The sequence below is a fragment of the Tachyglossus aculeatus genome, chromosome 3 (assembly GCF_015852505.1).
Source record: "Tachyglossus aculeatus isolate mTacAcu1 chromosome 3, mTacAcu1.pri, whole genome shotgun sequence".
NCBI classification, from domain to species: domain Eukaryota; kingdom Metazoa; phylum Chordata; class Mammalia; order Monotremata; family Tachyglossidae; genus Tachyglossus; species Tachyglossus aculeatus.
The window spans coordinates 3187653-3259741 of NC_052068.1; positions in this window are offsets into that span (position 1 = coordinate 3187653).

Genomic DNA, 72089 nt, shown 5'->3' on the forward strand with positions numbered 1-72089 from the left:
CGAATTGCTGTCCTGAGTGATGACTGGGACTGTCTCTATATGTTGCCAATTTGTACTTCCCAAGCGCTTAGTACAGTGCTCCGCACACAGTAAGCGCTCAATAAATACGATTGATGATGATGACTGGGTGCGGAGTACTGTACTGCGTGTTTACTGTGTGCAAAACACTGTACTAGGTGTCTACTGTACTAGAGAAGCAGCGTGGCTCAGTGGGAAAGAGCCCGGGCTTTGGAGGCAGAGGTCATGGGTTCAAATCCCGACTCTGCTAATTGCCAGCTGTGTGACTTTGGGCAAGTCACTTAACTTCTCTGTGCCTCAGTTCCCTCATCTGTAAAATGGGGATTAAGACTGTGAGCCGCCCGTGGGACAACCTGATCACCTTAACAAGTACCATAATTATTATTTTATTATTATTTAACAGATGAGGTCACTGAAACCCAGAGAAGTCACTTAACTTCTCTGTGCCTCAGTGTCCTCATCTGTAAAATGGGGATGAAGACTGAGAGCCCCACGTGGGACAACCTCATCACCTTGTATCCCCCCAGCGCTTAGAACAGTGCTTTGCACATAGTAAGCACTTAATAAATGCCATCATTATTATTATTACTTTTTTTTATAGCATTCATTAAGTCAGTCAGTCTGTCAACAATATTAGAGAAGCATCACGGCCCAGTAGAGAGAGCCAGGCCCTGGGAGTTACCAGGTCATGGGTTCGAATCCCCACACTGCCACTTGTCTTCTATGTGACCTTGGGCAAGTCCCTTAATAATAATGGCATTTATTAAGTGCTTACTATGTGCAAAGCACTGTTCTAAGCGCTGGGGAGGTTACGAGGTGATCAGGTTGTCCCACGGGGGGCTCACAGTCTTTATCCCCATTTTACAGATGAGGACACTGAGGCACAGAGAAGTTAAGTGACTTCTCTGGGTCTCAGTGACCTCATCTGTTAAATAATAATAATAATTATGGTACTTGTTAAGCGCTTACTATGTGCTAAGCATTCATTCATTCAATCGTATTTATTGAGCGCTTACTGTGTGCAGAGCACTGTACTAAGCGCTTGGGAAGTCCAAGTTGGCAACATATCGAGACGGTCCCTACCCAACAGTGGGCTCACAGTCTAGAAAGGGGAGACAGACAACAAAACAAAACATATTAACGCTGTTCTAAGCGCTGGAGTAGATCAGGTTGTCCCCCGTGGGGCTCACAGTCTCCACCCCCATTTTACAGATGAGGTAACTGAGGCCCAGAGAAGTGAAGTGACTTGCCCCAAGTCACACAGCTGACAAGTGGCGGAAGCGGGATTAGAACCCATGACCTCTGACTCCCAAGCCCGGGCTCTTTCCACTGAGCCACGCTGCTTCTGGAGTGTGAGTCCCATGTGCGACAGGGACTGTGTCCAACTCGATTCGCTTGTTTCTACCTAGTGCGTAGTACAGTGCCTTGCACATAGTAAGCGCTGAACAAATACCATAATTAATTGCTATTATTATTATTTATTGAGTGCTTATTTTGTACAGAACACTGTCCTGAGCACTTGGGAGAGTATCATATAACAATAGAAGAGATGCATTCCGTGCCCACATCGAGCTTACAGTCTAGAGAGGAAGACACGCATCAATATAAATAAATGAGATTAAAATAAATGAAATTACAGATACATACTGATAGCCCTTACTATGTACCATTCTAAGTGCGGGGTAGAAACGAGGTAATTAGATTGGTTACAGGCCCTGTCCCCCATGGGGCTCACAGTCTTCATCCTCATTTGACAGATGAGGTAACTGAGGTATGTATATAATAATAATAATGGCATTTATTAAGTGCTTACTATGTGCAGAGCACTGTTCTAAGTGCTGGGGAATTTACAAGGTGATCAGGTTTCCCCTCGTGGGACTCACAGTATATATGCATATATTAATAATTGTATTTGTTCAGCATTCATTATGTGCCACACACTGTACTAAGCCATGGGGTAGATGCAAGATAAGCAGGTTTTACATGGTGCTTACAGTGTAAGTAAGAGGGAGAACAGCTTTTGAAAGACCCATTTTGCAGATGAGATGAGATAATGATAATAATAATAATAATGATGGCATTTATTAAGCACTTACTATGTGCAAAGTACTGTTCTAAGTGCTGGGGAGGTTACAAGGTGATCAGGTTGTCCCCCGGGCGGCTCACAGTCTTAATCCCCATTTTACAGATGAGGGGACTGAGGCCCAGAGAAGTTAAGTGACTTGCCCAAAGTCACACAGCTGGCAGTTGGTGGAGTCGGGATTTGAACCTATGACCTCTGACTCCAAAGCCCGGGCTCTTTCCACTGAGCCATGCTGCATCATTGTTATTATTCGGTAATAATAATAGTGATATTTATTGAGTGCTTACTATATAACAGGCACTGTACTAAGCACTGGAGTAGATAAAGGTAAATCGAGTTGGACGCAGTCCCTGCCCCAGGTGGGCCTCACAGCCTCAATCCCCATTTTACAGATGAGGTAACTGAGGCCCAGAGAAGTGAAGCTACTTGCCCAAAGTCACCCAGCAGATAAGAAGCAGTTAAGTCTTCTAGACTGTGAGCCTGCTGTTGGGTAGGGACTGTCTCTATATGTTGCCAACTTGTACTTCTCAAGCGCTTAGTACAGTGCTCTGCACACAGTAAGTGCTCAATAAATGAGCCCACTGTTGGGTAGGGACCACCTCTATATGTTGCCAACTTGCACTTCCCAAGCGCTTAGTACAGTGCTCTGCACACAGTAAGCGCTCAATAAATGCGATTGAATGAATGAATGAATGAATAAATGCGATTGAATGAATGAATAAAAAGGGGCGGAGTCGGGATTATAATAATAATAATGGCATTTGTTAAGCGCTTACTATGTGCAAAGCACTGTTCTAAGCACTGGGGGGTGATGCAAGGTGATCAGGTTGTCCCTCGTGGGGCTCACAGTCATCATCCCCATTTTACAGAGGAGGTAACTGAGGCGCCGAGAAGTGAAGTGACTCACCCAAGGTCACACAGCAGACATGTGGCGGAACCGGGATTCGAACCCATGACCTCTGACTCCAAAGCCCGGGCTCTTTCCACTGAGCCACGCTGCTTCTCAGCTTAGATTAGAATCCATGACCTTCTGACTGCCCAGCCTGTGCTCTATCTGCTATCCCTTGCTGACTTTTAGACTGTGAGCCCACTGTTGGGTAGGGACTGTCTCTATGTGTTGCCAACTTGTACTTCCCAAGCGCTTAGTACAGTGCTCTGCACAAAGTAAGCGCTCAATAAATACGATTGATTGATTGATTGATTTTCTAAGATAAGGCCCAGAGATATTAAGTGACTTGTCCAAGGTCACCCAGCAGTCAAGTGGCGGAGCCGGGATTAGAGGCCCGGTCCTCGGGGTCCTGGGTTCGATGAGATTGTCGTCTCTGTTTGGCTGCTTTAGTCGAGTGAAGCTTTTATTTCATTTTTCCTGAACAGACTTTCCATCCAGACTTCTGGGATTCCTCAGCCTGAAATCGGATCCCCTCTGAACGGCCTTGAGACCGGGAAAACAGATTCCCAACTTGTCAGCCCAATTCAGACGGAGCTTGGAGAGTTTAGCGCGTCTGTTTACTGTTATAACGAACTCTCCCAAGTGCTTAGTACAGCATTCGGTAACCGCCCAGTAAATATGATCAAAAGAAGGATTGAATGATCTGCCCTCCGACGACTCGATGGGAAAGGCCGCGGAGGAGAGAAGGGAATCTATCGGAACGAGACATGGGACCGGGAAATAAAGTCTGCTCTTCTGGAAAAAGTTGAGGTGGGAAGATATTTAGGTGGGGAATACTACTACTATCAATCAATCAATCAATGAATCGTATTTATTGATTTATATGATTAATCGTATTTATCAATAAATACGATTGATTGATTGATATTGAGCGCTTACTGTGTGCAGAGCACTGTACTAAGCGCTTGGGAAGTCCAAGTTGGCAACATATAGAGACGGTCCCTACCCAACAGTGGGCTCACAGTCTAGAAGGGGGAGACAGAGAACAAAACCAAGCATACTAACAAAATAAAATTAATAGAATAGATATGTACAAGTAAAATAAATAGAGTAATAAATATGTACAAACATATATACAGGTGCTGTGGAGAAGGGAAGGAGGTAAGATGGGGAGATGGAGAGGGGGACGAAGGGGAGACTACTAATAATGATGTTATTTGTTAAGCGCTTACTATGTGCAAAGCACTGTTCGAAGCACCAGGGAGGTTACAAGGTGACCAGGTTGTCCCATGGGGGACTCACAGTTTTGATCCCCATTTTACAGTTGAGGTAACTGAGGCCCAGAGAAGTGAAGTGACTTGCCCCAAGTCACACAGCTGACAGCTGGCGGAGCCGGGATTTAATAATCATAATAATAATGATGACATTTGTTAAGCGCTTACTATGTGCAAAGCACTGTTCTAAGCGCTGGGGAGGATACAAGGTGATCACGTTGTCCCACGTGGGGCTCACAGTCTTAATCCCCATTTTACAAATGAGGGAACCGAGGCCCAGAGAAGTTAAGTGACCTGCCCAAAGTTACACAGCTGACAATTGGCAGAGGCGGGATTTGAACCCGTGACCTCTGACTCCAAAGCCCGGGCTCTTTCCACTGAGCCACGCTACTCCATATGTGAGGAAACAGGGAAGGGCATCAAGAGGTGACCGCAACTTCAGCCTCGGGGGATTTTCGAAGGGAAGGCCGGTCATGAGGGCGCGTTCAGGTCTTTGTTGGCTTGAATTCATTCATTCAGTTGTATTTATCTGAATATCTGTATTTATCTCTCCCCCTCGTCCCCCTCTCCATCCCTCCCATCTTACCTCCTTCCCTTCCCCACAGCAACTGTATATATGTTTGTACAGATTTATTACTCTATTTATTTATTTATTTATTTTATTTGTACATATCTATTCTATTTATTTTATTTTGTTAGTATGTTTGGTTTTGTTCTCTGTCTCCCCCTTTTAGACTGTGAGCCCACTGTTGGGTAGGGACTGTCTCTATATGTTGCCAATTTGTACTTCCCAAGCGCTTAGTACAGTGCTCTGCACATAGTAAGCGCTCGATAAATACGATTGATGATGATGATGATTTATCGAGCACTTACTGTGTGCAGAGCACTGTACTAAGTGCTTGAATAATGGTATTTGTTAAACGCTTATTAAGTGCCAAGCACTGTTCTAAGCTGAGCCCATTGTTGATTGGGGACCATCTCTATATGTTGCTGACTTGTAGTGCTTTGCACATAGTAAGCGCTTAACAAATGCCATCATTATTATTATCATTACTTCCCAAGCGCTTAGTACAGTGCTCTGCACACAGTAAGCACTCAATAAATGCGATTGAATTGAAATACAAGGTGATCAGGATGTCCCACGCGGGGCTCACAGTCTTAATTCCCATTTTACAGATGAGGTAACTGGGGCACAGAGAAGTTAAGTGGCTTGCCCAAGGTCACACAGCACACAAGTGGCGGAGCTGGGATTAGAACCCATGACCTCTGACTCCCAAACCCGGGCTCTTTCCACTAAGCCATGCTGCGCCCCGTTTGATAATAAACGACAAAGAAGAGCGCCGGAACTGAGGAGATTTTAGAGAGATGTGGTGGAAATAATAATAATAATAATAATAATAATGGTATTTGGTAAGTGCTTACTATGTGCCAAGCACTGTTCAAAGCACTAGCATAGATACAAGGTAATCATGTTGTCCCATGTGGGGTACGTATAAATGCATATATTAATAATTGCATTTGTTCAGCATTTATTATGTGCCACACACTGTGAGCCCACTGTGGGGAGGTTACAACGTGACCATGTTGTCCCATGGAGGGCTCGCAGTCTTAATCCCCATTCTGCAGATGAGGTAACTGAGGCCCAGAGAAGTGAAGTGACTTGCCCACTGTTTTCTAGACTGTGAGCCCACTGTTGGGTAGGGACCGTCTCTATATGTTGCCAACCTGCACTTCCCAAGCGCTTAGTACAGTGCTCTGCACACAGTAAGCGCTCAATAAATACTATTGATTGGTTGACTGATTGATGTGGGGCTCCCAGCGCAGCATGGCTTAGTGGAAAGAACCCGGGTTTGGGAGTCAGAGGTCATGGGTTCCAATCCCAGCTCCGCCACTTGTGTGCTGTGTGACCTTGGGCAAGCCACTTAATTTCTCTGTGCCTCAGTCTCTGTGATGTGGGGCTCACAGTCTTAATCCCCATTTTACAGGTGAGGTAACTGAGGCCTAGAGAAGTGAAGTGACTTGCCCAAGGTCACACAGCTGACAAGGGGCGGACCGGAATTAGAACCCGTGACCTTCTGACTCCGAGGCCCGGGCTCTTTCCACTAAGCCATGATAATAATAATAATAATAATAATAATAATAATAATGGCATTTATTAAGTGCTTACTATGTGCAAAGCACTGTTCTAAGCACTGGGGAGGTTACAAGGTAATCAGGTTGTCCCACGGGGGGGCTCACAGTCTTAATCCCCATTTTACAGATGAGGGAACTGAGGCCCAGAGAAGTGAAGTGACTTGCCCAAAGCCACACAGCTGACAATTGGCAGAGCCGGGATACGAACCCATGACCCCTGACTCCAAAGTCCGGGCTCTTTCCACTGAGCCACACTGCTTCTGGAGGAGAAGCAGTAAATGAAATCATTCTGCCGCTCTTGGAATGAGGTGGAGGGACGGGATTTATCCAGGAACAGGCAGAATCAGATACAGTCTTCCCAGAAAATAGTCATTCTTTAGCCCCTCCATGCTACAGTGACAGATTGAGGGGGCCCAGGCATTTTTTTTTAAAATTATAATAATAATAATAATAATGTTGGCATTTGTTAAGTGCTTACTATGTGCAAAGCACTGTTCTAAGCGCTTGGGGGGATACCAAGTGATCAGGTTGTCCCACGTGGGGCTCACAGTCTTCATCCCCATTTTACAGATGAGGGAACCGAGGCTCAGAGAAGTTAAGTGACTTGCCCAAGGTCACACAGCAGACATGTGGCAGAGCTGGGAATCGAACCCATGACCTCTGACTCCAAAGCCCGGGCTCTTTCCACTGAGCCACGCTGCTTTAATGGTACTTTTTAGGCGCTTACTAAGTGCTGGGGAGTCAGAGGCCGTGGGTTCTAATCCTGGCTCCGCCACTTGTCTGCTGTGTGACCTCGGGCAAGCCATTTAACTTCTCCTTGCCTCAGTTCCCTCATCTGTAAAATGGGAATTAAGACTGTGAGCCCCACGTGGGCAACCTGATGACCTAGTATCTACCCCAGAGCTTAGAACGGTGCTCGGCACATAGTAAGTGCTTAACAAATACCGTAATTATTACGGGGGAAGTTGCATGGCTCAGTGGAAAGAGGCCCGGGCTTTGGAGTCGGAGGGCATGGGTTCAAATCCCGGCTCCGCCACTTGTCAGCTGTGTGACTCTGGGCAAGTCACTTCACTTCTCTGGGCCTCCGTAATCTCATCTGTAAAATGGGGATGAAGACTGTGAGCCCCACCTGGGACAACCTGATCACCTTGTATCTACCCCAGCGCTTAGAACAGTGCTGGGCACATAGTAAGCACTTAACAAATACCGTAATTATTGCTGGGGAAGCAGCATGGCTCAGTGGAAAGAGGCCCGGGCTTTGGAGTCGGAGGGCATGGGTTCTAATCCCGGCTCCACCACTTGTCAGCTGTGTGACTCTGGGCCAGTCACTTCACTTCTCTGGGCCTCTGTAATCTCATCTGTAAAATGGGGATGAAGGCTGTGAGCCCCACAAGGGACAACCTGATCACCTCGTATCCTTTTAGACTGTGAGCCCACTGTTGGGTAGGCTCTATATGTTGCCAACTTGTACTTCCCAAGCGCTTAGTCCAGTGCTCTGCACACAGTAAGCGCTCAATGAATACGATTGATTGATTGATTGTTTGATCGTATCTACCCCAGTGCTTAGAACAGTGCTGGGCACATAGTAAGCGCTTAACAAATACCATTATTATTATTTATTATTATTATTATTATTATTATTATTATTAACAGATAGCGCTCTTATTAACCGAGCCTAGGCTGTCTCCCGATCCGCTTGGTCTCCTTCACGCGAGGTGGAAGGCTCCCTGCTCTTTTACAGGGGCCCCTCCAACGCTTTGAAAATATTAATTAGCGCGAGGCAGCTTTTCTGCATAGCATATCAGAGCAAAACTGCTCCAGGGGTTCCTGCCGATGAATTATTAATCCACCTCCCTCTCTCCCTTGTGCTTCCCGCCTTGATTTTGTGGGAGTTGTAGCTGGGTCTAGGGAGGTTTCATTCCAGTTTTTTTTCTGCCGGCTTCTGGGAGTTTGGGATGGGGTATAGAGCAGGGGAATGCTGGAGTCTCGGAGACCGGGAAAAAAAATCAAAACCCTAGGAGGCTTCGAGCGGAACCAGCCAAGGGCCACCTTTGCGTGAGTGTGGCTTAATAATTGTAATAATTATGGTATTTGTTAAGTGCTTACTATGTGCCAAGCGCTGTTCTGAGCACTGGGGTTAATACAAGGAATCAGGTTGTCCCAGGTGGGGCTCACAGTCTCAATACCCATTTTACAGATGAGGTCAACGAGGCCCAGGGAAGTTAAGTGAGTTGCCTAGGGTCACAAAGCAGACAAGTGACTGCAGAGCCCACTGTTGGGTAGGGACTGTCTCTATATGTTGCCAACTTGGACTTCCCAAGCGCTTAGTACAGTGCTCTGCACACAGTAAACGCTCAATAAATACGATTGATTGATTGACGGAGCCGGGATTAGAACCCATGACCTCTGACTCAAAAGCCCGGGCTCTTGCCACTAGGCCATCCTGCTCCGTGGCGTTGTGGCTAGAGCGTGGGCTCGGGAATAAGAAGGTCGTGGGTTCTAATCCTGGCTCTGCCACTTTCATTCAATCGTATTTATCGGGCACTTACCCTGTGCAGAGGGCTTGGGAGAATCCAATACAACAATAAACAGACACGTTCCCTGCCCACTACGAGCTTACAGTCTAAGGCGGCTTTGTGATTTTGGGCAAGTATTTCACTTCTCTGTGCCTCAGTTACCTCATCTGGAAAATGGGGAGAGAGGCGGTGAGCCCCACCTGGGACAGGGACTGTGTCCAACCCGAGTTGCTTGTATCCCCCCCAGCGCTTAGTACAGTGCCTGGCACATAGTAAGTGCTTAACGAACACCGCAGTTATTGTTATTATTATTCGTTCGCGGCTCAGTTTATCAGCTGGACTCCGGTGAGGAAGGAGAGAGCTGCATGGAGTCACTATGGCTGAAGTCATTCATTCATTCATTCAATCGCATTTATTGAGCGCTTACTGTGTGCAGAGCACTGTACTAAGCGCTTAGGAAGTACAAGTCGGCAACATATTGAGACGGTCCCTACCCAACAGCGGGCACACAGTCTAGAAGAGGGAGACAGAGAACATTCCCCGCCCCATGAGAAATCGCCAAGCCAAACTCTAAATTATAGTGTTTGTTAAGTGCTTACTATGTGTCAGGAGCTGTGCTAAGCGCTGGGGTGGATGGAGGTTATTCAGGTTGGACACGTTTCCTGTCCCACAGGGAGCTCAGTGTAAGTGGGAGGGAGAAGAGGCACTGAATCACCTCCTCCAGGAGGCCTTCCCAGACTGAGCCCCTTCTTTCCTCTCCCCCTCGTCCCCCTCTCCATTCCCCCGTCTTACCCCCTTCCCTTCCCCACAGCACCTGTATATATGTATATATGGTAGTACATATTTATTACTCTATTTATTTATTTATTTATTTATTTTACTTGTACATTTCTATCCTATTTATTTTATTTTGTTGGTATGTTTGGTTCTGTTCTCTGTCTCCCCCTTTTAGACTGTGAGCCCACTGTTGGGTAGGGACTGTCTCTATGTGTTGCCAATTTGTACTTCCCAAGCGCTTAGTACAGTGCTCTGCACATAGTAAGCGCTCAATAAATACGATTGATTGATTGATTGATTGAATCCACATTTTACAACTGAGGAAACTTAGGCAAAGGGGGCCAAAGTGACTTGGCCAAGGTCAAACAGCAGACCTGTGGAAGAGCCGGAGTTAGAACCCGGGTCCTCTGAATTCATTCATTCATTCATTCAATCATATTTATTGAGCGCTTACTGTGTGCAGAGCACTGGACTAAGCGCTTGGGAAGTACGACATCCCAGGCCTGGGCTCTTTCCACTGGGTCACGCTGCTTTGAGTATTTGCTGGACACCTCCTTAAAGTAGAAACATCGTGGAAACAGTAGAAAGAGACCAGGCTTGGGAGTCAGAGGTCATGGGTTCAAATCCCGGCTCGGCCATTTGACAGCTGTGTGACTTTGGGCGAGTCACTTCACTTCTCTGGACCTCAGTGACCTCATCTGGAAAATGGGGATTAAGACTGTGACCCTCCATGGGACAACCTGATCACCTGGTATCCTCTCCAGCAATTAGAACAGTGCTTTGCACATAATAATAATAATGATGGTATTTGTTAAGCACTTACTATGTGCAAAGCGCTGTTCTAAGCACTGGAGAGCCAAATAATAATAATAATAATAATAATAATAATAATAATGGTATTTGTTAAGCGCTTACTATGTGTAAAGCACTGTTCTAAGCGCAGAGGGGAAAACAAGGTGATCAGGTTGTCCCACAGGGGGGTCAGTCTTAAGCCCCATTTTACAGATGAGGGAACTGAGGTTCAGAGAAGTTAAGTGACTTGCTCAAGGTCACACAGCCAACAAGTGGCAGAGCCGGGATTCGAACCCATGACCTCTGACTCCAAAGCCCATGCTCTTTCCACTGAGCCATGCTGCTTCTCTTAAGTAAGCACCTAACAAATGCCATCATTATTATTATTATTATTACTAAGCCCTAGGGAGAGAAGCATCGTGGTCTAGTGTGGTCTCTGCACACAGTAAGTGCTCGATAAATACAATCGATTGATTGATTGATTGGGGAGAGCATGGTCCTAGGTGTCCAAAGGACCTGGGTTCTTATCTCACCTTCACTGCTTGTCGGCAGAATGACCTTGGGCAAGTCACTTCAAGTCTCTCCGCCTTAGTTATCTCATCTGCAATATAGGGATTGAGACTGTGAACCCTCAAATGTGAGCCCGTTGTTGGGTAGGGACGTCTCTATAGGTTGCCAACTTGTACTTCCCAAGCGCTTAGTACAGTGCTCTGCACACAATAAACACCCAATAAATACGATTGAATGAATGAATGAATGAATATTGGACGTGGACTGTCTCTTCCCCGATTATCTAGTATCTCCCCCATGGTGTAGTGGATAGACCACGGGAAGCGGCGTGGCTCAGTGGAAAGAGCCCGGGCTTTGGAGTCAGAGGTCATGGGTTCAAACCCCGGCTCCGCCAACTGTCAGCTGTGTGACTTTGGGCAAGTCACTTCACTTCTCTGGGCCTCAGTTACCTCATCTGTAAAATGGGGATTAAGACTGTGAGCCCCCTGTGGGACAACCTGATCACCTTGTAACCTCCCCAGCGCTTAGAACAGTGCTTTGCACATAGTAAGCACTTAATAAATGCCATCATTACTATTTCCCCCAGCGCTTAGAACAGTGCTTTGCACATAGTAAGCGCTTAAGGAATGCCAACATTATTACTATTACTATTACTCTCCATCCCCCCATCTTACCTCCTTCCCTTCCCCACAGCACCTGTATATATGTATATATGGTTGTACATTTTATTACTCTATTTATTTATTTATTTTACTTGTACATATCTATCCTATTTATTTTATTTTGTTGGTATGTTTGGTTTTGTTCTCGGTCTCCCCCTTTTAGACTGTGAGCCCACTGTTGGGTAGGGACTGTCTCTATGTGTTGCCAATTTGTACTTCCCAAGCGCTTAGTATAGTGCTCTGCACATAGTAAGCGCTCAATAAATACGATTGATGATTAGGAGTCAGAAGGTCATGGGTTCTAATCCCGGCTCCACCACGTGTCTGCTGTCTGACCTCGGGCAAGTCACTTCACTTCTCTGGGCCTCAGTTACCCCGTCTGTAAAATGGGGAGTGAGACTGTGAACCCCACGTGGGACAGGGACTTTATCCAATTCGATTTGCCTGTATCTGCCCCAACACTTAGTACAGTGCCTGGTACATAATATGCGCTTCACAAATGACATTATTATTATTATTATTACCCCAGCACATAGTACAGTGCTCGGGACAAAGTAAGTTCTTAACAACTATCATAATAAAGCCATCCAAACAGTAGCCTCAATCAATCTGTGCTGTTCACTGAGCACCTCCTGAGGGCCCAGGACTGTACTAAGCGCTTGGGAGGGTATAAACAGTGGTGAGACACACATAGCTTGCCCTCAAGGAGCTTTCTGCCTAAGGAATTCATACCGTGGGGGATTAGTGGTTCCCATGATGAGTCTCACAGAACTGGAAGCAGCTGGAAACAGTGACATGGGCTAGTGGAAAGAGAACAGCGCTTAGTACAGTGCTCTGCACATAGTAAGCGCTCAATAAATAAGATTGATGACAGGGCAGGGAGCCAGGAGACTTGGGTTCTAATCCTGACTCTGCCACTTGGCTGCAGTGTGACCTTGGGGCCATCACTTAACCTCTCTGGGCCTCGGTATCCTGCGTGGCTCAGTGGAAAGAGCCCGGGCTTTGGAGTCAGAGGTCATGGGTTCTAATCCCAGCTCCGCCAATTGTCAGCTGGGTGACTTTGGGCAAGTCACTTCACTTCTCTGTGCCTCAGTTACCTCATCTGTAAAAGGGGATTAAGACTGTGAGCCCCCCGTGGGACAACCTGATCACCTTGTAACCTCCCCAGTGCTTAGAACAGTGCTTTGCACATAGTAAGTGCTCAATAAAAGCCATTATTATTATTATTATTATTAAAACGAGGACTAAACTAGTCCTCTTTCCCGCACTTATGGGACAGTGGCTGTGCTGCTCTGATTGTGTTAGCTCTACCTCAGCGCTTCGTTGGGTGCGTGGCATATAGTAAGAGCTCAACAAACCTCCCAATTATTATTTTTATTAGCTGTGGATCTGTGTTTGCTTATAATCACTCTACCCCAGAGTCTAACTCAGTATAAGACACATAACTTTACAAATAAACAACTAATTATGGAAACTCAACTGGGGAGTGGCAAGGTATCTTGTCTGTGTCCTGTCAGCGAATATGTGGATTAGCTCACATTTTGATTTGAGATTTTCTTCAGTCCAGCATCGAGATCATGTCAGTGGCCAGAAATGCTTTCCTCATTCATTCATTCAGTCATTTTTATTGAGCGCTTACTATGTGCAGAGCACTGTACTAAGCCCTAGGGAAAGTACAGTGCAGCAACAATGAGAGACAATCCCTGCCCACAACCAGCTCACAGTCTGAGAGGGGGGGAAACAGGCATCAATACAAATAAACAGGCATTAATAGAAATAAATAAAATTACAGATATATTCATAAGTGCTGTGGGGCAGGGAGAGACTAGACTTCTAGACTGTGAGCCCGTTGTTGGGTAGGGACCGTCTCTATATGTTGCCAACTTGTACTTCCCAAGCGCTTAGTACAGTGCTCTGCACACAGTAAGCACTCAATAAATACAATTGAATGAATGAATGAATGAGAGGGGGAAGAGGAGGGAAAGGGAGACAGGGGGACGCGGGAATGGGAGATGAGGAAAAGTGGGGCTTAGGGAAGGCCTCTTGGAAGAGATGGGTCTTCAGTAAGTCTCGGAAGTGGGGGAAGTCTTTGTCTGTGGGATTTGAGGAGGGAGGGCATTCCAGGCCAGAGGTAGGACATGGGCCGGGGGTCAATGGCGGGACAGGTGAGAATGAGGCCCAGGGAGGAGGTGAGCGGCGGCAGAGGAGTGGAGGATATGGGCTGGGATGGAGAAGGAGAGAAGGGAGGTTAGACTGTGAGCCCACTGTTGGGGAGGGACTGTCTCTATGTGTTGCCAATTTGTACTTCCCAAGCACTTAGTACAGTGCTCTGCACATAGTAAGCGCTCAATAAATACGATTGATTGATTGATTGATTGATTGATTGAGGTTAGGGAGGAGGGGGCGAGGCAACGGACTGCTTTGAAGCCAAGAGTGAGGAGTTTTCGTTGGATGCAGAGGTGGATGGGCAACCATTGGAGATCTTTGAGTAGCAGGGTGACGTGCCCTGAACATTTCTATGGAAAGATATTTCGGGCAGCGGAGTGAAGTATGGACTGGAGTGGGGAGAGGGAGGAGGTTGGGAGGCCAAAGAGGAGGCTGATGCACTAATCCAGTCGGGAGAGGACGAGTGATTGTACCAACGTGGTAGCAGTCTGGATGGAGAGAAAAGGGCTTTCCCATCCACGTTCTTTTCTATCCATGCAGAAGCAGTGTGGCTGTAAGGAGAAAGCCAGGTCTTGGGAGTCAGAAGTCGTGGGTTCTAATCCCGGCTCCGCCACTGGTCTGCTGTGTGACTTTGGACAAATCGCTTCACTTCTTTGTCCTCAGTTACCTCATCTTTAAAATGGGGATTAAGACTGTGAGCGCCACTTGGGACAACCTGATAACCTTGTATCTACTAGTGCTTAGAACAGTGCTGGCACAGAGTAAGTGCTTAATAAATACCGTAATTATTATTAATGATAATAATAATAATTGTGGTATTTGTTAAGCACTAGGCACTGTAATAAGCATTGGCAGCGATACAAGATGTTCGGGTTGGACACAGTCTCTGTCCCATGTGGGGCTCACGGCCTTAATCCCCATTTTACAGGTGAGGGGAGTGAGGCCCACAGAAGTGAGGCAGTGATGGGCATTTATTAAGCGCTTACTATGTGCAAAGCACTGTTCTAAGCACTGAGGAGGTAACAAGGTGATCAGGATGTCCCACGGGGGGCTCACAGTCTTCCTCCCCATTTTACAGATGAGATAACTGAGGCACAGAGAAGTTTAAGCAACTTGCCCAAAGTCACACAGCTGACAGTTGGCAGAGACAGGATTTGAACCCATGACCGCTGACTCCAAAGCCCGGGCTCTTTCCACTGAGCCACGCTGCTTCCCACTGCCATGCTGCTTCCCGTGTAGTAAGCGCTCAATGTCCCACGTGGGGCTCATAGTCTTAATCCCCACTTTACAGATGAGGGAACTGAGGCTCAGAGAAGTTAAGTGACTTGCCCAAGGTCACACAGCAGACATGTGGCGGAGTCGGGATGCCTCACGGCCTGCCTCTTCCACGTTTTCCCGGGAATTTTCCAGGCATCCGAGTCTCCTCTAGAGAATCAGTCCTCCTGATTGAGTTATGGGCAGTTAAATCACCTCATTCTCCCTTCTCCAGAACCTGGAGAAACTAAATTTTGTTGCATCAAATGGGTCAAAGCACTTTCTTTACATCCCCAATATTGCAACTTGCTTTCAGTTCAGGTTAATTCATTCATTCATTCAATCATATTTACTGAGTGCTTACTGCGTGCAGAGCACTGGACTAAGCGCTTGGGAAGTACAAATCGGCAACATATAGAGACGGTCCCTACGCAACAATGGGCTCACAGTCTAGAAGGGGGAGACAGACAAAAAAAACCTTTTTTTTTAGATTTAGATTTGACTGCAAATCTAATCAATCAATAATATAATAATAATAATGGCATTTATTAAGCGCTTACTATGTGCAGAGCACTGTTCTAAGCACTGGGGAAGTTACAAGGTGATCAGGTTGTCCCACAGGGGGCTCACAGTCTTAATCCCCATTTTCCAGATGGGGTAACTGAGGCACAGAGAAATGAAGTGACTTGCCCAGAGTCACACAGCTGACAATCGGTGGAGCTGGGATTTGAACCCATGACCTCTGACTCCAAAGCCTGGGCTCTTTACCACTGAGCCACGCTGCTTCTCTGCGTGATTGATTGAATCAATCAATCAATCGTATTTATTGAGCGCTTACTGTGTGCAGAGCACTGTCCTAAGCGCTTGGGAAGTACAAGTTGGCAACATATAGAGACAGTCCCTACCCAACAGTGGGCTCACAGTCTAAAAGAGTGGGCTCACAGTCTAAAAGTCTAATAACAACGATTGCCCCTATTCGGTGTTGGTTTGGTGCTAAGCATTGTGTGTAAGGTTGGGGTGGATACGAGAGGATCAGACTAGACACGGGCTCTGTTCCCCAACGGCTCCCACTCTAAGATGGGGAGAGACAGCAGAAATTCGATCCCGGTACTCCAGGTGAGGGAACGGAAAGCCCAGAGAGGTTAAGTGATTAGCCCAGGGTCACACAGCAGACCAGTAGCAGAGCTGAGCCTGGAATTTCCTTCTCCAGCCCAGCCCGCACCCTCGGCTCCTCTGCCACTAACCTCCTCATCGTGCTCCGTTCTCGCCCGTCCCACCGTCGACCCCCGGCCCACGTCCTCCCCCTGGCCAGGAATGCCCTCCCTCCGCACATCTGCCAAACTAGCTCTCTTCCTCCCTTCAAAGCCCTACTGAGAGCTCACCTCCTCCAGGAGGCCTTCCCAGACTGAGCCCCCTCCTTCCTCTCCTCCTCCCCATCCCCCCCGCCCTCCCTCCTTCCCCTCCCCACAGCACCTGTATAGATGTTTGTCCAGATTTATTACTCTATTTTACTTGTCCATATTTACTATTCTATTGATTTTGTTGATAATAATAATAATAATAATGTTGGCATTTGTTAAGCGCTTACTATGTGCAAAGCACTGCTCTAAGCCCTGGGGTAGATATAAGGTAATCAGGTTGTTCCACGAGGGGCTCACAGTCTTCATCCCCATTTTACAGATGAGGGAACTGAGGCCCAGAGAAGTGAAGTGACTTGCCCAAAGTCACACAGCTGACAAGTGGCGAAGCTGGAATTTGAACTCATGACCTCTGACTCCAAAGCCCGGGCCCTTTCCACTGAGCCACGCTGCTTCCCAGTTGATGTGCATTTAGCTTTACTTCTATTTCTTCTGATGACTTGACACCTGTCCACATGTTTTGTTTTGTTTTCTGTCTCCCCCTTCTAGACGGTGAGCCCACTGTTGGGTAGGGACCATCTCTATACGTTGCCATCTTGTACTTCCCAAGCGCTTAATACAGTGCTCTGCACACAGTAAGTGCTCAATAAATACGATTGAATGAATGAATGAATGACACCTGTCCACATGCTTTGTTTTGTTGTCTGTCTCCCCCTTCTAGACTGTGAGCCCACTGTTGGGTAGGGACCGTCTCTCTATGTTGCCAACTTGGACTTCCCAACTGCTTAGTACAGTGCTCTGCACACAGTAAGCACTCAATAAATACAATTGAATGAATAAATAGAATCCAGAATGGATACAAGAATGACTCAATCAGTGACATTAATTGAGCTCTGATTCTGTGCAGAGCACTGCATTAAGCACTTGTGAGAGGTTAATAGAGTTAAGTCGGCATTATCCCTGCTCCCAAGGAGCTGACTGTGCTGAACACTTGGAAGAGTATAGTAAAGTAATAATAAAGTAATAATAAAGTAATAATAATAATGATGGTATTTGTTAGCCACTTACCTTGTGCCAAGCACTGTTCTAAAACAATACCTACTTCCAAGGAGTTGACAGTCTACTGTGGGCAGAGCACTACTACTAATAATGATCAATCAATCGTATTTGTTGAGCGCTTACTGTGTGCAGAGCACTGTACTAAGCGCTTGGGAAGTACAAGTTGGCAACATATAGAGACAGTCCCTACCTTGCTCACAGTCTAGAAATGGTATTTGTTAAGCGTTTACTATGTGCCAAGCACTGTTCTAAGCACTGGGGAGATACAAGGTGATCAGGTTGTCTCACATGGGGCTCACACTCTTCATCCCCATTTTACAGATGAGGGAACTGAGGCCCAGAGAAGTGAAGTGACTTGCCCAAAGTCACACGGCTGACAATTGGTGGAGCAGGGATTTGAACCCATGACCTCTGACTCCAAACCCGGGCTCTTTCCACTGAGCCACGGTGCTTCTCTATAAGGTAATCAGGTTGTCCCACGTGGGGCTCACAGGCTTCATCCCCATTTTACAGGTGAGGGAACTGAGGCCCAGAGAAGAAGTGACTTGCCCAAAGTCACACAGCTGATAAGTGGCAGAGCTGGGATTAGAACCCACGACCTCTGACTCCCAAGCCTGGGCTCTTTCCACAAAGCCACGCTGCTTTTCTAGTATACATAATTCCTGCCTTCAAGAGGCTGCTAGTCACACCAGCATGATATAATGGACAGAGCCCGGACCTGGGAGTGAGAAGGTGGTGGGTTCTAATCCTGACTCCGCAACTTGTCTGCTGTGTGGCCTTGGGCAAGTTACTTCAGTTCTCTGGGCCTCAGTTACCTCATCTGGAAAATGAGGATGAAGACTGGGAGCCCCACATGGGACAGGGACTGTGTCCAACATGATGACCTTGTATCTACCCCAGTGCTTAGAATAGTGCTTTGCATATAGTAAGCACTTAACAAACACCACCATTATAAATACCATAAAGTAATAATAATATAATTATAATATATAAATTATTATTATTAATATATTTGTTAAGCGCTAACTCTATTATTATTATCCCAGTCTACTGTGCACAGAGCACTGTACTGAGCATTTGGTAGAGTTAGTAGAGATTAATAATAATAATAATGATGGTATTTGTTAAGCGCTTACTATGTGCAAGGCACTGTTCTAAGCGCTGGGGGAGATACAAGATGATCAGGTTGTCCCACGTGGGGCTCACAGTCTTAACCCCCATTTTCCAGATGAGTAACTGAGGCCCTGAGAAGCGAAGTGACTTGTCCAAAGTCACACAGCTGACAAGTGTTCAAATCAAATCAAATCAAGTGCTCAAATCAGCCGGGATTTGAACCCACAACCTCTGACTCCCAAGCCCGGGCTCTTTCCACTAAGCCATGCTGCTTCTCTAGAGATGATTCCTGCCCTCAAAAATAGTAATAACATTGGTATTTTCGTATTTGTTAAGCACTTTTTATGTGCTAAGCACTGTTAAGCACTTCTAGACTGTGAGCCTCTGTTGGGTAGGGACCATCTCTATATGTTAATAATAATAATAATAAAAATAATAATAATGGCATTTATTATGCGCTTACTATGTGCAAAGCACTGTTCTAAGCGCTGGGGATGTTACAAGGTGATCAGGTTATCCCACGTGGGGCTCACAGTCTCAATCCCCATTTTACAGATAAGGTAACTGAGGCCCAGAGAAGTGAAGTGACTTGCCCAAAGTCGCACAGCTGACAATTGGCAGAGCCGGGGTTTGAACCCATGACCTCTGACTCCAAAGCCCGGGCTCTTCTCCACTGAGCCACACTGCTTCTCTATATGTTGCCAACTTGGACTTCCCAAGCGCTTAGTACAGTGCCCTGCCCACAGTAAGCGCTCAATAAATGCTATTGAATGAATGAATGAATGAATGAATGTTAATCAGGCTGAACACAGTCTCTGTCCCACGTGGGGCTCACGGTCTAAGGTAGAAGGAGACTGGGTATTGAATCCCCATTTTCCAGAGGCAGAAACTGAGGAACAGAGAAGGGAAGTGACTTGCCCGGGGTCACAAAGCAGGCAAGTGGCGGCGCCGGGATTCGAATCCAGGTCCTCTGATTCCCTGGCTCGTGCCCCGCTGCTTCTCAAAGACCTTTCCCTCTCGTGGATGCAGAGTGGTGCCCTGAAGCACACAGAGGAATCAATCAATCAACCAATCAATCAATCAATCGTATTTATTGAGCGCCTACTGTGTGCAGAGCACTGTACTAAGCGCTTGGGAAGCCCAAGTTGGCAACATATAGAGACAGTCCCTACCCAACGGTGGGCTCACAGTCTAGAAGGGGGAGACAGAGAACGAAACCAAACATATGAACAAAATAAAATAAATAGAATAATAAATCCGTACAAACATATATCATCATCATCAATCGTATTTATTGAGCGCTTACTGTGTGCAGAAGAACACTGGACTAAGCGCTCGGGAAGTCCAAGTTGGCAACATCTAGAGACAGTCCCTACCCAGCAGTGGGCTCACAGTCTAAAAGCGCTTAGTACAGTGCTCTGCACATAGTAAGCGCTCAATAAATGCGATTGATGATAAAAGGGGGAGACAGAGAACAAAACCAAACGTACTAACAAAATAAAATAAATAGAATGGATATGTCCAAGTAAAATAAATAGATAAATAAATGGAGTAATAAATCTGTACAAGTAAAATAAATAAATAAATACAGCAATAAATATGTACAAGTAAAATAAATAAATAAATAAATAAATAGAGTAATAAATATGCATAAGTAAAATGAATAAATAAATAAATAGAGTAATAAATATGTACAAACATATATACATATATACAGGTATATATATACGTATACACAGGTGCTGTGGGGAAGGGAAGGAGGTAAGGCAGGGGGTGGAGAGGGGGAGGCCGTAGACTTGGTAGACGCGGTCCCTGCCCCCAAGAAGCTGCCAATCCACTGCACGCAGAGCACTTTACTGAGCGCTTGGGAGTGCGATAGACAGATTACGGTGCTCAAATATGTGAGGAAGAGTACCAATTCTGGCCACACTCCTGGCTGTCTTCTAGACTGTGAGCCCACTGTTGGGTAGGGACTGTATATGTTGCCAGCTTGTACTTCCCAAGCGCTTAGTACAGTGCTCTGCGCACAGTAAGCGCTCAATAAATACGATTGATTGATTGATTGATTGATTCTGTGGGTTGAGCGCTGTGCTGGGGGCCTCTTTCTGTGGGCTGACCTGTCCTCTAGAGAAGCAGCGGAAAGCGCCCGGGCTTGGGAGTCGGAGGTCATGGGTTCTAATCCCGGCTCCCCCACATGTCTGCTGTGTGACCTGGGGCAAGTCACTTAACTTCCCTGAGCCTCAGTGACTTTATCTGTAAAATGGGGTTAAGAGCGTGAGCCCCACGTGGGATGTGATCACCTTGTATCCTCCCCAGTGCTTAAAACTGTGCTTTGCACATAGTAAGCGCTTAACAAATGCTATTATTATTATTATTATTATTATTATTATTATTATTATTATTATTTTATTATTATTACTAGACTCCACCTCTTCCTGCAGGGTGGGTGCTGATTTGGGTGCCTCCTCCTGTGGGCCGGGCAATGTACTGAGCACCCTCTCCTGTGTGTCAGGTGCTGTACTGGGCACCCCCTCCTGTGGGCCGGGCACCATACCGCACACCTCCTCCTTTGGCTGGGTACTGTCCTGGATGCTCCTTCTGTGGGCTGGGTACTGTACTGGCCGCCTCCTCCTATAGGCTGGATACTTATTGGCCGCCTCCTTCTATGGCCTGGGTGCCGTACTCGGTGCCTCCTTCTGAGGGCTGGGCACTGTACTGCACACTTCCTCCTGCTGGCTGTATTGGCTACCTCTTTCTGTGGGCCGGGCACTGTACTGAGCACCCTCTCCTGTGAGCTCTGTTCATCCGATCTTGGGTGAGTCACTTCACTTCTCTGGGCCTCAGTTCCCTCATCTGTAAAATGGGGTTGGAGATGGGGGACAGGGACTACGTCCAACCTGATTTGCTTGTATCCACCCCAGCGCTTAGTACAGTGCCTGGCACATAGTAAGTGCATAATTACTATTATCTATTTGTGCTACCTTTTCCCCACGCTGTATATTAGGACTTTTTGCTCCAGCCCCGCTTCAAACTCCAGAAAATACGGTCCTTTTATCGGTCCATCATCATCAATCGTATTTATTGAGCGCTTACTATGTGCAGAGCACTGTACTAAGCGCTTGGAAAGTACAAATTGGCCTTAAAAGACCCATCTTTCTTCCAGGAAAGATGGGTCTTTTAAGGATCAGAAAGCTCATCGGGATTGGGACGAAGATTTGTTTTCTGACAAATAGCGGAAGGGTTCGGCTCGGGGCGGCCTTCACAGTTTCAGGAGAAATTGTTTTTAATGAAAAAATGGACATTCATCTCAGCGGCTCAACTCTTATAGAGGTTGAAGTGGCCTCTAATTCTGTCAATTTGTCTTCTCCCAAGCGTTTAGTACAGTGCTCTGCACAGAGTAAGCGCTCAATAAATACGATTGACGGATTGAGGGAGTGATGGATTGAGTGGCTCAGGGCAGCACGATGCGGCCCGGAAGAATCGTCCCGACTGGATAATAATAATAATAATAATGATAATAATAATAATGATGGGATTTGTTAAGCGCTTACTACGTGCCCAGCACTGTTCTAAGCGCTGGGCGGGATACAAGGTGATCAGGTTGTCTCAATCAATCAATCAAGCAATCAATCGTATTTATTGAGCGCTTCCTATGTGCAGAGCACTGTACTAAGCGCTTGGGAAGTACAAATTGGCAACACATAGAGACAGTCCCTACCCAACAGTGGGCTCACAGTCTAAAAGGGGGAGACAGAGAACAAAACCAAACATACCAACAAAATAAAATAAATAGGATAGAAATGTACAAGTAAAATAAATGAATAAATCAATAAATAGAGTAATAAATATGTGCTCACGTGGAGATCACAGTCTTAATCCCTATTTGACAGATGAGGTACATATTTAGACTGTGAGCCCACTGTTGGCTAGGGACTGTCTCTATATGTTGCCAATTTGTACTTCCCAAGCGCTTAGTACAGTGCTCTGCACATAGTAAGTGCTCAATAAATACGATTGATGATGATGATATTTCTTCTATTTGTTTTATTTTGTTAATATGTTTTATTTTGTTGTCTGTCTCCCCCTTCTAGACTGTGAGCCCGCTGTTGGGTAGGGACCGTCTCTAGATGTCGCCAACTTGGACTTCCCAAGCGCTTAGCACAGTGCTCTGCACATAGTAAGCGCTCAATAAATACGATTGATGATGATGATATTTCTTCTATTTGTTTTATTTTGTTAATATGTTTTATTTTGTTCTCTGTCTCCCCCTTCTAGACTGTGAGCCCGCTGTTGGGTAGGGACCGTCTCTAGATGTCGCCAACTTGGACTTCCCAAGCGCTTAGCACAGTGCTCTGCACGCAGTAAGCGCTCAATAAATACGAATGAATGAATGAGAGGCACAGAGAAGTTGTGATTTTCCCAAAGTCACCCGGTTGATGCGGCAGGGCCGGGATTAGAACCCATGACCTCTGACCCCCAAGCCCGGGCTCTTTCCACTAAGCCACGCTGCGTGATGTGAACCTCGCTGGATTATTTTGATGATGATGACGATAATGATAATAATAACAAAAATAATGATATTTGTTAAGCTCTTATTATATGTCAACCTCTGTTGTAAATTCTGGGGTAGATACAAGACCATCAGGTAGGACACAGTCCCTGCCCCATATGGGGCTCACAGTCTTCATCCCCATTTTCCAGATGAGGGAACTGAGGCCCAGAGAAGTGAAGTGACATGCGCAAGGTCACCCAGCAGACAAGTGGCAGAGCCGGAATTAGAACCCACGACCTCGGACTCCCAAGCCCGGGCTCTTTCTGCTAGGCCACGTTGCTTCTCGTACTATTATTACTATGTGCAGAGCACTGTACTAAGCGCTTGGGCGAGTACAGTTTAACAGAATGAGCGGACACGTTCGCCACCTATAATCATCAATCGTATTTATTGAGCGCTTACTGTGTGCAGTTTACAGACTAGAGGAAGCGCTTACTACGTACACAGCCCTGTACTAAACGCTGGGAAAAAGTACTGAGGTGGGAATCAGATATGGTGTCTGTCCCCCCTCGGGGTTCACAATCTGCACAGGGTTTTTTTTTGTGGCATCTGTTAAGCGCTTACTATGTGTCAGGCACTGTACTGAGCACCGCGATGGCCTAGTGAAAAGAGCCCGGGGGAGTCAGAGCTCGTGGGTTCAAATCCCGGCTCCGCCACTTGACCGCCGCTTGACTGTGGGCGAGTCGCTTCACTTCTCCGGGCCTCAGTTTCCTCATCTGTAAAATGGGGATTAAGACGTGAGCCCCACGTGGGACAACCTGATTGCCTCGCATCCACCCCAGCGCTTAGAACAGTGTTTGGCACATAGTACAATACAGTGGAATTGTATCTCCTCCTCCTTCCCCTCCCCACAGCACCTGTATATATGTATATATGTTTGTGCGGATTTATTACTCTATTTATTTTATTTGTACATATTTATTCTATTTATTTTATTTTGTTAATATGTTTTGTTTCGTTCTCTGTCTCCCCCTTTTAGACTGTGAGCCCGCTGTCGGGTCAGGACCGTCTCTATATGCTGCCAACTTGGACTTCCCAAGCACTTAGTACAGAGCTCTGCACACAGTAAGCGCTCAATAAATATGATTGAATGAATGACTGTCCCTATATGTTGCCAATTTGTACTTCCCAAGAGCTTAGTACAGTGCTCTGCACATAGTAAGCGCTCAATAAATATGATTGATTGATTGATTGATTGATTGAATGAATGATTGTCTCTATATGTTGCCAACTTGTACTTCCCAAGCGCTTAGTACAGTGCTCTGCACACAGTAAGCGCTCAATGAATACGATTGAATGAATGATTATCTCTATATGTTGCCAACTTGGACTTCCCAAGCGCTTAGTACAGTGCTCTGCACACAGTAAGCACTCAATAAATACGATTGAATGAATGATTGTCTCTATATGTTGCCAACTTGTACTTCCCAAGCGCTTAGTACAGTGCTCTGCACACAGTAAGTGCTCAATAAATACGATTGAATGAATGATTATCTCTCTATGTTGCCAACTTGTACTTCCCAAGTGCTTAGTACAGTGCTCTGCACACAGTAAGCACTCAATAAATACGATTGAATGAATGACTGTCTCTATATGTTGCCAACTTGGACTTCCCAAGCGCTTAGTACAGTGCTCTGCACACAGTAAGCGCTTAATAAATACGGTTGAATGAATGATTATCTCTATATGTTGCCAACTTGTACTTCCTAAGCGCTTAATACAGTGCTCTGCACACAGTAAGCGCTCAATAAATACGATTGAATGAATGATTGTCTCTCTATGTTGCCAACTTGTACTTCCCAAGCGCTTAGTACAGTGCTCTGCACACAGTAAGCGCTTAAAAAATACGGTTGAATGAATGATTGTCTCTATATGTTGCCAACTTGTACTTCCCAAGCGCTTAGTCCAGTGCTCTGCACACAGTAAGCGCTCAATAAATGCGATTGAATGAATGATTGTCTCTATATGTTGCCAACTTGTACTTCCCGAGCGCTTAGTCCAGTGCTCTGCACACGGTCAGCGCTCAATAAATACGATTGAATGAATGATTGTCTCTCTATGTTGCCAACTTCCCGAGCACTTAGTACAGTGCTCTGCACACAGTAAGCACTCAATAAATACTATTGAATGAATGATTGTCTCTATATGTTGCCAACTTGGACTTCCCAAGCGCTTAGTACAGTGCTCCGCACACAGTATGCGCTCAATAAATATGATTGATTGATTGATTGATTGAATAAACACGATTGAATGAATGAATGAATGAATATACTAGAATTAGTAGATGTGAATGCGGTCTATACTGACTACTGGGAGCGGAGCACTGTGCTAAGCACTTGGCAGAGTACAGTGGCTGGTGTTGATGGTGTGAGCCCACTGTTGGGTAGGGACTGTCTCTATATGTTGCCAATTTGTACTTCCCAAGTGCTTAGTACAGTGCTCTGCACATAGTAAGCGCTCAATAAATACGATTGATGATGATGATGATGATGGTATTTGTTAAGCACTTACTGTGTGCCAAGCACTGTTCTAAGCCCTGGGAGGGATATAAGATAATCAGATGTCCCACGTGGGGCTCACAGTCTTCATCCCCATTTGACAGATGAGGAAACTGAGGCCTAGAGAAGTAAAGTGACTTGCCCAAGGTCACACAGCTGACAAGTGGAGGAGCTGGGATTAGAACCCACAACCTCTAGACCTTGGAACTTCTAGACTGTGAGTCCGCAGTTGGGTAGGGACCGTCTCTATATGTTGCCACTTGGACTTCCCAAGCGCTTAGTACAGTGCTCTGCACACAGTAAGCGCTCAATAAATAGGATAGAATGAATGAATGAATGACCTTTGACCCCCAAGCCCGGGCTCTTTCCACTAAGCCACGCTGTTTTAGACATGAATGCTGTCCTCAGGGAACATACTGACTATCATGTGCAGAGCACTGTACTGAACACCCCGTAGAGTGCAATAGAGTTAATAGACAAGTTTCCTGCCCTCAACGAGCTTACGGTCTACTTCATACAGAGCTCTGTCGTAAGGCCATGTGCAGAGCACTGTACTGAACACCCCGTAGAGTGCAGTAGAGTTAATAGACAAGCTTACAGTCTGCTTTGTGCAGAGCTCTGTACTAAGGCCATGTGCAGAGCACTGTACTGAACACCCCGTAGAGTGCAGTAGAGTTAATAGACGAGCTTACAGTCTGCTTTGTGCAGAGCTCTGTACTAAGGCCATGTGCAGAGCACTGTGCTGAACACCCCGTAGAGTGCAATAGAGTTAATAGATGAGCTTACGGTCTGCTTTGTGCAAAGCTCTGTAATAAGGCCATGTGCAGAGCACTGTACTGAACACCCCGTAGAGTGCAATACAGTTAATAGATGAGCTTACGGTCTACTTCATACAGAGCCCTGTAGTAAGGCCATGTGCAGAGCACTGTACTGAACACCCGGTAGAGTGAAATAGAGTTCATAGACAAGCTTACGGTCTACTTTGTGCAGAGCTCTGTCCTAAGGCCATGTGCAGAGCACTGTACTGAACACCCCGTAGAGTGCAGTAGAGTTAATAGACGAGCTTACGGTCTACTTCGTGCAGAGCTCTGTACTAAGGCCATATGCAGAGCACTGTACTAAACACCTGGTAGAGTGCAATAGAGTTAATAGAAGAGTTTCCTGCCCTCAACGAGCTTACAGTCTACTTCATGCAGAGCTCTGTAGTAAGGCCATGTGCAGAGCACTGTACTGAACACCCCATAGAGTGCAATAGAGTTCATAGACGAGCTTACGGTCTACTTCGTGCAGAGCTCTGTACTAAGGGCATGTGCAGAGCACTGTACTGAACACCCCGTAGAGTGCAGTAGAGTTAATAGGCGAGCTTACAGTCTGCTTTGTGCAGAGCTCTGTACTAAGGCCATGTGCAGAGCACTGTACTAAACACCTGGTAGAGTGCAATAGAATTAATAGACAAGTTTCCTGCCCTCAACGAGCTTACGGTCTACTTCATACAGAGCTCTGTAGTAAGGCCACTTGCAGAGCACTGTACTGAACACCCGGTAGAGTGCAATAGAGTTCAGAGGCGAGCTTACGGTCTACTTTGTGCAGAGCTCTGTACTAAGGCCATGTGCAGAGCACTGTACTGAACACCCGATAGAGTGCAATAGAGTTCAGAGACGAGCTTACAGTCTACTTTGTGCAGAGCTCTGTACTAAGGTCATGTGCAGAGCACTGTACTAAACACCCAGTAGAGTGTAATAGAGTTAATGGACAAGCTTCCTGCCCTCAACGAGCTTACGGTCTACTTCATACAGAGCTCTGTAGTAAGGCCACGTGCAGAGCACTGAACTGAACACCCCGTAGAGTGCAATAGAGTTCATAGACGAGCTTACGGTCTACTTTGTGCAGAGCTCTGTACTAAGGCCATGTGCAGAGCACTGTACTGAACACCCCGTAGAGTGCAATAGAGTTCAGAGGCGAGCTTACGGTCTACTTTGTGCAGAGCTCTGTATTAAGGCCATGTGCAGAACACTGTACTGAGCACCCCGTAGAGTGCAATAGAGTTAATGGACGAGCTTACGGTCTGCTTTGTGCAGAGCTCTGTACTAAGGCCATGTGCAGAGCACTGTACTAAACACCTGGTAGAGTGCAATAGAGTTCATAGACAAGTTTCCTGCCCTCAACGAGCTTACGGTCTACTTCATATAGAGCTCTGTAATAAGGCCATGTGCAGAGCACTGTACTGAACACCCCGTAGAGTGCAATAGAGTTAATAGACGAGCTTATGGTCTACTTTGTGCAGAGCTCTGTACTAAGGCCATGTGCAGAGCACTGTACTGAACACCCCCTAGAGTGCAATAGAGTTAATAGACGAGCTTACAGTCTACTTCGTGCAGAGCTCTGTACTAAGGCCATGTGCAGAGCACTGTACTGAACACCCAGTAGAGTGCAATAGAGTTCATAGGTGAGCTTACGGTCTACTTTGTGCAGAGCTCTGTACTAAGACCATGTGCAGAGCACTGTACTGAACACCCCGTAGAGTGCAACAGAGTTAATAGACGAGCTTACGGTCTAGTTTGTGCAGAGCTCTGTACTAAGGCCATGTGCAGAGCACTGTACTGAACACCCCGTAGAGTGCAGTAGAGTTAATAGACGAGCTTACAGTCTGCTTTGTGCAGAGCTCTGTACTAAGGTCATGTGCAGAGCACTGTACTGCACACCTGGTAGAGTGCAATAGAGTTAATGGACGAGCTCCCTGCCCTCAACGAGCTTACGGTCTACTTCATACAGAGCTCTGTAGTAAGGCCATGTGCAGAGCACTGTACTGAACACCCGCTGGAGTGAAATACAGTTCATAGATGAGCTTGCGGTCTACTTTGTGCAGAGCTCTGTACTAAGGGCATGTGCAGAGCACTGTACTAAACACCTGGTAGAGTGCAATAGAGCTAATGGATGAGCTTCCTGCCCTCAAGGAGCTTACGGTCTACTTCGTGCAGAGCTCTGTACTAAGGCCAGAGGCCAGACGTGGGCGGCGAGATAGACGAGACGGAGGGACAGCGAGAAGTTTGGCATCAGAGAAGCGGAGTGTGCTGGACGTGTTGCAGTACGGGAGCAGCGAGGTGAGGGAGGAGGGGGCGAGGGGATGGACGGCTTTAAAGCATCCTCCCACTTCCCTGCTGTGTGACCTTGGGTGAGTCCCTTCACTCCTCCGTGCCTCAATTTCATCACCTGTAAAACGGAAGCAGTGTGGCCCAGTGGAAAGAGCGTGGGCTTGGGAGTCAGAGGTCATGGGTTCAAATCCCGGCTGTGCCACTTGCCAGCTGGATGACCCTGGGCAAGCCACCTTTTTTTCTCTTTTAGCGCTTACTATGTGCCAAGCACCGTTCTAAGCGCTGGGGCAAAGACATGGCAATCAGGTTGTCCCACGAGGGGCTCACAGTCTTCATCCCCATTTTATAGGTGAGGTAACTGAGGCCCCGAGAAGTTTAAGTGACTTGCCCAAAGTCACACAGCTGACAATTGGGGGAGCCGGAATTTGAACCCACGCCCTCTGACTCACCAGCCCATGCTCTTTCCACTGAGCCACGCTGCTCTTCTCTGTGCCTTGGTTACCTCATCTGTAAAATGGGGATGAAGACTGTGAGCCCCATGTGAGACAACCTGATCACCTTGTATCCCCCAAGCGCTTAGAACAGTGCTTTGCACATAGTAAGCACTTAACAAATACCATTATTATTATTATTATTATTATTATTATTATTCCTGTTTTCCCTCCACCTTAGGCAGCGAGTCCCACTTGACAGAAGGATTGAGTCCGACCTGATTATCTTGTATTTCATTCATTCATTCATTCATTCCATCGTATTCATTGAGCTCTTCTTGTGTGTGCAGAGCACTGCACTGAGCACTTGGGAGAGTAAACTATGATAATAATAATAATAATAATAATAATGGCATTTATTAAGCACTTACTATGTGCAAAGCACTGTTCTAAGCTCTGGGGAGGTTACAAGTTGATCAGGTTGTCCCACGGGGGGCTCACAGTCTTAATCCCCATTTTACAGATGAGGGAACTGAAGCACAGAGAAGTGAAGTGACTTGCCCAAAGTCACACAGCTGACAATTGGCCGAGCCGGGGTTTGAACCCACGACCTCTGACTCCAAAGCCCGAGCTCTTTCCACTGAACCACAATGCTTATCTATAATAATAATAGTAATAATTATGGTATTTGTTTAGCACTTACTACCATGATTAGGTAGGGACTGTCTCTATCTGTTGCCGAATTGTACTTTCCAAGCGCTTAGTCCAGTGCTCTGCACACAGGAAGCGCTCAATAAATTCGATGGAATGAATGAATGAACTGTACTAAGTTAGAAGCTAATCGGGTTGGATGCAGTTCCTGTCCCACGTGGGGCTCACGGTCTTAATCCCCATTTTCCAGATGAGGGAAAATGAGAAGCAGCGTGGCTCAGTGGAAAGAGCCCAGGCTTTGGAGTCAGAGGTCATGGGTTCAAATCCCGGCTCCGCCAATTGTCAGCTGTGTGACTTTGGGCAAGTCACTTCACTCCTCTGTGCCTCAGTGACCTCCTCTGTAAAATGGGGATTAAGACTGTGAGCCCCCTGTGGGGCAACCTGATCACCTTGTAACCTCCCCAGCGCTTAGAACAGTGTTTTGCACATAGTAAGTGCTTAATAAATGCTATTATCATTATTATTATTATTATTATTATTATTATTATTATTATTATTAACTGAGGCACGAAGAAGAGAAGTGACTTGCTCAAGGTCACACAGTGGACAAGTGGCAGAGCGGGGATTAGAACCTGTCTCCATGTTTAGTTTTGTCGTCCGTCTCCCCCTTCTAGACTGTGAGTCCGTTGTTGGGTGGGGACCGGCTCTAGATGTTGCCGACTTGTCCTCTCCCAAGCGCTTAGTACAGTGCTCTGCACACAGTAAGCGCTCAGTAAATACGATTGACAGAATGAACGAATAAATAAATGAATGACCCCCAGGCCTGGGCTCTATCTCCTCCGCCATGTTGCTTCCATGACAACCAGATGCATTCCCTGCCCACAAAGAGCATCTGTGAAGCATTGAGAAGCAGCGTGGCTCGGTGGAAAAGCCCGGGCTTTGGAGTCAGAGATCATGGGTTCGAATCCCGACTTCACTAACTGTCAGCCGTGTGACTTTGGGCAAGTCACTTCACTTCTCTGGGCCTCAGCGACCTCATCTGTAAAATGGGGATTAAGATTGTGGGCCCCACGTGGGACAAACTGATCGTCTTGTATCCCCCCAGCTCTTAGAACAGTGCTTTGCACATAGTAAGCGTTTAACAAATACCATTGTTATTATTATTATTATCTGCCGCAGTGCTTAGCACAGCGTCTGGCCTAGTGCAAGCACCGAACAGATGCTGCCACTATCAACAGAGCTGGGGCCGTGTCGAAGTCATCAGTGAAGCCTTGGGAGCCGACGAGTTCCAGGAGAGAGTGAGTTTGGAGTGAGGGGGGCGCCCATTACATAGCCCCCTCCATTTAGCCCCCATTTAGAAAGGGAAGGGACGCGGCAGAGAGGCAGCGGAGCAAGCCGGAGTGAATAGGAAAGCTCAGATTTGAGAATAAATGACTATCTTTGTAATCCACTCGAGAGGGTCTCCCAACCCGTTATGAGGAATTACCGTGACCTAGTTTTTAAGAGGTAGCGATCATTAGCATATCAAAAGTTCACAATTATGACAGCGGACTCCTTCCTTGCCGGGGATCATTCCTGCAGCGATGAATAAGGAGCTTGAATCCGGATAGCTGAATTGAATTTCGTTATTGAATTACCAAATAAAAGCAAACGGCGAGGAACACACATCACAACCCCGTTAAATGCACTGCATTGATGCATTATTGATGGCAAGACGAACAGCTTAAACGGTCCGGCCTAAACAAATGGGATTTTTTACACTCTCACATTCTGTTGGATATTTGGAGTCGGGATCCTTTTAGGGAACTGAAACTCAATTAGCTCCCTTAGCGAGAGGAGTTTATTTGCTTGCAGAAACGTGGCTGTGCTGTGTGTTTGGGAAACGGTGGGCGGATATTCCGGATTGGGACACCAAATCCCTCCGCTGTGACTCCAGATTGTTTTTCCTGGGTGAAAAATCTTTCCTTAAAAGACGTTTTTCAAGCGGGTTTTGTCGGGGGGACTTTCGACGGTTAATGGGAAGCAGCGTGGCTCAGTGGAAAGAGCACTGGCTTAGTACAGAGCGCTTAGTACAGTGCTCTGCACACAGCAAGCGCTCAATAAACACGATTGATTGATTTGAAGTCAGAGGTCAGGGGTTCAAATCCCGGCTCCGCCATGTGTCAGCTGTGTGACTTTGGGCAAGGCACTTCATTCATTCAATTGTATTTATTGAGCGCTCACTGTGTACAGAGCACTGTACTAAGCGCTTGGGAAGTACAAGTTGGCGACATAGAGAGACGGTCCCTACCCAACAGCGGGCTCACAGTCTAGAAGGGGGAGACAGACAAGAAAACAAGACATATTAACAAAATAAAATAAATAGAATAGTAAATATGTACAAGTAAAATAAATAGAGTAATAAATGTGTACGGACATATATACGGGTGCTGTGGGGAGGGGAAGGAGGTAAGGCGGGGGGGGATGGGGAGGGTGAGGAGGGGGGCCTTCACTTCTCTGGGCCTCAGTTACCTCATCTGTAAAATGGGGATTAAGACTGTGAGCCCCCCGTGGGACAACCTGATCACCTTGTATCCCCCTCAGTGCTTAGAACAGTGCTTTCCACATAGTAAGCGCTTAATAAATGCCATTATTATTATTATTATTATTATTAGAAGCATGGAGAAGCGGCGTGGTGGAGTGGGTAGAGCCATGCCTTGGGAGGCAGAAGGCCATGGGTTCTAATCCCGCCTCTGCCACGTGTCTGCTGTGTGACCCTGGGCAAGTCACTTCACTTCTCTGGGTCTCGTTTACCTGATCGGTCGAATTGAGATTAAGACTAGGGGAGCAGCTTGGCTTAGTAGAAAGAGCACAGGCTTGGGAGTCCGAGGATATGGGTTCCAATCCCGGCTCTGCCACCTGTCTGCTGTGTGACCTTGGGCAAATCACTTCACTTCTCTGTGCCTCAGTTCCCTCATCTGTAAAATGGGGATTAAAAGTGTGAGCCCCACGTGGGACAACCTGATTACCCTGTATCTATCCCAGTGCTTAGAACAGTGCTTGGCATATAGTAAGCGCTTAACAAATACCAAACAAACAAACAAACTGTGAGCCCTATGAGGGACAGGGCAAATCACTTCACTTCCCTGTGCCTCAGTTACCTCATCTGTAAAATGGGGATTAAAAGTGTGAGCCCCACGTGGGACAACCTGACTACCTCGTATCTACTCCAGTGCTTAGAACAGTGCTTGGCACATAGTAAGCGCTTAACAAGTACTGTTAAGAGAAGCAGCATGGCTTAGTGGATAGAGCCTGGGCCCGGGAGTTGGAAGGTCATGGGTTCTAATCCCGGCTCCGCCACTTGTCTGCTGGCTGACCTTGGGCGAGTCACTTCACTTCTTTGGGCCTCTGTTATCTAATCTGGAAAATGGGGATTGAGACTGTGAGCCCCAGGTGGGACAGGGACTTTGTCCAACCTGATTAGATATATATATTTGTACAGATTTATTACTCTATTTATTTTACTTGTACATATTGATTCTATTTATTTTATTTGGTTTATATGTTTTGCTTTGTCGTCTGTCTCCCCCTTCTAGACTGTGAGCCCGTTGTTGGTTAGGGACCGTCTCTATATGTTGCCAACTTGTTCTTCCCAAGCGCTTAGTACAGTGCTCTGCACACAGTAAGCGCTCAATAAATACGACTGATGATGATGAACTTGTACTTCCCAGGGGCTTAGTACAGTGCTCTGCGCACAGTAAGCGCTCAATAAATGCGATTGAATGAATGAATTTGCTTGTATCCACCCCAGCGCTTGATACAGTGACTGGCACATGGTAAGCGCTTAGCAAATACCATCGTTATCATTATTATTACAGAAGCCCGAACTTTCAGCCCCCAAAATACACAAATGTCATTTTTCATCGACCGTGCTGTTGAACACCGTGTCTCTCTCCACTTCAATCCATACTTCATGCTGCTGCCCGGATTATCTTTGTCCAGAAACGCTCTGGACATATCACTCCCCTCCTCAAAAACCTCCAATGGCTACCGATCAATCTGCGCATCAGGCATAAACTCCTCACCCTGGGCTTCAAGGCTGTCCGTCCATCACCTCGCCCCCTCCTACCTCACCTCCCTTCTCTCCTTCTCCAGCCCAGCCCGCACCCTCCGCTCCTCCACCGCTGATCTCCTCACCGTTAGGCCTCGCTCTCGCCTGTCCTGCCATCGACCCCCGGCCCACGTCATCCCCCGGGACTGGAATGGCCTCCCTCTGCCCCTCCGCCAAGCTAGCTCTCTTCCTCCCTTCAAGGCCCTGCTGAGAGCTCACCTCCTCCAGGAGGCCTTCCCAGACTGAGCCCCTTCTTTCCTCTCCCCCTCGTCCCCCTCTCCATCCCCGTCTTACCTCCTTCCCTTCCCCGCAGCACCTGTATATATGTATATATGGTTGTACATATTTATTACTCTGTTTATTTATTTATTTATTTATTTTACTTGTACATTTCTATCCTATTTATTTTATTTTGTTGGTATGTTTGGTTCTGTTCTCTGTCTCCCCCTTTTAGACTGTGAGCCCACTGTTGGGTAGGGACTGTCTCTATGTGATGCCAATTTGTACTTCCCAAGCGCTTAGTACAGTGCTCTGCGCATAGTAAGCGCTCAATAAATATGATTGATTGATTGATTGATTGAACACCACGTAGAGAAATCTCCACACAAGCCTGAACTTTCAGCCCCGAAAATCCACAAACGTCATTTTTCATCGAAGATGGTAGGGAGTCTCCTGGATCTTAAGAAGGGGATACCTTCTTTGTCTGCTCTCTGCAAAAAATTGATAATAGAGGGATTTGTTACGTGCTTTCTCTGTGCCAAATGCTGAACTAAGCCCTGGGGTAGCTACAAGATAATCATGTTGGACGCGATCCCCGTTCCTCATGGAGTTCAAAGTCTAAGTAGGAGGAAGACCAGATACTGAATCAGTGTTTTACAGATAGTGAGGCTGAAGCACAGGGAAGTAAAATGACTCATCCAAGGTCACACAGCAGGTAAGTGGCGGAGTGGGGATTGGAACTCGGGTCTTCTGTCTCCCATACCCATGCTCTTTCCATTAGGTCATGGTTTTTGGTTTTGTCTCCCCCTTTTAGACTGTGAGCCCACTGTTGGGTAGGGACTGTCTCTCTATGTTGCCAATTTGTACTTCCCAAGCGCTTAGTACAGTGCTCTGCACACAGTAAGCGCTCAATAAATATGATTGATGATGATGTTGATTCTCCAAATAGTAAGACACTCTTCTTGGTAGAGGCAAATTCAAGGCCATTTCTCTTCATCATCATTATCATCATCATTATCATCAGAGAAGCAGCGTGGCTCAGTGGAAAGAGCCCGGGCTTGGGAGTCAGAGGTCATGGGTTCTAATCCCGACCCCACCACATGTCTGCTGTGTGACCTTGGGCAAGTCACTTCTCTTCTTTGAGACTCAGTTACCTCATCTGTAAAATGGGGATTAAGAGTGTGAGCCCCACATGGGACAACCTGATCACCTTGTATTCCCCCAGCACTTAGGACAGTGCTTCACACACAGTAAGTGCTTAACAAACACCATTATTATTATTATTATTATTATCATCATCACCAGTGGTATTTATTGAGTTCTTCTTGTGTGGAGAGCAGTGTACTAAGCACTTGGAAGAGTAGAGTGCAATAGAATTGGTAGATGCGTTCCTTGCCCACCACAAGCTCGGTGGGTGGATTTGGGTAATAATAATGATGGCATTTGTTGAGCGTTTACTATCTATCAATCAATCAATCAATCGTATTTATTGAGCACTTACTGTGTGCACAGCACTGTACTAAGCGCTTGGGAAGTACAAGTTGGCAACATAAAGAGATAGTCCCTATCCAACAGTGGGCTCACAGTCTAGAAGAGACTATTACTACGTACCAAGCACTGTTCTAAGAGCTGGGGTAGATACAAGGCAATAAGGTTGTCCCACGTGGGGCTCAAAGTCTTAATCCCCATTTTACAGATGAGGCAACTGAGGCCCAGAGAAGTTAAGTGACTTGCTCGAAGTCACACAGCAGACAAGTGGTGGAACCGGGTTTAAAACCCACGATCTCTGACTCCCAAGGCCAGGCTCTTTCCATGTTTGGTGGAAAGGAAGCCACCATATTACTACTACTATTACTACTACTACTACTACTACTACTACTACTACTAGTACTACTACTAATAATAATAATTGTGATTTTGTTAAACACTTTGTTCCAGGCAACGTACTAAGCACTGGGGTGGATATGAGCTCTGCACATAGTAAGCGCTTAATAAATGCCATCATTATTATTATATGAGCAAATCAGGTTGGGCACAGTCCCTGTCCCAAATGGGGCTCACGATCTCAATCCCCATTTTATAGATGGGGTATCTGACGCCCAGAAAAGTGAGGCGCCTCGCCTAAGATCACGCATCAGACAAGTGACGGAGCCTGGATTAGAACCCAGATCCCTCTGACTCGAGGGCCGAGCTCTATCCATTAGACCACCCTACTTTCCAAGATTGAAAGCTGGTTGTGTGCAGGGAATGTGTCTTTTTAATTTGTAGTGTACTCTCTCAAGCGCTTAGTAGAGAGCTGTGCAGGCAGTAAGCGTCTAATAAATAGGATTGATTGAATGAGTAAATTCATTCATTCATTCAATCATCAATCAATCAATCAATCAATCGTATTTATTGAGCACTTACTGTGTGCAGAGCACTGTATTAAGCGCTTGGGAAGTACAAGTTGGCAACATATAGAGACGGTCCCTACCCAATGGTGGGCTCACAGTCTAGAAGCTATTTATTGAGCGCTTACTCTGTGCAGAGCACTGTACTAAGCACTTGGGAAGTACAGGTTGGCAACATATAGAGATGGTCCCTACACAACAGTGGGCTCACAGTCTAGAAGGGGGAGACAGAGAACAAAACCAAACATAATAACAAAATAAAATAAATAGAATAAATATGTACAAATAAAATAAATAGAGTAATAAATACGTACAAACATATATACATTCTATTAATATTTATTGAGCACTTGTTGTGTGCAGAGCACTGTACTAAGCGCTTGGGAAGTACAAGTTAGCAACATATAGAGATGGTCCCTACCCAACAACGGGCTCAGAGTCAAGCGCTTAGTACAGTGCTCTGCATACAGTAAGCACACAATAAATATGATTGAATGAATAGAAGGGGGAGACAGACAACAAAACTAAACATGTGGACAGGTGTCAAGTCGTCAGAACAAATAGAATTAAAGCTAGATGCCCATCATTAACAAAATAAATAGAATAGTAAATATGTCCAAGTAAAATAAATAGAGTAATAAATCTGTACAAACATAAGTCATGGGTTCTAATTCCGGCTCCACCACTTGTCTGCTGTGAGACCTTGGATGAGTCACTTCGCTTCTCTGGGCCTCAGTTCCCTCATCTGTAAAATGGGGATGAAGACTGTAAGTCCCCTGTGGGACAACATGATCACCTTGTAACCTCCTCAGCGCTTAGAACAGTGCTTTGCACATAGTAAGCGCTTAATAAATGCCATTATTATTATTATTATTAGATACAGGTGCTGTGGGGAGGGGAAGGAGGTAGGGCCAGGGGGATGGGGAGGAGGAGAGGAAAAAGGAGGCTGAGTGTGGGAAGGCCTCCTGGAGGAGGTGAGCGCTCAGTAGGGCTTTGAAGGGAGGAAGAGGGCTAGTTTGGCACTGCTTAGAGAAGCAGCATGGCTCAATGGAAAAGAGCCCGGGCTTTGGATTCAGAGGTCATGGGTTCAAATCCCGGCTCTGCCAATTGTCAGCTGTGTGACTTTGGGCAAGTCACTTCACTTCTCTGGGCCTCAGTTCCCTCATCTGTAAAATGGGGATGAAGACTGTGAGCCCCACGTGGGACAATCTGATTACCTTGTAACCTCCCCAGCGCTTAGAACAGTGCTTTGCACGTAGTAAGCGCTTAATAAATGCCATTATTATTATTATTATTATTATTATTATTATTATTATGATTATGTGTGTAGGAAGGGCTCTCCGGGGGCCAGCGCTAGCCTGGCCGGACTTCAAGGTGCTTGGAGAGCTACTCCCTGTCAACAATGTCCGCTGTGGCACTTCCTCCTCCCCCTTTCTCCCTGATCATCCTCATCATCATCAATCGTATTTATTGAGCGCTTACTATGTGCAGAGCACTGTACTAAGCGCTTGGGAAGTACAAGTTGGCAACATAGAGAGACGGTCCCTACCCAACAGTGGGCTCACAGTCTAAAAGGGGGAGACAGAGAACAAAACCAAACATACTAACAAAATAAAACCTGATCTCATTTCCAATACCTTCCCCTACCCCTGAAAGAGCCAGAAGGGGCCGTCCCCTCCGGATTAAAGCGCTTAGTACAGTGCCCTGCCCACAGTAAGCGCTCAATAAATACGGCTGAATGAATGAATGAATTCTCACAACTATCACAACGACGTGTGGCATTGCGTGAGAAGCAGTGTTGCCTAATGGCTAGAGCCCGGGCTTGGAAGTAAGAAGGTTATGGGTTCGAATCCTGACTCTGCGCTGTGTCTGCTTTGTGACCCTGGCAAGTTACTTCTCTGGGCCTCAGTTTCCTCATCTGGGAAATGGGGAATAATAATAATATTTATTATTCTATTTATGTATTTATTTATTTTGCTTGTACATATCTATTCTATTCATTTTATTTTGTTAGTATGTTTGGTTTTGTTCTCTGTCTCCCCCTTTTAGACTGTGAGCCCACTGTTGGGTAGGGACCGTCTCTATATGTTGCCAACTTGTATTTCCCAAGCGCTTAGTACAGCGCTCTGCACACAGTAAGCGCTCAATAAATAACGTTGTTGGGTAGGGACTGCCTCTATCTGTATATATGTATATATGTTTGTACATACTTATTACTCATTTATTTATTTATTTTACTTGTACATATCTATTCTATTTATTTTATTTTGTTAGTATGTTTGGTTTTGTTCTCTGTCTCCCCCTTTTAGACTGTGAGCCCACTGTTGGGTAGGGACTGTCTCTACATGTTGCCAACTTGTACTTCCCAAGCGCTTAGTACAGCGCTCTGCACACAGTAAGCGCTCAATAAATACGATTGATTGATTGATAATAATAATGATGGCATTTGTTAAGTGCTTACTATGAGCAAAGCACTGTTCTAAGCGCAGGGAAAATTACAAGGGGATCAGGTTGTCTCACAGTCTTAATCCCCATTTTACAGATGAGGGAACTGAGGCCCAGAGAAGTGACTTGCCCAAAGTCACACAGCTGGGAAGTGGCAGAGCCGGGATTTGAACCCATGACCTCTGACTCCGAAGCCCTTGTTCTTTCCACTGAGCCACGCTGCTTCTTTAAGAATGTGAGCCCCATGCGGAACAGGGACTGTGTCCAACCCAATTTGCTTGTATCCACCCCAGTGCTTAGTACAGTGCCTGGCACATAGTAAGCACCTAACAAATACCATAAAGAAATGGTGGGCTCCCGGAGGATAATTACCCTTCCACCTCCAAGTCAGACGAAGGAGGAGGCTGACTTCATCTTCTGTTAATGGAAATCTGGAGGTGCCTGGCACTTAGTAAGCACTTAACAAATCATCATCAATAGTATTTATTGAGCGCTTACTGTGTGCAGAGCACTGTACTAAGCGCTTGGGAAGTACAAGTTGGCAACATATAGAGACAGTCCCTAACCAGCAGTGGGCTCACAGTCTAACAAATACCACGATTATTATTATTAGAAGCAGCGAGGCCTAGTGGGTAGAGCTCGGAACTAGGAGTCAGAAGGACCTGGGTTCTAATCCCGGTTCCACCGCATTCATTCATTCAATCGTATTTATTGAGCGCTTACTGTGTGCAGAGCAACAACAATAATGGCATTTATTAAGCGCTTACTATGTGCAAAGCACTGTTCTAAGCGCTGGGGAGGTTACAAGGTGATCAGGTTGTCCCACGGGGGGCTCACAGTCTTAATCCCCATTTGACAGCTGTGGTAACTGAGGCCCAGAGAAGTGAAGTGACTTGCCCAAAGTCACACAGCTGACAATTGGGGGAGCTGAGATTTGAACCCATGACCTCTGACTCCAAAGCCCGGGCTCTTTCCATTGAGCCACAATGCTTCAGGAGGGGGAGACATGATGAGAACCTGGGGGGAGGGAGAACAGAGAAGCAGGGTGGCCTAATGGCTATAGCCTGGGCCTGGGCATCAGAAAGACCTGGGTTCTAATCCTGGTGCGGCCACATATCTTCTGTTACTTTAGGCAAGTCACTTAAGTGCTTGGCTCAGTGGAATAAGCCCGGGCTTTGGAGTCAGAGGTCGTGGGTTCAAATCCCGGCTCCGCCACTTGTCAGCTGTGTGACTTTGGGCCAGTCACTTCCCTTCTCTGGGCCTCAGTGACCTCATCTGGAGAATGGGGATTAAGACTGTGAGCCCCCGGTGGGACAACCTGATCACCTTGTAATCCCCCCAGTGCTTAGAACAGTGCTTTGCACATAGTAAGCGCTTAATAAATGCCATTATTATTATTATTATTATTACAATTCGGCAGCAAATAGAGACCATCCCTACCCAACAACTGGCTCGCAGTCTAGAATGTCTGCTCTCATCATCATCGTCATCATCAATCGTATTTATTGAGCGCTTACTCTGTGCAGAGCACTGTACTAAGTGCTTGGGAAGTACAAATTGGCAACATATAGAGACAGTCCCTACCCAACAGTGGGCTCACAGTCTAAAAGGGGGAGACAGAGAACAAAACCAAACATACTAACAAAAGAAAATAAATAGAATAGATATGTACAAATAAAATAAATAAATAAATAAATAGAGTAATAAATCTGTACAAACATATATACATATATACAGGTGCTGTGGGGAAGGGAAGGAGGTAAGATGGGGGGATGGAGAGGGGGAAAGCGCTTACTTCGCTTCTCAGCGCTTCAATTACCTCTTCTGTAAAATGGGGAGAAAGAGTGTGATGCCCACATGGGAAAAGCGCTTAGTCCAGTGCTCTGCACACAGTAAGCGCTCAATAAATACGATTGAATGAATGAATGAATGAATGAAAAAGCCTGTGTTCAACCTGATTGCCTTGCATCCACCCCAGCACTTTGAATAATGCTTGACACATAATAAGTATTTAACAAATACCACCGTCATCATCATTATTCATTAAGTGCCAATCAGTTGAACGCACAGGGAGGGGTATTTACTGTCTTTGGCACTGAGGTAATAATAATAATGATTATGGTATTTGTTAAGCACTTACTATGTGCGAGACACTTTACTGAACGCTGGGGTAGATACAAGCAAATCAGGTTGGACACAGTCCCTGTCCCATATGGGGCTCACAGTCTCAATCCCCATTTTACAGTTGAGGTAACTGATGCCCAGAGAATAATAATAATAATAATAATATTAATAATAATAATGGCATTTATTAAGCGCTTACTATGTGCAAAGCACTGTTCTAAGCACTGGGAGGTTACAAGGTAATCAGGTTGTCCCACAGGGGGCTCACAGTCTTAATCCCCATTTTACATTTGAGGTAACTGAGGCACAGAGAAGTGAAGTGACTTGCCCAAGGTCTAGCCTCTACAGCATGCCATAATACTTATAATCTGTCTCCCCCTTTTAGACTGTGAGCCCACTGTTGGGTAGGGACCGTCTCTATATGTTGCCAATTTGTACTACCCAGGCGCTTAGTACAGTGCTCTGCACATAGTAAGCGCTCAATGAATACGATTGATGATGATAATACTTCTCTGTGCCTCAGTTACCACATCTGTAAAATGGGGATTAAGACTGTGAGCCCCCTGAGGGACAACCTGATCACCTTGTATCTTTCTCAGTGCTTAGAACAGTGCTTTGCCCATAATAAGCGCTTAACAAATCCGACTTGTACTTCCCAAGCACTTAGTACAGTGCTCTGCACACAGTAAATGCTCAATAAATGCGATTGAGTGAATGAATGAATGAACAAATGCCACCATTAGTATTATCATTATTACTGTAATAATGATAAGAATAATAATAATAATGAGGACAATAACAATAATAATAACAATCACTGCGGCATTTAAGTGCTTACTACGTGTCAAGAACTGTTCTAAGTGCTTTGGGTAGTTACAACATCATCAGGTGGGATATAGCCCTCACAGTCTAAGTCCGAGATATCGACTTCTTCATTTTACAGATGAGGAAACTGAGGCGAGGTGAATAATAACAATTAACTGTAGTATTTGTTAAGTGCTTACTGTGTGCCAGGCACCATACTAAGCGCCAGTGTGGATACACTGATATAGAGAAGCAGCGTGGCTCAGTGGAAAGAGCCCGGGCTTTGGAGTCAGAGGTCATGGGTTCAAATTCCGGCTCTGCCAATTGTCAGCTGTGTGACTTTGGGCAAGTCACTGCACTTCTCTGGGCCTCAGTTACCGCATCTGTAAAATGGGGATTAAGACTGTGAGCCCCCTGTGGGACAACCTGATCACCTTGTAACCTCCCCAGCACTTAGAACAGTGCTTTGCACATAGTAAGTGCTTAATAAATGCCATTATTATTATTTATTGAGCACTTACTATGCGCAGAGCACTGTACTAAGCGCTTGGGAAGTACAAATTGGCAACATATAGAGACAGTCCCTACCCAACAGTGGGCTCACAGTCTAAAAGGGGGAGACAGAGAACAAAAGCAAACATACTAACAAAATAAAATAAATAGGATAGATATGTACAAGTAAAATAAATAAATAAATAGAGTAATAAATATGTACAAACATATATACATATATACAGGTGCTGTGGGGAAGGGAAGGAGGTAAGATGGGGGGGATGGAGAGGGGGACGAGGGGGAGAGGAAGGAAGGGGCTCAGTCTGGGAAGGCCGCCTGGAGGAGGTGAGCTCTCAGCAGGGCCTTATTATTATAATAATAATAATATTATTATTATTACACATGAATCAGGTTGGACACAGACCCTGTCCCACGTGAGGCTCACAGATGAGGTAACGGAGACCTAGAGAAGTGAAGTGACTTCATTCATTCATTCAGTTGTATTTATTGAGCGCTTACTGTGTGCAGAGCACTGGACTAAGCGCTTGGAAAGTACAATTCGGCAACAGATAGAGACAATCTCTACCCAACAATGGGCTCACAGTGAAGAAGGGGGGAGGCAGACAACAAATCAAAACAAGTAGAGAGGCATCTATGTAGACTTAGACTTGCCCAAGGCCACCCAACAGATGGGTGTCGGAGCCAGAATTAGAACCCACAACCTTCTGACTCCCAGCCCGAGCTCTATCTGATTCGACGTGCTGCTTCTGAGGTGACTCGCCCAAGGTCAAGCAGAAGGTGGGTGGCCAGAGGCAGGATTAGAAACCTGGTCCTCTGGCCGGGGGAAAATTCCCAGGGTCCAATTCCGGGACACTGGGAAGCCTCGCCTGTGTTCCTGGAGCCAGTGGCTCTTCCCATCCCGTCCATCCCGTCGTTGGGATGTCGAGTCTCTTCCCATACCGTCCATCCGGTCGTTAGGATGTCGAGTCCATCCGGGCCCGCTCTGCCGCCGGCTGTTCGCCGCCTGCTTCGGGCTTTGATCTCGGCACTACCCAACTCGCTCTGGCCTTGGAAGGGTCATTCATTTATTTAATCATATTTATTGAGCGCTTACTGTGTGCAGAGCACTGTACTGAGTGCTTGGAAAGTACAATTTGGCAATATAAAGAGACAGTTCCTATCCAACAACAGGCTCACAGTCTAGACGGGGGAGACAGACAACAAAACAAAACATGGAGACAGGGGTCAAAATCGTCAGAACAAATAGAATTAGTTCGGCAACATATAATAATAATGATGGCATTTATTAAGTGCTTACTATGTGCAGAGCACTGTTCTAAGCGCTGGGGCGATATAAGGTGATCAAGTTGTCCCACGGGGGGCTCACGGTCGTAATCCCCATTTTACAGATGAGGTAACTGGGGCTCAGAGAAGTTAAGTGACTTGCCCAAGGTCACACAGCAGACATGTGGCGGAGTCGGCATTCGAACCCATGACCTCTGACTCCAAAGCCCGGGCTCTTTTCCACTGAGCCACGCTGCTTCTCTGAGAGAGAGTCCCTACTCCATAACGGGCTCAAAGTCTAGAAGGGGGAGGCAGGCAGCAAAACAGAACCAGTCAAGAGGTGTCAATAGCATCACAATAAATGGAATTATAAATATATATCATCATCATCATCAATCATATTTATTGAGCACTTACTATGTGCAGAGCACTGTACTAAGCGCTTGGGAAGTACAAATTGGCAACATATAGAGACAGTCCCTACCCAACAGTGGGCTCACAGTCTAAAAGGGGGAGACAGAGAACAAAACCAAACATACTAACAAAATAAAATAAATAGGATAGATATGTACAAGTAAAATAAATAAATAAATAAATAAATAGAGTAATAAATATGTACAACCATATATATATATATATGCAGGTGCTGTGGGGAAGGGAAGGAGGTAAGATGGGGGGGATGGAGAGGGGGACGACGGGGAGAGGAAGGAAGGGGCTCAGTCTGGGAAGGCCTCCTGGAGGAGGTGAGCTCTCAGCAGGGCCTTGAAGGGAGGAAGAGAGCTAGCTTGGCGGATGGGCAGAGGGAGGACATTCCAGGCCCGGGGGATGACGTGGGCCGGGGGTCGATGGTGGGACAGGCGAGAACGAGGTTAACATCATTAATCAAAAAGAGGAATAAATATGTACAAATATACACCAGTGCTGTGGGGAGGGGAACAGGGTAGGGCAGAGGGAGGGAGTGGGGGTGATGGGGAGGGGAGGAGGAGAAGAGGGAAAGAGGGGGTTCAGTCTGGGAAGGCCTCCTGGAGGAGGTGAGCTCTCCTTTGAAGGGAGGAAGGGAGCTAGTTTGGTGGATGTGAGGAGGGTGGGCGTTCCGGGATGAGGAAGGGATGTGGGCTGGGGGTTGATGGAGTGACAGGCGAGAATGCAGCGTGGCTCAGTGGAAAGAGCCCGGGCTTTGGAGTCAGGGGTCATGGCTTCGAATCCCGACTCCGCCACATGTCTGCTGTGTGACCTTGGGCAAGTCACTTCACTTCTCTGAGCCTCAGTGACCTCATCTGTAAAATGGGAATTAAGACTGTGAGCCCCACGTGGGACAACTTGATCACCTTGTATCCCCCCACAGCGCTCAGAACAGTGCTCTGCACATAGTAAGCGCTTAACAAATGCCATCATCATTATTATTATTATTAAAATGAGGCCCAGTGAGGAGGTTAGCGGCAGCAGAGGAGCGGGGGGGGGCGGGATGGGCTGGAGAAGGACAGAAGGGAGGTGAGGGAGGAGGGGGAGAGGGGATGGACGGCCTTGAAGTCAAGAGTGAGGAGGGTCATTTTCAGTCGGCGGGGCGGCCGTCAAGTAGGATGTCTATGGCTCAGACCACCACTCTCCCCCCGGCCCGGCTGGGCCCGTCGCCGGGCCCTCGGCAGCGGGATGTCAAGGCCCAACAGACCCCCGCCGCCTTAATTAGGAGGCAGAAATCATCATATCGTGCGCCAGAACAAAGGCTCTCCTCCGTGCCGCCAAGCTGACAGAGATAAATTGGATTATTCAAAATGTTCCCGCTGAAATGTTACATTTTGCGACTAATTATCAATCTGTTTCATCTCCACACCAGCTGGCTTTCCGTGTAGGCCGGACCCGCTTTCCCCGGGATCTTAGGATGTCGCCGCGGCGTTTACATCTTTCATTTCAAGATTTAAATAACTGGGAAGTCGCTGATCTCGCTGACTGCTGAGAAGAAAGGCCGGTTCGTTGCATCCCTTCCAAAGTGGTCTTCGCCCTAAAGAACTTCTCAGAGGGCTGGGTAATGAGGCTTTATTTCTCTCGTATTGAAGGGTTTTCCTAGGCGGGATGCGGGCCGTAACGACGGAGGCCGGTTTTGAATTATCATCAAACCCCATCGCCTCTTGCGGCCATGAAAGCTCACCTTGCCGTCGCGAAACCTGCGGTGGAAAGTGGATAATTAGGTCGCGTAATGGGGAATGGCTTCCAGAATGCAGTCTTCCTTAATTTCGGGAGCGTTTCATCTTACGGACACAGTCTCCCTCTTCGAATCCCTTTGGAAACGACGTCTCCTCCAGGAGGTCCTCCCCCGATTAATCTCCCCATCCTATTCCTCCTGACTGCTTCGGCCCTTCAGATTTCGAATACTCACTGACTCCTGGTGTCTTCCTCCACTCTCTGTCTTAATAATAATGATGGTATTTGTTAAGCGCTTACTACATGCCGAGCACTGTCCTAAGGGCTGGAGGGGACACAAGGTGATCAGGTTGTCCCACGTGGGGCTCACAGTCTTAACCCCCATTTTACAGATGAGGGAATTGAGGCCCGGAGAAGTGAAGTGACTTGTCCAAAGTCACACAGCTGACAAACGGCAGAAGCAGGATTAGAACCCATGACTTCTAACTCTCAAGTCTGTGCTCTTTCCACTGAACCATGCTGCTCCTCTGTATATTGAACCCATCCACATCTTTGAACTCTGTTGTTTTCTCCTGTCTGAAATTTATTTTGAGCGTATTTCTAGACCGTGAGCCCGCTGTTGGGTAGGGACCGTCTCTATATGTTGCCAACTTGTACTTCCCAAGCGCTTAGTACAGTGCTCTGCACACAGTAAGCGCTCAATAAATACGATTGAATGAATGAATGAATGTCTCCCCTGAAAGACTGTAAACTCCACGAGAGCAGGGATCTCGTCTACCCCATCTTGTATTCCGCCAAACACTCAGTCCTCATTAAGCGCTTATTACAGTGCAAGCTGTACTACTTGTACCTGTCAACTTGTTTTGTTTAATTGTCTGTCTCCCCCTTTTCTCTCCCCCTCTCATTCAGTTGTATTTATTGAGCACTTACTGAGTACTAAGCAGCGTGGCTAGAGAAGCAGCGTGGCTCAGTGGAAAGAGCCCGGGCTCGGGAGTCAGAGGTCATGGGTTCTAATCCTGGCTCTGCCACTCGTCGGCTGTGTGACTTTGTACAAGCACTTCACGTCTCTGTGCCTCAGTTACCTCATCTGCAAAATGGGGATTAAAACTGTGAGCCCCACGTGGGACAACCTGATTACCCTGTATCTATCTACCCCACTGCTTAGAACAGTGCTTGACACTAGTAAGCGCTTAACAAATACCATTATTATTATTATTATTATTATTACAATATGTCCTTAACGTTGGATTAGCTTCATGGTATCAGTCGTACTATCATCTTCAAAGCCCTACTCAAATGAGCATTCATTCATTTCATTCGGTCGTATTTACTGAGTGCTTACAGTGTGCGGAGCACTGTACTAAGCGCTTGGGAGAGTACAATTGAACGATAAACAGACACATCCCCTGCCCAAAATAAGCTTACAGTCTAGAGGGTGACACAGAGATGACTTTAGGTATCTAAAATAGGCCCTGAAATTTTAAAGAAATCGGGATTAACTTGGAGAAGAGAAGATTCAGAGATAATAATTATGATGATGATGGTATTTGTTTAGCGCTTACTATGTGCTGAGCACTGTACTAAGCGCTGGGGTAGATATAAGGTAATCAGGTTGTCTCATGTGGGGCTCACAGTCTTCATCCCCATTTTCCAGATGGCAAGTGTCTTCGAATAAATGAAAGGCATTTCTTCATTTACAGATTTACCGAGGTGGGAGAGACGTCTCCGTGACATAAAGCGCTTAGTACATTGCTCTGCACACAGTAACCGCTCAATAAATACAACTGAATGAATAAAGAAAACTGCTGGCTTAGACAGTGTCCAGGGTCCTAGGAGAGGTGGGAGGGATAAAATGTGTGTATCTCCATCCGCCTGCTCGCTCATTTCCATCTGTACCCGAAAAGCAGCATTTCATTCAATCGTATTTATTGAGCGCTTACTGTGTGCAGAGCGCTGTACTAAGCACTTGGGAAGTACAAGTTGGCAACATATAGAGACGGTCCCTACCCGACAGCGGGCTCACAGTCTAGAATGTCCTAGTGGAAAGAACATAGGCATGGGAGTTGAAGGATCCGGGTTCTAATCCCAGCTGCACCGCTTGTCGGCTGTGTGACTTTAGATGAGACACTTAACGTCTCTGTGCCTCAGTGTTCTCATCTGCAAAATGGTGATTCGATACCTGTCGTCCTTCCTACTTTGACTGTGAGCCCCTTGTGGACGGGGACTGTGTCCAGCCTGATTATAAGTGTCCGACAGTCAGTCATCAATCGTATTTATTGAGCACTTACTGTGTGCAGAGCACTGTACTAAACGTTTGGGAGAGTACAATATGTTCCTGCAGTTGGATTAGCTTCATGGTACTGGCCAAACTATTCATACTGGAGCTTCATGATACCGGGGAAGCAGCGTGGCTCAGTGGAAAGAGCCCGGGCTTGGGAGTCAGAGGTCTTGGGTTCTAATCCCGGCTCCGCCGCATGTCGGCTGTGCGACCTTGGGCAAGCCGCTTTGCTTCTTTGTGCCTCAGTTACCTCATCTGTAAAGTGGGGATGAAGACTGGGAGCCCCGCGTGGGACAATCCGATTACCTTGTATCTACCCCAGCACTTGAAACAGTGCTTGGCATATAGTAAGTGCTTAACAAATACCTTCCTTATTATTATTCATTATTATTTATTGGCTGATAAGTCTGTCAGTCTGGAGTTTCCCCTGAAACAGGGGAAGATTCATCGGACCAGGACTTAGGGAATGGCCACTGGATTGATCCGTGGCCAACACTTCTCCAAGCTCATCCAAAGTGCTTGGCATTGACTTGTCCTTGTCTGTATATATGTATAGAAGTTTGTACATATTTATTACTCTATTTATTTATTTTACTTGTACATATCTATTCTATTTATTTTATTTTGTTAATATGTTTGGTTTTGTTCTCTGTCTCCCCCTTCTAGGCTGTGAGCCCACTGTTGGGTAGGGACCGTCTCTATATGTTGCCAACTTGTACTTCCCAAGCGCTTAGTCCAGTGCTCTGCACACAGTAAGCGCTCAATAAATACGATTGATTGATTGATTGATTGAGGGCCAGTGCCACCGGTCGTTAGGACCCAGGTCTGGGGATAATAGTAATAAAAATGATGGCATTTGTTAAGCGCTTACTATGTGCAAAGCACTGGGGAGGATACAAGGTGATCAGATAGTCCCACGTGGGGCTCACAGTCTTAATCCCCATTTTCCAGATGAGGTCACTGAGGCCCAGAGAAGTGAAGTGACTTGCCCAAAGTCACACAGCTGACAATTGGCGGAGCAGAGATTTGAACCCATGACCTCTGACTCCAAAGCCCGGGCTCTTTCCACTGAGCCAAGCTGCTTCTGAGATCTGAGACCCCTAGAGAGAAATTTTCCCTCAGAGAGCGGGACCCCTGAAGGAAGTTTTTCCACCAGAGACCTCTGAGGGAAGTTTCCCCGCAGAGACCTGAGATCAATCAATCAATCAATCAATCGTATTTATTGAGCGCTTACTGTGTGCAGAGCACTGTACTAAGCGCTTGGGAAGTACAAATTGGCAACATATAGAGACAGTCCCTACCCAACAGTGGGCTCACAGTCTAGAAGGGGGAGACAGAGAACAAAACCAAACATGCTAACAAAATAAAATAAATAGAATAGATATGTACAAGTATCCCTGAAGGGGAAGCAGTATGGCCTAGTAGTACAGTGCTTTGCACATAGTAAGCACCCAATAAATGCGATTAAATGAAAGTGTGACCTTGGGCAAGCCACTTAACTTCTCTGTACCTCAGTTTCGTCGACTGTAAATGGGGATTAAATACCCGTCCTCCCTCCTATTTGAGACTGCGAGCCCCATGCGAGAAGGGGACCGTGTCCAATCTAATTCACTTGTACCCACCGTTGTGCTTAGAACAGTGTTTGACTCATAGTAAGCGCTTACGAAGTGCCATAAAACAAACAAACAAATGACTCCACTCACAATATCTCCGTCTTATCTGTTTTTGACACTGACCTCTCACCCACATCCTGCCTCTGGCCCGGAATTCCCACCTTCTTCAGATCTGACAGACCATCGTCCTTTTCCCATTCAAAGCCTTATTAAAGGCTCACTTCCTCCAGGAGGCCTTCCCTGATTAATCCCTCCTTTCCTCTTCTCCCACTCCCTTCTACGTCACCCTGACTTATTCCCTTTACTCACCCCATCCCCTGCAGCCCCAACACTTCATCATCAATCATATTTATTGATTTCTATTGCCCCAACACTTAGGTCCATATCTGTCATTTATTGATTTCCATTGATGTCTCTCTCCCCCTCTAGACTCTAAGTTCACCGTGGGCCGGGAACGTGTCTCCCAACTCTGCTTTGCTGTTCCATTGTACTCTGCCCAGTGCTTAGTACAGCGCTCTGCACACAGTAGGTGCTCAATAAATACCACAGATTGATCGATCGGTTGACGTTAAGTTCCCTGGAATTATTTAAAGTAGAAAAATCCACCTCCGAATGTTTAGGGGGACACTTTTATTTGAACGCAACGTAAGGCGAGTTCAATAATTGAGCAGGCCGCCTTTAAGTGATACAAATGGATTTCCGGCTCGAAAATTATTCACGGGAACAAAAGCGGGTTCACTAGATCCCTTCTGCCAGCCCCGCTAAACACATATGCATAAAATACGATTACGGCTATTAAGCGTGTGGCTTGTCGCGGAGCTCTCGAGGTGACTCCCGTCACGAGAAGAAATATTGCTATCGAACTGAATTCCAATAAAACTCACATCATTATATGGCAAGCAGTCATCTTTCTATGAAGAGTAAGCTGGGACGCGCGGGATTGATTTTAAACGCTCCGCGCTCTGGGGATCGTGGCTGCTGAAATTAAGCCCGGTGAGGTCCACAGGAAATCTAAACAAAGTGTCCAAGCTTAGGAGTCTTTATTAAGGCTGGTGAAACGTCTGTTTAATAGGGCGACGTGTCTTTCAAGGGAAAACCTCATGTTGATTTGAGTTTGCACGAGGCTGGGCAATTCTCTCCACCGGCATCGCACCGTCCAAAGTTCATTCATTCATTCAATCATATTGATTGAGCGCTTACTGTGTGCAGAACACTGTACTAAGCACTTGGAAGTACAAGTTGGCAACATATAGATATGGTCCCTACCCAACAGCGGGCTCACAGTCTAGAAGGGGGAGACAGACAACAAAACATATTAACAAAATAAAATCAATAGAATAAATACATACAAATAAAATAAATAGAGTAATAAATCCGTACAAACATATATACATATATACAGGTGCTGTGGGGAGGGGAAGGAGGTAAGGCGGGGGTGAAGGGGATGGGGAGGAGTGTTGAGAAGCAGCGTGGCTCAGTGGAAAGAGCCCGGGCTTTGGAGTCAGAGGTCATGAGTTCAAATCCCACTCCACCAATTGTCAGCTGTGTGACTTTGGGCAGGTCACTTCACTTCTCTGGGCCTCAGTTACCGCATCTGTAAAATGGGGATTAAGACTGTTAGCCCCCCGAGGGACAACCTGATCAACTTGTAACTTCCCCAGCACTTATAACAGTGCTTTGCACATAGTAAGCGCTTAATAATGCTATTGTTATTATTATTATTATTATTGTCTGGATCCAGAGGCCTAAGATGATGCATATGAAGGGCCGGGTAAATACACGGTCATACAGTTGGAGAAGCAGTGTGGCGCAGTGGAAAGAGCACGGGCTTTGGAGTCAGAGGTCATGGGTTCGAATCCCAGCTCCGCCACATGTCTGCTGTGTGACCTTGGGCAAGTCACTTAACTTCTCTGAGCCTCAGTTACCTCATCTGTAAAATGGGGATTGACTGTGAGCCCCACGTGGGACAACCTGATCACTTTGTACGTCCCCAGCGCTTAGAACAGTGCTTTGCACATAGTAAGTGCTTAACAAATGCCAACATTATTATTATTATTATTATTATCAGGTTGGGCAGAGGTGTCCTTTGTGCTCTGTTGGACCCCTGAGAGGGCCTAAGAAGCCTGAGTGGGGGTCTTTATTGTGGTGGCATCTTGCACACCCAAACGTTGTCTCTTGTTGTGTTGTCAAGGCCACGTTTCCCCCCCTCCTCAAGACATCCACTCGGCCTCAAACAGAAATGCCTCACCATTGTCTTTAAAGCAGTCAATCCCCTTACCCCCTCTAACCTCACCTGGCTACTCTCATCATCATCAATCGTATTTATTGAGCGCTTACTGTGTGCTGTACTAAGCACTTGTACACTGTACTCTCCTTCTCCAACCCTGTTTTCTCAGGGCAGCAAGAGGGAGGAAGCCTGGAAGGAAGGAGTATGAAAAAATTAGGTGGAATTTCAAAGTAATAATAATAATAGTGGCATTTATTAAGCACTTACTCCCTGCATAAAATAATCTAGATCCACTTTCTCCATGAGAATTGTGGGTCTTAAGGGCCGAAACTACCCAAGGTGTTTGTGTTTCTATCTCCCAAAAAAGTGACAATAATGGTGGTATTTGTTAACCTTGTATTCTATGCCAAGTATTGTATTAAGCGCTAGTGTAGATTCAAGAAAATAATAATAATGATGGCATTTATTAAGCACTTACTATATGCAAAGGACTGTTCTAAGCACTGGGGAGGTTACAAGGTGATCAATCAATCAATCAATCAATCAATCGTATTTATTGAGCGCTTACTATGTGCAGAGCACTGTACTAAGCGCTTGGGAAGTACAAATTGGCATCACATAGAGACAGTCCCTACCCAACAGTGGGCTCACAGTCTAAAAGGGGGAGACAGAGAACAGAACCAAACATACCAACAAAATAAAATAAGTAGGATAGAAATGTACAAGTAAAATAAATGAATAAATAAATAAATAGAGTAATAACTATGTACAACCATATATACATATATACAGGTGCTGTGGGGAAGGGAAGGAGGTAAGATGGGAGGATGGAGAGGGGGACGAGGGGGAGAGAAAAGAAGGTGGGGGGGGAGAAAAGAAGGGGATCAGGTGGTCCCACGGGGGGCTCACAGTCTTAATCCCCATTTTACAGATGAGGTAACTGAGGCACATAGAAGTTAAGTAGTAATAATCAATCAATCGCATTTATTGAGCGCTTACTGTGTGCAGAGCACTGTACTAAGCGCTTGGGAAGTACAAGTTGGCAACATATAGAGACAGTCCCTACCCAACAGTGGGCTCACAGTCAAAAAGTAATAATGATAGTAATGGACCCAGTCCCTGTCCCACATGGGGCTCACGCTCTTATCCTCATTTTACAGATGAGGTCACTGAGGCTCAGAGAAGTGAAGTGACTTACCCAAGGTCACATAGCAGACAGGTGTCAGAACCGGGGTTAGAAGCCGGTTCCTTTTGATTCCCAGGCCCGGGCTCTTATCCACTAAGCCACACTGCTTAGCAGCAGGAGTATTGGTCATAGTAATAGTAGTAGCAGTAGTAGTAGAAGTCAAGCAGCAGTATTCATTCATTTGTATTTATTGAGCACTTACTGTGTGCAGAGCACTGTACTAAGCGCTTGGGAAGTACAAGTTGGCAACATATAGAGGCGGTCCCTACCCAACAGTGGGCTCACAGTCTAGTAGTAGTAGCAGCATGGCGGAGTGGATAGAGCCCAGGCCTGGGAGACAGAAGGTCATGAGTTCTAATCCCGGCTCGGCTACTTGTCCGCTGGGTGACCTTGGGCAAGTCACTTCACTTCTCTAGGCCTCAGTGACCTCATCTGTAAAATGGGGATTGAGACGGTGAGCCCCACGTGGGACAGGGACTGGGCCTAACATGATTTGCTTGTAATGATGATGGTGTTTGTTAAGTGCTTACTGTGTGCCAAGCACTGTTCTGAGCGCCGGGGGAGATGCAAGGTGATCAGGTTGTCCCATGTGGGGCTCACAGTCTTCATCCCCATTTTACTGATGAGGTCACTGAGGCACAGAGAAGTTAAGTGGTCATGGGTTCAAATCACGGCTCTGCCACTTGTCAGCTGGGTGACTGGGCAAATCACCTAACTTCTCTGGGCCTCTGTTCCCTCATCTGTTAAATGGGGATGAAGATTGTGAGCCCCCCGTGGGACAACCTGATCACCTTGTAACCTCCCCAGTGTTTAGAATGGTGCTTTGCACATAGTAAGCGCTTAATAAATGCTATCATTATCATTAATTATTATTATTAAGTGACTTGCCCAAAGCCACACAGCTGACAAGCGGAGGGACCGGGATTAGAACCCACAACATCTGACTCTCAAGCCTGTGCTCTTTCCCCTGAGCCATATTTTATTTACCCCAGCATTTAGTACAGTGCCTGGCACATAGTAAGCGCTTAATAAATATAATAAAAAAATTAAAAAGCTGTGGGAAAGAATACATGTACTCTCTCCATCCCCCCATCTTACCTCCTTCCCTTCCCCACAGCACCTGTATATATGTATATATGGTTGTACATATTTATTACTCTATTTATTTATTTATTTATTTATTTTACTTGTACATTTCTATCCTATTTATTTTATTTTGTTGGTATGTTTGGTTCTGTTCTCTGTCTCCCCCTTTTACACTGTGAGCCCACTGTTGGGTAGGGACTGTCTCTATGTGTTGCCAATTTGTACTTCCCAAGCGCTTAGTACAGTGCTCTGCACATAGTAAGCGCTCAATAAATACGATTGATTGATTGATTGATTGATGTACGAGGGCAATTTGAACCAAGATGATGCTCTTTATTTTGAATGATCGTGGGTTCATTGAAAGAGCGAGGGATGGACAGTCAGGAGACTCAGGGTCAGATCCTTCCTCTCCCCTTCCTCCTCCTCCCCATCTCCCCCCCCTTACCTCCTTCCCCTCCTCACAGCACCTGTATATATGTATATATGTTTGTACATATTTATTACTCTATTTATTTATTTTATTTGTACCTATCTATTCTATTGATTTTATTTTGTTAATATGTTTTGTTTTGTTGTCTGTCTCCCCCTTCTAGATCGTGAGCTCACTGTTGGGTAGGGACTGTCTCTATATGTCGCCAACTTGTACTTCCCAAGAGCTTAGTACAGTGCTCTGCACACAGTAAGCGCTCCATAAATACCATTGAATGAATGAATGAATGAATCCTGGCTCTATCTCGGGCCTTCTCCGTGCCCTTGGACAAGTCATTTAACCTCTCTGGGCCTCAGTTCGCTCAGCTTTAAAATGGGGATGAGATTTAAGTATGATCCCTAGAAAGGATAGGGCCTGAATCTGATCTTCTAACCTTGTATAAGCCCCAGGATTTAGTAGGTAGTAAGCTCTAAATGTGTGTTATTATTATTATTATCATCATCAATAGAAGGGTGGCTAGTTTAACCTTTTCTCCACTTGGAAATGACTGAGCTTCCCTCCATCTTCGGCTTCCAAGAGGCTCGGGAAAGTCTTCAGGAGATGGAGTGGTCCTCAAGCAATCAATCGTTACGTATTGAGCGTCTACCGTGTGCTCCGCACTGTAGTAAGCTCTTGGGAGAGTGCTATACAATGCAGTCGGTAGGCTTGCTCCCTGAATAAAATAATCTAGATCCACTTTCTCTATGAGAAAGACGGTGAGCCCACTGTTGGGTAGGGACTGTCTCTATATGTTGCCATTTTGTACTTCCCAAGCGCTTAGTACAGTGCTCTGCACACAGTAAGCGCTCAATAAAGACAATTAATTGATTGATTGATTGATTGATTGATAATTGTGGGTCTTAAGGGCCGAAACTACCCAAGGTGTTTGTGCTTCTATCTCCCAAAAAAGTGACAATAATGGCGGTATTTGTTAACCTTGTATTCTATGCCAAGTATTGTATTAAGCCCTAGTGTAGATTCAAGACAGTAATAATAATGGCATTTATTAAGCGCTTACTATGTGCAAAGCACTGTTCTAAGCGCTGGAGAGGTTACAAGGTGATCAGGTGGTCCCACGGGGGGCTCACAGTCTTAATCCCCATTTTACAGATGAGGTCACTGAGGCACAGAGAAGTGAAGTGATCTGTCCAAAGTCACACCGCTGGAAATTGGCGGAGCTGGGATTTGAACCCATGACCTCTGACTCCGCAGCCCCGGCTCTTTCCATTCAATCATATTTATTGAGCACTTACTGTGTGCAGAGCACTGTACTAAGCGCTTGGGAAGTACAAGTTGACACTGAGCCACACTCAGGAAAGACACAGCCCCTGCTCCACATGGGGCTCACAGCCTAAGGGGGAAAGAGAATGGGTTTCAAATCTCCATTTTACAGATGAGGAAACCGAGGCACAGAGAAGTGAAATGACTTGTGATAATCAAACAGCAGAGCCGGGATTAGAACCCAGGTCACCTGACTCCCAGCCCTGAGCTCTTCGCTATAATGGTTAATAATAATAAAAATAATAATGGTATTTGTTAACCACTTACTTTTTGAGAAGCAGTGTGACTCAGTGGAAAGAGCATGCACTTGGGAGTCAGAGGTCATGGGTTCTAATCCCGGCTCCACCACGTGTCTGTTGTGTGACCTTGGGCAAGTCACTTCACTTCTCTGAGCCTCAGTTCCCTCATCTGTAAAATGGGGATTAAGACTGTGAGCCCCATGTGGGACAACCTGATCACCTTGCATCCCCCCCAGCGCTCAGAACAGTGCTTTGCACATAGTAAACACTTAACAAATGCTATCATAATTATTATTACTATGTGCCAGGCACTGAACTAAGAGCTGGGGTGGATACGAGCAAATCGGTTGGACACAGTCCCTGTCCCATGTGGGGCTCACAGTCTCAATCCCCATTTTACAGTTGAGGGAACCGAGGCCCAGAGAAGTGAGGTGACTTTCCCAAGGTCACCCAGCAGACACGCATCCAAGCCGGGATTAGAACTCATGAGCTCCCAGGCCTGTGCTCTCTCCACTATATCATTCTGCTTCCGAAACTGAGCCTCCTTTTCCTTCTCCTCCTCCCCATCCCCCCCGCCCTACCTCCTTCCCCTCCCCACAGCACTTGTATATATGTTTGTACAGATTTATTACTCTTTTAATTTTACTTGTACATATTTACTATTCTATTTATTTTGTTAATTCATTCATTCAATCGTATTTATTGAGCATTCACTGTGTGCACAGCACTGTACTAAGCTCTTGGGAAGTACAAGTTGGCAACATATAGAGACAGTCTCTACCCAACAGTGGGCTCCCAGTCTAGAATGATGTGCATATAGCTATAATTCTATTTATTCTGACGATTTTGACACCTGTCTACATGTTTTGTTTCGTTGTCCGTCTCCCCCTTCTAGACTGTGAGCCCATCGTTGGGTAGGGACCGTCTCTATATGTTGCTGACTTGGACTTCCCAAGCGCTTATTCATGCATTCATTCAATCGTATTTCTTGAGCGCTTACTGTGTGCAGAGCACTGTACTAAGCGCTTGGGGAGTACAAGTTGGCAACGTATAGAGACGGTCCCTACCCAACAGTGGGCTCATAGTCTAGAAGGGAGAGACAGACAACAAAAGAAAATATATTAACAAAATAAAATAAATAGAATAGTAAATATGTCCAAGTAAAATAGAGTAATAAAACTGTACAAATATATGTACAGGTGCTTTGGGGAGGGGAAGGGGGGGGATAGGGAGGGGAAAGGAAGGAGAGGGATCAGTGTGCTTTGAATCAATCAATCAATCAATCGTATTTATTGAGCGCTTACTGTGCAGAGCACTGTACTAAGTGCTTGGGAAGTACAGGTTGGCAACATATAGGGAGGAAGGGAGGAATCAATCAATCAATCAATCAATCGTATTTATTGAGCGCTTACTGTGTGCAGAGCACTGTACTAAGCGCTTGGGAAGTACAAATCGGCAACATATAGAGACGGTCCCTACCCAACAGTGGGCTCACAGTCTAAAAGGGGGAGACAGAGAACAAAACCAAACATACTAACAAAATAAAATAAATAGAATAGGAGGAAGAGAGCTGGTTTGACGGATGTGCAGAGGGAGGGCAATCCAGGCCAGGGGGATGACCTCGACTGTGAGCCCACTATTGGGTAGGGACCGTCTCTATATGTTGCCAACTTGTACTTCCCAAGCGCTTAGTACAGTGCTCTGCGCACAGTAAGCGCTCAATAAATACAATTGAATGAATGAATGACCAGGGCCGGGGGTCAACAGCGGGACAGGCGAGAACGAGGCACAGTGAGGAGGCTAGCGGCGGCAGAGGAGCGGAGGGTGCGGGAGCTTAGTACAGTAAGCGCTCAATAAATATGATCGAATGAATGACTGAATAGGGCAGGATGGGATAGGACAGGTAGCGTAGCCTTCTTTCCAGTGACCCGGATGACACGCAAATCCGTGAAGCATTCCGTATTTTTCTATTTATTTTATTTTATTAGTATGTTTGGTTTTGTTCTCCGTCTCCCCCTTCTAGACTGTGAGCCCACTGTTGGGTAGGGACCGTCTCTAGATGTTGCCAACTTGGACTTCCCAAGTGCTCAGTACAGTGCTCTGCACCCAGTAAGCGCTCAATAAATACGATTGATTGATTGATTCTAGAGAAAAAGCCACAAGAAACGCCCGGGTTTTGCATGGCAAAATGCTTCCCACTTCCCTCCCGTGATAAATGTGAGGGATAAAATGATCTCGAAAGGCTCATCCATATGAAAATACAATTTTCTAATACGCCGACCGTACGCGCCTTGGCTGTGCAAGTGCCTGCCAACCTTCTCGCAATCCTTGCTTGCGTAGGGAATATTTCCGAGCATTTCGATGAAATTGCGAGGAAGCTCCCCAGGCTCGCGTTGGCCTGCCAGATTCCGTCTGCCCCTCATTCTTCTCCTCCCTCCTCGACGACCTCCCTGTGCCGGCGATTTTTCCCTCCTGTCTCCATCTCATCATCATCATCATCATCATCATCATCATCATCATCAATCGTACTTATTGAGCGCTTACTATGTGCAGAGCACTGTACTAAGTGCTTGGGAAGTACAAATTGGCAACATATAGAGGCAGTCCCTACCCAACAGCGGGCTCACAGTCTAAAAGGGGGAGACAGAGAACAAAACCAAACATACTAACAAAATAAAATAAATAGAATAGATAGACTGTGAGCCCACTGTTGGGTAGGGACTGTATATGTTGCCAATTTGTACTTCCCAAGCGCTTAGTACAGTGCTCTGCACATAGTAAGCACTCAATAAATACGACTGATGATGATGATATGTACAAGTAAAATAAATAAATAAATAAATAGAGTAATAAATATGTACAAACATATATACATATATACATATACCTCATTTCTGGCCACTTTATCGAGCCGTCAGATATTGAGGGAATGACACTCATGATGATGATAGTGGTAATAACGATGAGAGCACTGGTTAAGCGTTCACTATGGGCCACGCACGGTGCCTCTCCCATGAATCAGAAGCCGCGTGGCTCAGTGGGTAGAGCACGGGCTTCGCAGTTAGAGGTCGTGGGTTCTAATCCTGGCTCCACCACTCGTCTGCTGCTTAGAACAGTGCTTGGCCCATAGTAAGCCCTTAGCAAATACCGTTATTCATTCAATCGTATTTATTGAGCACTTACTGTGTGCAGCGGTCATGGGTTCGAATCCCGGCTCCACCACTTGTCAGCTGTGTGACTTTGGGCAAGTCACTTCTGTTCTCTGGGCCTCAGTTCCCTCATCTGGAAAATGGGGATTAAGACTGTGAGCCCCCCTTGGGACAACCAGATCACTCTGTAACCTCGCCAGCGCTTAGAACAGTGCTTTGTACATAGTAAGTGCTTAATAAATGCCATCGTTATTATTATTATTATCTACCCAGTTGTCTTGTACCTACCTAATGCTTAGAACAGTACCTGGCACATAGTAAGCTCTTACCAAACAACTCAACACCTCTTCTAGACTGTGAGCCCGCTGTTGGGTAGGGACCGTCTCTATATGTTGCCAACTTGTACTTCCCAAGCGCTTAGTACAGTGCTCTGCACACAGTAAGCCCTCCATAAATACGATTGAATGAATGAACTAAAAAAAAATAGTATTTATTTCTATCAGTGTTTGTCTCCTCCTGTAGACTCCAGTCTCATTGTGGTCACTTAATAAATACCGCAATTACTTTCAATCAGTGGAATTTATTGAGCGCTTACTGTGTGCAGAGCACTGTACTAAGTGCTTGGAAGAGTACAATGCAACAGAGTTGGTAGACACATCCCTGTCCACAAGGAATTCCTTCTTCAAATGCCGTCGAGTGGTTTGCGACCCATAGCGACTGCATGGACACCCCCTCTTCAGAACGTCTGAGCCCACTGTTGGGTAGGGACCGTCTCTATATCAATCAATCAATCAATCAATCGTATTTATTGAGCACTTACTGTGTGCAGAGCGCTGTACTAAACGCTTTGGAAGTACAAGTGGGCAACATATAGAGACAGTCCCTACCCAACAGTGGGCTCACAGTCTAAAAGGGGGAGACAGAGAACAAAACCAAACATACTAACAAAATAAAATAAATGGAACAGATATGTACAAGTAAAATAAATAAATAAATAGAGTAATAAATATGTACAAACATATATACATATATACAGGTGCTGTGGGGAAGGGAAGGAGGTAAGATGGGGGGGATATATGGTTTTGTTCTCTGTCTCCCCCTTTTAGACTGTGAGCCCACTGTTGGGTAGGGACTGTCTCTAAATGTTGCCAATTTGTACTTCCCAAGCGCTTAGTACAGTGCTCTGCACATAGTAAGCGCTCAATAAATACGATTGATGATGATGATGATATGTTGCCGACTTGTACTCCCCAAGCGCTTAGTACAGTGCTCTGCACACAGTAAACGCTCAATAAATACGATTGACTGAATGAATGAACATCCCATCTTCTGTCATAGAGTCCGTGTCCTGATCTGTGTATCCGTAGAGTTTTCCCTGTAGAGGTAGGGAAGTGGTTTTCCATTTTCTTCTTTCCTGCAGTAAAAACTGGAGTCTCCGCCTTCGTCTTTGATCAGTGTTTATCAACCTTTTGATCAGATGCTTTGGCTGAGACCTTTCCATCCTGGGTATCCAGGTATAAGTGCCTAGTACAGTGCTCTGCACACAGTAAGCGCTCAATAAATACGATTGAATCAATACGATGGAATGAATCCCTATGTGGCAGAGCTCCCAGCGCTTAGAACAGTGCTTGGAACATAGTAAGCGCTTAACAAATACCACTATTATTATTATTATCAATCAATCGTATTTATTGAGCGCTTACTATGTGCAGAGCACTGTACTAGGCGCTTGGGAAGTACAGATTGGCAACATATTCTTTGACAGATGAGGGAACTGAGGCCTAGAGAAGCCAAGTGACTTGCCCAAGGTCTTGCAGCAGACAAGTGGAGGAGCCGGGATTAGAACCCAGACCCTCTGACTCCTGGGTCCGGGTTCTTTCATTCATTCATTCCATCATATTTATTGAGCGCTTACTGTGTGCAGAGCCCGGCTCCGCCGCGTGTCTGCTGTGTGACCTTGGGCAAGTCACTTAACTTCTCTCAGCCTCAGTTCCCTCATCTGTAAAATGAGGATTAAGACTGTGAGTCCCACATGGGACAACCTCATCACCTTGTATGCGCTTAGTACGGTGCTCTGCACACAGTAAGCGCTCAATAAATACGATTGATTGATTGATTGTATCCCCCCCAGCGCTTAGAACAGTGCTTTGCACATAGTAAGAGCTTAGCAAATACCATCATCATCATCATCATCACTGCACTAAGCACTTACTAAGCACTTTCCACTAGATCCCGTGGCCCCTGGCCATTAGAGAAGCGGCACGGCCAAGTGGATAGAGCCTGGGAATCAGAAGGTAATGGGTTTTAATCCCGGCTCTGCCACTTTTCTGCTGTGTGTCCTTAGGCAAGTCACTTCTCTGGGCCTCAGTTACCTCATCTGTAAAATGGGGATGGAGACGGTGAGCCCCATGTACTTCCCAAGCACTTAGTACAGTGCTCTGCACACAGTAAGCGCTCAATAAACACGATTGAATGAATGAATGTGGGACAGGGACTGTGTCCAACCCAATTTGCTTGAATCCACTCCAGCGCTTAGTTCAGTGCCTGGCACATAGTAAGCGCTTCACAAATATCAGAATTATTATTATTATTATGGGAGATGGCAGGTGGCCTCCTGGCTTAGTACCCCCCCTGCAGATTGGGAAGCCCATACTCCCCTCCAGGGGCCACTGGTCCCCAAATGGAAGACTTTCCTTCCCAATTTCATATAAGAGTCCGGGCTTTGGAGTCAGAGGTCATGGGTTCAAATCCTAGCTCCGCCAATTGTCAGCTGTGTGACTTTGGGCAAGTCACTTCAGTTCTCTGGGCCTCAGTTACCTCATCTGTAAAATGGGGATGAAGACTGTGAGCCCCCCGTGGGACAGCCTGATCACCTTGTAACCTCCCCAGCGCTTAGAACAGTGCTTTGCACATAGTAAGTGCTTAATAAATGCCGTCATTATTACCTCCTCCAGGAGGCCTTCCCTAAGTCCTTCCTTTCCTCTTCTCCCACTCCCTTCTGCGTCACCCTGACTTGCTCCCTGTGAGCCCCCCGTGGGACAACCTGATCACCTTGTAACCTCCCCAGCACTTACAACCGTACTTTGCACATAGTAAGCGCTTAACAAATGCCATCATCATTGTCATCATCACATAGTAAGCACTTAACAAATACCAAAATTACTATTTTTATTATTATTGGGCTTCAGTTACCTCATCTGTAAAACAGGGACAGATATTTTGAGCCCCACATGGGACAGGGACTGTATCCAACCCAATATACTTGTGTCCACCCCGACGCTTAGAACAGTGCCTGATAATAATAATAATGATAGCATTTATTAAGCACTTACTATGTGCAAAGCACTGTTCTAAGCGCCGGGGAGGTTACAAAGTGATCAGGTTGTCCCACGGGGGGCTCACAGTCTTCATCCCCATTTGACAGATGAGGGAACTGAGGCCCAGAGAAGTGAAGTGACTCGCCCAAAGTCACCCAGCTGACAAGTGGCAGAGCTGGGATTTGAACCCATGACCTCTGACTCCAAAGCCCGGGTTCTTTCCAGTGCCTTCCCTGATTAATTTCCAACACTCCCTTGGTACCAACCGCTCACCACCCTTCAATCGAGCAGGGTACGCATTGAGCACTGTGAGCCCACTGTTGGGTAGGGACCGTCTCTATATGTTGCCAACTTGTACTTCCCAAGCGCTTAGTCCAGTGCTCTGCACACAGTAAGCGCTCCATAAATACAATTGAACGAATGAATGAATGCAGGGCACTGTGATGAATTAATTCGTTCAATTGTATTTATGGAGCACTTACTGTGTGCAGAGCACTGTACTAAGCACTTGGGAAGTACAATTCCCACCCACGACGAGCTTACAGTCTGGAGGGGGTTGAAAGACGGTAATATCGGTAAATAAATGACAGATATGGACGTCAGTGCTGTGGGGCTGGGAGAGGGGAAGAATAAAATGAGTCGGGGGACGCAGAAGGGAGCGGGAAATGAGGAAAGGGGGGCTTAGTCTGGGAAGGCCTCTTGGAGGAGATGGGTCTTCAATAAGGCTTTGAAGGAGGGAAGATTTGACAAACAAATTCTGTATATATTCTGTATATATGTATATGTGTTTGTACATATTTATTACTCTATTTATTTATTTATTTATTTTACTTGTACATATCTATCCTATTTATTTTATTTTGTTCATATGTTTGGTTTTGTTCTCCGTCTCCCCCTTCTAGACTGTGAGCCCACTGTTGGGTAGGGACCGTCTCTAGATGTTGCCAACTTGGACTTCCCAAGCGCTTAGTACAGTGCTCTGCACACAGTAAGCGCTCAATAAATACGACTGATTGATTGATTTGAGGAGGGTGGGTATTCCCAGCCAGAGGCAGGATGTGGGCGAGTGGTCGACGGCGAGACGGATGAGATCTAAGACACAGGAATCTCCTCTATCTCTTCTCTTATACTTTGTACAGTGCTCTACACAGAGGAGCTGCTCACGAGAAGCAGCATGGCTTAGTGGATAGAGCACAGTCCCGGGAGTCAGAAGGACCTGGGTTCTAATCCCGCCTCCCCCTCTTGCCCGCTGTGTGACCTTGGAAAAGTCGCTTCACTTCTCTGGCCCTCGGCTACCTCATTTGCAAAAGGGAGATAAGAATGTGAGCCCCATGTGGGACAGCGCCTGAGTCCGACCTGATTAACTAGTATCCATCCCAGCGATTGGCATATAGTAAGCGCTTAACCATATTGATTAATTATTATTAATAATAATGATAGCATTTATTTAGCACTTACTGTGTGCAAAACACTGTTCTAAGCGCTAGGGAGGTTACAAGGTGATCAGGTTGTCCCCACAGGAGGCTCACAGTCTTCATCCCCGTATTCCAGATGAGGGAACTGAGGCCCAGAGAAGTGAAGTGACTTGCCCAAAGTCACACAGCTGACAAGTGGCGAGGCCAGGATTTGAACCCATGGCTTTTGAGCCACACTGCTTCTCTATTATTATTAGGCCTTCCCAGACTGAACACCCCTTTCTCCTCTCCTCCTCTTCCTCTCCCCATCGCCCTACCTCCCTTCCTCTGCCCTACCCCCATCCCCTCCCCACAGCACTTGTATATATTTGTACATATTTATTACTCTATTTTATTAATGATGTGCACATAGCTATAATTCTATGTATTCTGATGGTATTGACACCTGTCTACTTGTTTTGTGTCGTTGTCTGTCTTCCCCTTCTAGACTGTGAGCCCGTTGTTGGGTAGGGACCGTCTCTATATGTTGCCAATTTGTACTTCCCAAGCGCTTAGTACAGTGCTCTGCACACGGTAAGTGCTCAATAAATACAATTGAATGAACGAATGAGTTTGAGGGAAAATGCATTCAAGTAAAGTTCCTTTTCCGTTGGAGATATCCTGATACAGACTCTCGGTGTCTTTCCATTTGGGTGTTCATCTTCTCGGCTAATTCTTCTCCTCATTCATTCATTCAATCGTATTTATCGAGTGCTTACTGTGTGCAGAGCACTGTACTAAGCGCTTGGGAAGTCCAAGTTGGCAACATATAGAGACGGTCCCTACCCAACTGTGAGCTCACAGTGTAGAAGGGGGAGACAGACAACAACACAAAACAAGTAGACAGGTGTCAATACCATCAGAATGGCTCTTCTAAAGGTAGGGTGCCCGGGCTGGCAGTGCTTTGAGAGGGTTAACTAAGATCAACGAGGAAAGAAACACCGAGCCTCAACGGATCGACGTTCCCAATCAATGACTGAATAAATTTCCCGTTATTCCGTGTGCGGTTAACTGGGCCCCTAACACCGGGATTCCGATTCTGAAGAGTTGGCCTTTCATGCTTGTAAATAACCCACAAAGACCTGAATGGCGAGTACCTCCAATTTAATATGCTTTATTTAAGCTTTACGCAGAAGTCGATGGATCGATCGGGGGGAATTTGTAGAGTACAGAAGCGGGTTTAGTAAGATACAGGCGGACCCCTACCGTTCTCATTTTCCCAACATTAAAACATTCCTGAATTTGCAACTTCAGCTCGGTTATTTGCCGGGGAGGAGGAGGAGGTGGATGGAATCATTCATTCATTCATTCAATCGTATTTATTGAGCGCTTACTGTGTGCAGAGCACTGTACTAAGTGCTTGGGAAGTACAAGGTGGCCACATATAGAGACGATCCCTACCCAACAGTGGGCTCACAGCCTAGAAGATGAGGAAAGAGAAATCCAGGGAAGGGTGCTGATACCCGCATGATTCCAGCTTTATGGGATTCCATAGATAGGATCATTTCTACATGCTCTCCCCTCCATCCCAGCCCCGGAAAGTTGAAACAGGGTGATATTTTGTTTTGTTGTCTGTCTCCTCCTTCTAGACTGTGAGCCCGCTGGGCTCAGTGGAAAGAGCCCGGGCTTTGGAGTCATAGGTCAGGGGTTCAAATCCTGACTCCCCCAATGGTCAGCTGTGTGACTTTGGGCAAGTCACTTCACTTCTCTGGGCCTCGGTTACCTCATCTGTAAAATGGGGATGAAGACTGTGAGCCCCACGTGGGACAACCTGATCACCTTGTATCCCCCCAGTGCTTAGAACAGTGCTTTGCACATATTAAGAGCTTAACAAATGCCATCATTATGACCGTCTCTATATGCTGCCGACTTGTACTTTCCAAGCGCTTAGTACAGTGCTCTGCACACAGTAAGTGCTCAATAAATACGATTGAATGAATGAATGAGTGAATCACCACTTCTGGGCCCTCTGAGGGAGACTGTCTATTTTAGTCGCCCGGATAGTAATAATAGTAATTAATAATCATTACGGTACATGTTCAGGGCTTTGGAGTTAGAGGTCAGGGGTTCAAATCCCTGCTCCGCCAATGGTCAGCTGTGTGACTTTGGGCAAGTCACTTCACTTCTCTGGGCCTCGGTTACCTCATCTGTAAAATGGGGATGAAGACTGAGCCCCACGTGGGACAACCTGATCACCTTGTATCCCCCCAGCACTTAGAACAGTGCTTTGCACATAGTAAGTGCTTAACAAATACCATCATTATGACCGTCTCTATATGTTGCCGACTTGTACTTTCCAAACGCTTAGTACAGTGCTCTGCACACAGTAAGTGCTCAATAAATACGATTGAATGAATGAATGAATGAATGAATCACCACTTCTGGGCCCTCTGAGGGAGACTGTCTATTTTAATCGCCCGGATAGTAATAATAGTAATTAACAATCATTACGGTACATGTTCAGGGCTTACAGTGGACCAAGCCCTGTTCTAAGATTCATTCAATCATATTTATTGAGCACTTACTGTGTGCAGAGCACTGTACTAAGCGCTTGGGAAGTACAAGTTGGCAACATATAGAAACGGTCCCTACCCAACAGCGGGCTCACCGTCTAGAAGATAGAAGTAGATACAGGCTCATCAGGTTGGACGCAGTCTGTGTGGAGTGCGTCCACGTGGGGCTTGTACACTTCATCCCCATTTTCCAGCTGGGGGAACTGAGGCCCAGAGAAGCGAAGCGACTGGCCCAAGGTCACACAGCAGACAAGCGGCAGAGCCGGGATTAGAACCCGGGATCTTCCGACTCCCGGGCTCTAGCCATAAGCAACACTTCGGTACGGGGCGACGGAGATGGGGAACCCGCTTCTTTTATCCCGCGCTCTCTGCTGACCATCCCCTCTCTCCTCGTCTCGGTTTCCATCTCGTGGCTTGACGTGGCCCGTTGGGCTTGGGCCGGTCTCCCTCACCCACCGAATCCAAGGGGCAAGGCCCCAGATGAGAAGGGAGACCTTTCCCCGTCCCTTGGCGTAAGCCGATTCCTGAAATTGAACTTGGGGAAAGTTTGTGCGGGGCCCGGCTGGATTTTCATTTTCAGATGTTGTCAACTCAAGGGCATTTAGACCAATCGATATCTGTCTGTCTTCTCGCACACAGAAAGTTGCCTATTAGGAAAGCGAGGCTTAGAGCGGGCGCTGCCGATACCATTAGCCTTAGCCTAGGGGCACGTCTATCTCAGTGCCGGGATAGGTAACTGCCCTCTCCCCTCCCCACCATTAAGAGGGCCTCGTGGGAGATTATTCCGACACAGCTGGGCAAAGAGCACTTCTTTATTCTTTCTCTTTTTTACACCCAGACTTCCTCAGAAATCAATAAATCTGCTCTTTGCTTATTTTCAGAACTTTGCTTCAATATAAGCAAGGACATTCCTCCCAGCTACAGACCCAAGCCACACCGGCGTCAGAGTGTTTCTGGAGGTTTTGATTCAACCCCCCACCCCCGTCTCCGTTCCAATTTGAGAAATAATTGGAAATAATATCTGATTGATGCCCCCCCCCTTTCTTTTTCTTTCAGCGAAAGATTTCCTACATGAAAGACCTTGATCTACTGACTCCTTTCATGATTCAGCACTTGATTTTCAGCTGCCCACGTTCCCTTCGCCCCTTAATGATTTTGTTAAATTGAGAGATACCGACCGACAACAGCGTCGCTCCCGTTTCCCCTCTCGCTCTGAGAACTTTGGTCGAGTTGACTTCATTAACGTTCCTTTGCTCTCGTCGTTCTTTCTCCAGTGGTTTTCTTCTTAATTGGACTCCTATTTCCAGGCTCAGCCTGACGCCGCGACCGTCGTCTTGGACGACGGGACTCAGGTTGAAGAAGCTTGGAAATGAGCCACGGGAAGAGCTTGGGCGTTTCAGCTTTTCCCATTGGGATTTTTATCCTTTTCCAGTCTCTCGCATCAGGATGGTAGGGACCGTCTCTAGATGTTCCCAACTTGTACTTCCCAAGCACTTATTACAGTGCTCTGCACACACTAAGCGCTCAATAAATGTGATTGAATGAATGAATGAGCGAGCTGTTAGAAAGAAGGACGAGAATTCGGAGAGTTGTGTTCACCGGTGCTGAAGGCGGTGGAGGAGCCCTCTCTAGACTGTAAGCGCATTGTGGACAGGGAATGTGTCAGTTTATTGTGATATTGGACTCTCCCCAGTGCTCGGCACAGTGCCCTGCACACAGTCAGCGCTCAGTAAATATCATAGAGTGGAAGCCTGGTCAGAGATAATGGCGACTCCGTTCATAAATTAAAAGTTGGCTTCACTCGGCTCACAAAGGTTCTTCCTCGTTCCTGGATTGTGAGCCCCTTGTTCTATGGATAATATGACCAATCTAATATTGACAATCGTGATTATTAATATCCAGAGTCCTTCTAGATTGGGTAGTTTTGGGGCAAGGAACTATCCACCAAGTCTCTCATATCGCACGATCTCAAGCACTTGGTACAGTGCTCTGCACACGGTAAGTGCTCAATAAATACCATTAATCAATTAATGAATTCATTCATTCATTCAATCTTATTTATCAAAGTCTTACAGTGTGTGGAACACTGTATTAAACATTTGGGACAGTATGATATAACCATAAACAGACCTATTCCCTATCCAAGATGAGCTTACAGTCTAGAGGGGGAGATAGACATTAATATAAATCAATAAATTACAGATCTGTCAATCAATCAATCAATGGTACTTATTAAAAGCTTACTGTAATAATAATAAGAATGATGGCATTTGTTAAGCACATATCAATCAATCAATCATATTTATTGAGCGCTTACTCTGTGTAGAGCACTGTACTAAGCACTTGGGACCTCGCTCTCACTGTACCTCGCTCTCGCCTGTCCCGCCATCGACCCCCGGCCCACGTCCTCCCCCGGGCCTGGAATGCCCTCCCTCTGCCCATCCGCCAAGCTCGCTCTCTTCCTCCCTTCAAGGCCCTGCTGAGAGCTCACCTCCTCCAGGAGGCCTTCCCAGACTGAGCCCCTTCTTTCCTCTCCCCCTCGTCCCCCTCTCCATCCCCCCGTCTTACCTCCTTCCCTTCCCCACAGCACCTGTATATATGTATATATGGTTGTACATATTCATTACTCTATTTATTTATTTTACTTGTACATTTCTATCCTACTTATTTTATTTTGTTGGTATGTTTGGTTCTGTTCTCTGTCTCCCCCTTTTAGACTGTGAGCCCACAGTTGGGTAGGGACTGTCTCTATGTGATGCCAATCTGTACTTCCCAAGCGCTTAGTACAGTGCTCTGCACATAGTAAGCGCTCAATAAATACGATTGATTGATTGATTGATTGGGAAGTACCAGTTGGCAAGCACTGTTCTAAATGCTGGGGTAGATCCAAGGTAATCAGGTTGTTCCACGTGGGGCTCACAGTCTTAATCCCCAATTTACAGATGAGGTAACTGAGGCATAGAGAAGTGAAGTGACTTGCCCAAAGTCACACAGCTGACAAGTGGCAGATGCAGGATTAGAACCCATGACCTCTGACTCCCAACCCCCGGCTCTTTCCGCTAAGCCACGCTGCTTCTCATGTGGAATTGGCAGTAGTAGTAGTATTCATTCATTCATTCAATAGTATTTATTGAGCTCTTACTGCGTGCAGAGCACTGTACTAAGCGCTTGGGAAGTACAAGTTGGCAACATATAGAGTCGGTCCCTACACAACGAGTTCACAGTCTAGAAGTCGTAATAGAGAAACAGTGTGGCTAAGTGGAAAGAGCCCGGGCTTGGGAGTCAGAGGTCATGGGTTCTAATCCCGGCTCTGCCACTTGTTAGCTGTGTGACTTTGGGAAAGTCACTTTACTTCTCCATGCCTCAGTTACCTCATCTGTAAAAATGATACTGTAAGATTGTGAGCCCCACTTTGGACAACCAGATTACCTTATATCTACCACAGTGCCTAGAACAGTGCTTGGCACATAGTAAGTGATTAACAAATACCATCATTATTATTGTTATTAACAATAAATAGGCATAGTCCCTGCCCACAGAGAGCCTAGAGTTTAGAGGGAGGTGACTCCAGTGTGATGTGCAGCGGATTGGGATTCAGGGGTTATCCCCGACTGAGCCCCCTCCTTCCTCTCCTCCCTCTTCTCCTTCTCCTCCTCCTCCTCCTCCCTCTCCCCCTCCCCCCACCTTTCCTCCTTCCCCTCCCCACAGCACCTGTATATATGTATATATGTGTTTGTACATATTTATTAGTCTATTTATTTATTTTATTTGTACACATTTATTCTATTTATTTTATTTTGTTAATATGTTATGTTTTGTTCTCTGTCTCCCCCTTCTAGACTGTGAGCCCGCTGTTGGGTAGGGACTGTCTCTATATGTTGCCACCTTGTGCTTCCCAAGCGCTTAGTACAGTGCTCTGCACACAGTAAGCGCTCAATAAATATGATTGAATGAATGAATGAATGAATCTGGGGTCTCCACGAAGCCCTCCGGGCTGCATCTGTCGGCTCAGTTTTTCCTTAAGGGTGGGCTGGGGGTCAGGGCGGGGAGCTGTTCCCACTCCCACTCAGCATAGGCTTTAAAGCCGTCAGTCACCTCACTGCTCTCAATCAATCAATCAATCGTATTTATTGAGCGCTTACTGTATGCAGAGCACTGTACTAAGCGCTTGGGAAGTACAAGCAACATATAGAGACAGTCCCTACCCAACAGTGGGCTCACAGTCTAAAAGGGGACTCTCCTGTTCCAACCCAGCCCACTCACTTTGCTTTTCCAATGCCAACCTTCTCCTTAGGGCCTCCATCTCGCCTATCTCACCGCCAACCCCTGGCCCACCTCCTGCTTCCAGCCTGGAATTCCCTCCCTCCTCAAATCCACCAGACAGTGACGTTCCCCGCCCCCTTCAAAGCCTTATTGAAGGCCCATCTCCTCCAAGAAGCCTTCCCTATGCCCCCATTTCCTCTTCTTCCACTCCCTTATCAATCAATCAATCGTATTTATTGAGCACTTACTGTGTGTAGAGCACTGTACTAAGTGCTTGGGAAGTACAAGTTGGCAACATATAGAGATGGTCCCTACCCAACAGTGGACTTGCTCCCTTTGATTTTCCCCACCGCCCAGCCCCACACCATTTATGTTCACGCCTGTCATTTATTTACCTCTATTAATGCAGCAGCATGGCTCAGTGGAAAGAGCCCGGGCTTTGGAGTCAGAGGTCATGGGTTCAAATCCCAGCTTTGCCAATTGTCAGCTCTGTGACTTTGGGCAAATCACTTAACTTCTCTGTGCCTCAGTTACCTCATCTGGAAAATGGGGATGAAGACTGTGAGCCCCCCATGGGACAACCTGATAACGCTGTAACCTCCCCAGCACTTAAAACAGTGCTCTGCATATAGTAAGTGCTTAAGAAAAATGCCATTATTATTATTGTTATTATTATTGATTATGGGCTCTAATCCTGACTCTGCACTTGTCTGCTGTGTGACTTTGGGCAAATCACTTCTCTTCTCTGGGCCTCAGTTCCCTCATCTGTAAAATGGGGTTTAAGACAGCCCCCCGTGGGACAACCTTTCCCCCTCCCCATCCCCCCAGCCTTACCTCCTTCCCCTCCCCACAGCACCTGTATATATGTATACATGTTTATACATATTTATTACTCTATTTTACTTGTACATATTTATTCTATTTATTTTATTTTGTTAATGTGTTTTGTTTTGTTGTCTGTCTCCCCCTTCTATCAATCAATCAATCAATCATATTTATTGAGCGCTTACTGTGTGCAGAGCACTGGACTAAGTGCTTGGGAAGTACAAGTTGGCAACATATAGAGACAGTCCCTACCCAACAGTGGGCTCACAGTCTAGAAGGGGGAGACAGAGAACAAAACCAAACATATTAACAAAATAAAATAAATAGAATAGATATGTACAAGTAAAATGAATAAATAGAGTAATAAATATGTA